Source organism: Squalius cephalus (genome assembly GCF_949319135.1).
Source record: "Squalius cephalus genome assembly, chromosome: 14".
In the NCBI taxonomy this organism is placed as follows: Eukaryota; Metazoa; Chordata; class Actinopteri; order Cypriniformes; family Leuciscidae; genus Squalius; species Squalius cephalus.
In genome coordinates this window covers 33,287,433-33,358,144 of record NC_137135.1, presented here as the reverse complement: position 1 = coordinate 33,358,144, position 70,712 = coordinate 33,287,433, and the positions used below count along the sequence as shown (strand labels likewise).

Sequence of the window (70,712 nt, the reverse complement as noted above, 5' to 3'; positions counted from 1 at the left end):
ACAGCCTATTACCGTTATACTGTTCATCAGCTCGCGAATGTTTCCTGACGAATGTGATGAACAATACAGTCCGTTTCACGTCATCAAAGGCAGGTCTTAAAATGCTTCTCAAATACTAGAGCAACAGTGACATCGAGCGGTCTACAGAAAGACTAGTCCTCAAAAACAGTTAGTTAAGCACATCAGTTGTGTACAAAACAACTTAAAATAATTACATTCAGTGGCACACTAAACCTATGCTGCATCATTTTATGAATCGCATTAATAACACCCCAAAGCAACTTATGTAGACAAGTGTGTGTGAGCACAATAAAGCCACTTTTAATGTATTAAACCCAGGCCATTCCAAGGAAACCGCAACTTTCAGCACCAAAGCAGCGGACAGCTCCCTCTGCTTTGGCACTACTTCGAATAACAGCAAATGTTTAGACATTACGCACATACTTTTTTTTGCAAAACAACTTATTAACTTGCCATTACCTCATTAGTTATATGATAACATATTGTGTAGCTTGTAGGGGAAAATGTATGGGTTTTTTATTTTATTTTTTATTTTATTTTTTATAAATAAATAAATCACAAGAAATTGAAAATTAATCGCCAGCCTTACCTCTCCCGAATCTCTCCTCCTGCGATCTGGTATCACTAGAGTATTCCTATTACTGCCTGGAGCTATTGTAGAGCCGATACTCATTCTGGGTCCAACTAACATGTACCGTTTGTCTCCAGATCTGTACTGGATGCTGTGACACAGAGTCCCGTCGTAATTTGTGTCCTGTAAATACTTGGACGAATAGTCTGTAGATTTAGAGCACTGCATTACAATCAACACGATGATGCTGATGACAAAAAGCACTGAAACCGAGCCCAAAGTGATGATCAGATAAAATGTCACGTCGTTTTCCTCCTCGTCTTTTACTGCGTGTTTAACATCAGAAGCTGCAAAAGCCTCTTTGGGCTCCACAACTTTGACAATCACAGTCGCTGTTGCTGAGAGTGAAACGTTCCCATTGTCTTTGACCAGTATGAGCAGTTTATGCTGGGCCTCGTCTGTTTCTGTGAATGAGCGAAGGGTTCTTATCTGTCCTGTATAGCGGTCCAAACTAAAGAGACTGTGGTCACTAACTTCCTGCAGTGAAAACAATAACCAGCCGTTGTATCCTATATCTGCGTCATAGGCTCTGACTTTAGTCACCAAATGACCTGCGTTCACATTCCGGGGAATCTCTTCCATACCCTCAGCAGAACCGTTAGCGCTGACTGGATATAAGATCACTGGAACGTTGTCGTTCTGATCCAGAATAAACACGTTCACTGTCACGTTACTGCTCAGAGACGGACTTCCAGAGTCTTTAGCGAGCACATGAAACTGGAACGTTTTTATCATTTCAAAGTCAAAGCTCTTTAGCGCGTGAATAACACCAGTGTCAGAATTAATATTCATGACAGATGCCATGTCGTTCTGTGTCCCTCCACCTCTTATGATATGATAAGTTATGGCGGCATTTTCATTAATATCTTTGTCTGAGGCACTGACAGAAAATATAGAAGCGCCTGGAGGATTGTTTTCAGTTAAATAAAGCTCAAGAGGATTCGAGGGAAATTCTGGGATGTTATCATTTACATCTGACACCTGTACAATCATAGTTTTATAAGCTGACAGAGAAGGGTTGCCTAAATCTGTTGCTGTTATTTTGATATCATATTCGGACACTAACTCTCGATCTAAGCGTTCTTTCGTTACAAGGGAATACATGTTATCCTGAACAGACGGTTTTAACTCAAATGGCACATTGTCAGACAGGCGACACACAACTTTTCCATTAATCCCAGAATCTTTATCACTTACACTTATAAGAGAAATAACTGTTCCAATTTTTGCGTCCTCCGAAATTACATTTGAAAGAGATGTTACTTGTATTTCTGGTTTATTGTCATTTACATCTTCAACTTTAATGATAAGCTGACAATCACTGTTCAAAGGAGGAAGACCCTTGTCTGATGCCCTTATTATCAAACTGTAGATTTCATTTTCTTCAAAGTCAATCAAGCCTTTAACACGTATTTCACCAGTGGCCTGGTCTAATTGAAATATCTCACGTATTTTTGGCTTCGTGTTTCTGCCGTATGTATATTCTACTTCACCATTCGGACCATTATCTGCATCACTTGCATTTATAATTGTCACTACAGTATCAATAATTGCATTTTCACGCAATGTTATTGTTAATGTATCACTACTGCAAATGGGGCGGTTATCATTTACATCCAAAACAAAGACAGTGATATTAAGAATGCCTGATTTTGGTGGACTTCCGCCATCTACTGCAGTCAGTAGTAACCTGTGTATTTGAGTGGTTTCTCTGTCTAATGGTTTCTGTAATACTAAGAAAGGAATTTTATCTCCGTATACACTATCTTTGATTTCCAAATCAAAATGCCCATTTTTACTCAGCTGGTAAAATCGAACTGAATTAACTCCCACATCCAGATCTCGAGCAGTTTGAAGTTCAAATCGTGTTCCAGTTACAGTGTTTTCCCAAACCTCTAGAAATAAGTCTTTATCGTGGAAAGATGGAGAGTGATCATTCACATCTGTTATTTCAACTTCCACATAATGGACCTCGAGAGGCTTTTCGACGACTATTTTCAAATTAATCAAGCAGGCGTTATTTCCATCACACACTTCCTCTCTGTCAATGTGCTTATCCACATACAAGATGCCATTGTTCTGATTTACCTGGAAAAGAGCGTCATTCGATCCAGACACAATACGGAACCGTCTTTCCACTAATGTACTGACATCAAGACCCAAATCCTTAGCACAATTTCCGACGACAGATCCCTCTTTCACCTCTTCTGGAACAGAGTATCTTATCTGCGCTGAACCTTGCTGCCCGAGGCTCACAAGTAAAGAGAAACACAGAGAAATCCACCAGTACTCCCATCCGCGCCTTTGTCCTCCGGCTTCCATGGCGAGTGTTTACTGCACCGTTATTCCAATAATCAATATATGCTGGGTGATTAGATGTCACAATATAAAATTAGATAGATCGTGCAAAACAAAATAAATCCATTGTGAATACGGTTAGCACAGCCTATTACCGTTATACTGTTCATCAGCTCGCGAATGTTTCCTGACGAATGTGATGAACAATACAGTCCGTTTCACGTCATCATCAAAGGCAGGTCTTAAAATGCTTCTCAAATACTAGAGCAACAGTGACATCGAGCGGTCTACAGAAAGACTAGTCCTCAAAAACAGTTAGTTAAGCACATCAGTTGTGTACAAAACAACTTAAAATAATTACATTCAGTGGCACACTAAACCTATGCTGCATCATTTTATAAATCGCATAAATAACACCCAAAAGCAACTTATGTAGACAAGTGTATGTGAGCACAATAAAGCCACTTTTAATGTATTAAACCCAGGCCATTCCAAGGAAACCGCAACTGGTTTCAGCACCAAAGCAGAGGACAGCTCCCTCTGCTTTGGCACTACTTCGAATAACAGCAAATGTTTAGACATTACGCACATACTTTTTTTTGTTGCAAAACAGCTTCTTAACTTGCCATTACCTCATCAGTTATAAGATAACATATTGTGTAGCTTGTAGGGGAAAATGTATTTTTTTTTATTTATTTTTTTTTTAAATAAATAAATCACAAGAAATTGAAAATTAATCGCCAGCCTTACCTCTCCAGAATCTCTCCTCCTGCGATCTGGTATCACTAGAGTATTCCTATTACTGCCTGGAGCTATTGTAGAGCCGATGCTCATTCTGGGTCCAACTAACATGTACCGTTTGTCTCCAGATCTGTACTGGATGCTGTGACACAGAGTCCCGTCGTAATTTGTGTCCTGTAAATACTTGGACGAATAGTCTGTAGATTTAGAGCACTGCATTACAATCAACACGATGATGCTGATGACAAAAAGCACTGAAACCGAGCCCAAAGTGATGATCAGATAAAATGTCACGTCGTTTTCCTCCTCGTCTTTTACTGCGTGTTTAACATCAGAAGCTGCAAAAGCCTCTTTGGGCTCCACAACTTTGACAATCACAGTCGCTGTTGCTGAGAGTGAAACGTTCCCATTGTCTTTGACCAGTATGAGCAGTTTATGCTGGGCCTCGTCTGTTTCTGTGAATGAGCGAAGGGTTCTTATCTGTCCTGTATAGCGGTCCAAACTAAAGAGACTGTGGTCACTAACTTCCTGCAGTGAAAACAATAACCAGCCGTTGTATCCTATATCTGCATCATAGGCTCTGACTTTAGTCACCAAATGACCTGCGTTCACATTCCGGGGAATCTCTTCCACACCCTCAGCAGAACCGTTAGCGCTGACTGGATGTAAGATCACTGGAACGTTGTCGTTCTGATCCAGAATAAACACGTTCACTGTCATGTTACTACTAAGTGGAGGAGTTCCTGAATCCTTTGCAACAACTTGGAAATGAAACTTTTTAATTGCTTCAAAGTCAAAACGGTTTAAGGCGTAAATAACCCCCGTTTCAGAGTTAATGTTCAAGAATGAGGCCATATCATTTTGTGCAGCATCCCCTCTAATAATATAGTAAGTAATCATTGCGTTTTCATTTAAATCTTTATCGGATGCGCTCACAGACAGTATGGAGGCACCAGCTGCGTTATTTTCTACTAAATATAATTCAAGCGGATTTTGAGAAAATTCAGGACAGTTATCATTAACATCTGATACCTGCACGCTCAGAGATTTAAAGGAGGATAAAGGTGGCTGTCCTAAATCAGTGACTGTTATTGTTATGTCATAATGGGACACGAGTTCTCGATCTAGTTTTCCTTTCGTTACAAGGGAATACATATTCTCTTGAAATGATGGTTTCAGCTCAAAAGGAACACTATCAGAAATACTTGGTACAATCTTCCCATTTATACCAGAGTCTTTGTCACTGATGCTAATCAATGAAATTACAGTACCAGTTTTAGAATCCTCAGAAACAACACTGGAAAGCGAGGTTAAATCTATTTCAGGAGCGTTATCATTTATGTCTATTATCTTAATAGTAACGACAGATTCAACGTTCAATGGAGGCTGGCCTTTATCTGATGCCTGTACGTCTAATTTGTACACCTCCGTTTCCTCAAAGTCCAGTTCACCTTTAATCTGAATTTCTCCTGTTGCACGATCCAGTTTAAATAGATCGTATACTTTGCGCTTCAAGTTCCTTCCAAATGCGTATTCTACAACACCATTTGAACCCTCATCCAAGTCAGTTGCGTTAAGTTTTATCAATACTGTTCCGATTGCAGCATTTTCTTTTACTGTTACAGAATATGAATCTTGACTGAACACAGGACGGTTATCATTAACATCAAGAACAGTAACAATTATGTTAAGATTTCCTGACCGTGGTGGATTTCCACCATCGCTAGCAGTTAGAATTAATCTGTGCTCCGCTGCGTTTTCTCGGTCAAGTGCTTTCTTTAAAACTAAAAGCGGTATTTTTTCCTCATCTCTATCCTTTGTCTCAACTTCGAAATACTCATTCTGACTCAATTTATACGACCGTACATTATTTACTGTCGTATCAGCATCTCGTGCTGCCTGTATTTGGAAACGTGTCCCTGTAGGTGTGTGTTCCGCAATCTCAAAATGCTGCTCCTCTTCTGTAAATGTGGGTGAGTTATCATTAACATCTGTTATCTGTACTCCAACGTAATGTATTTCCAAGGGATCTTCGACTACCATTTTTAAATTAATCAAGCAGGCGCCATTTCCATCACACAGCTCCTCTCTGTCAATGTTCTTATGGACATATAAGACGCCATTATTTGGATTTACCTGAAAAAGAGCATCCTTTGATCCAGACACGATACGCAATCTCCTGTTAGCTAAATTGCTGACATCAAGGCCAAGATCCTTTGCAATATGTCCAACAACGGATCCTTCTTTCAATTCTTCTGGAATAGAATATCTTATCTGCGCTGAAACCTGCTGTCCAAAACACAGAAGCAAGGAGAAAAACAAAGCAATCCACCAATACTCCCATCTGCGTCTTTGTTCTCTGGCTTCCATGGCGAACGATTACAGAGACACAGCCAGAAAAATATCCTTGGCGATTTCGAACAACAGTAGGCCTATATCATATAATTTGTAATGAAAATTTTTAAAAGAAAACCTTAGTAAACACGGAGGACAGATCGCATACCTAAACGCCTTTTCAGATCGTACCATCCCCATGGATAAGGACTATACAAGACTGTGCGTGTCATCATTATGGGCCGGACTTAAAGCAGGAAAACCAAAATTAGAGCAACACTGACACCGAGTGGAGCATTAGACCTTTCAAGTCAGCTCGTTATCATTTTCAATTTGCAGAATATATATTTTTTTTTTTTGAAAAAAACACCTTAAAGCGTCTGCAAACCGCAATAAATTATTCACTTTCATTTAAACCCCCAATTAAAATCTTCAAAAATACTTTACAAAAATCCTTAACTCCAAAATCTCTCCTCCTCCTCGACACCAAGTGGTTCAAAATACTTGAAAAAAAATGTTCAAATGCACCACCCACAGTTATAAATATACTTATTTTATGTTTAAAGGTACATTTCAGTTATTTAAAGTTTACATCTATTCAGTAGTTTGACGACTTATAGTTATGCTTTTTAAAATGTTCTCACAACATGCAAAAGTCGTTTAAGCATTTTTATGTCACAGAAATTACATATCTGACGATGAAGCCTATTCTAAAGGAATTGCATCAACTTTCAGCACCAAAGCAGCGAACAGCTCCCTGCAAGCTGCGGTTATTTACAACACGATCAGAAAATCAAAGCTGTCAAACAAGGTACGTTAACTAACGAGATTTGGTCTGTGACATCATAACTGTGTAAAAGCATACAATTTTCAATTATAATACACATATCAAACCAACACAGTGATTGTAATTATAATGAACTGGTTATTCTTACCTCTCCAGAATCTCTCCTCCTGCGATCTGGTATCACTAGAGTATTCCTATTACTGCCTGGAGCTATTGTAGAGCCGATACTCATTCTGGGTCCAACTAACATGTACCGTTTGTCTCCAGATCTGTACTGGATGCTGTGACATAGAGTCCCGTCGTAATTTGTGTCCTGTAAATACTTGGACGAATAGTCTGTGGATTTAGAGCACTGCATTACAATCAACACGATGATGCTGATGACAAAAAGCACTGAAACCGAGCCCAAAGTGATGATCAGATAAAATGTCACGTCGTTTTCCTCCTCGTCTTTTACTGCGTGTTTAACATCAGAAGCTGCAAAAGCCTCTTTGGGCTCCACAACTTTGACAATCACAGTCGCTGTTGCTGAGAGTGAAACGTTCCCATTGTCTTTGACCAGTATGAGCAGTTTATGCTGGGCCTCGTCTGTTTCTGTGAATGAGCGAAGGGTTCTTATCTGTCCTGTATAGCGGTCCAAACTAAAGAGACTGTGGTCACTAACTTCCTGCAGTGAAAACAATAACCAGCCGTTGTATCCTATATCTGCGTCATAGGCTCTGACTTTAGTCACCAAATGACCTGCGTTCACATTCCGGGGAATCTCTTCCACACCCTCAGCAGAACCGTTAGCGCTGACTGGATGTAAGATCACTGGAACGTTGTCGTTCTGATCCAGAATAAACACGTTCACTGTCACGTTACTGCTCAGAGACGGACTTCCAGAGTCTGTAGCGAGCACATGAAACTGGAACGTTTTAAGAGTTTCAAAATCAAAACTTTTAAGTGCATAAATAATTCCCGTTTCTGAATTAATATTTAGAAAAGTTGTCAAATCATCTTGATTTAGGTTATATGTTATTGCAGCATTTTCGTTTAAGTCTTTATCAAAAGCAGAGACAGAGAATATAGAAGCACCAGGGGCGTTGTTTTCAGATAAATAAAGCTCAATTTTGTTTTGGGTAAACTGTGGGGAGTTATCATTTACATCAGAGACCTGTATATTTAATATTTTAAAAGAAGACAAAGGTGGCTGTCCTAAGTCAGTGGCTGTTACAGTGATTTCATAGCTTGAAGTAACTTCTCTATCTAAACGCCCCTTTGTTACTAATGAATAAATATTCTCCTTAAAAGAGGATTTCAGCTCAAATGGCATATTTTCGGGTAATGTACAAATGACTTTGCCATTGACACCGGAGTCCTTGTCTGAAACACTGATTAAGGCTATGGCCGTTCCAGGATTTGCATTTTCAGATATAACACTAGAAAGTGATGTTATCTCAATTTCAGGAGAGTTATCATTAACATCTGTGACTTTAATGTTGAGTTCTGCTTCAGTTATAAGTGGAGGCTGGCCTTTATCTGATGCCTGCACATCTAATTTAAAGACATCAGTTTCCTCAAAGTCTATGTTCCCTTTAACTTGTAATTCGCCCGTGTTCTTGTCAAGCTTAAACAGGTCGTGAATTTTTCCATCCAGATTTTCGCCTAACGAGTACTCGATTTCCCCATTTATTCCATCATCTAAATCGGTTGCGTTTATTTTAATTACGACAGTGCCAAGAGGTGCATTTTCCAGGATTGTTGCAGAATATGAGTCGCGGCTAAAGACTGGTCGATTGTCATTTGTATCTAAAACAATAACAGAGATGTTCAGAGTCCCTGATTTCGGTGGATTTCCACCATCTGTGGCTGTTAATGTGAGTCTATGCTTGCCTTGCCTTTCTCTGTCCAGCGCTTTCTTTAAAACTAAAAATGGTATTTTTGTTGCATGCCTTTCTCGAATGTCAATATCAAACAGCTCATTCTGACTTAATTTATAATATCGAACCGTATTCATTCCCAGATCAGGATCTCTGGCAGTTTGGACTTGAAAACGCGTTCCCAAAAGCGTATGCTCAGCAATTTCAAATTGCTGTTCAGATCTCGGGAAAATGGGTGGATTATCGTTTACATCAGTTATTTCAACTTCTATGTAATGCACCTCTAAGGGGTCTTCAACAACGCATTTCAAACTTATCGAACAAACAGTGTTTCCATCACACAGCTTCTCTCTGTCGATTCTCTTATTGACATACAGTTCCCCATTGTTCTGATTTACCTGGAAAAGCGCATCATCAGGTCCAGAAACAATACGAAACCGTCGGTGCGCCAAATTACTGACATCAAGGTTTAAATCCTTAGCAATATTCCCCACAACAGATCCTTCTTTCACTTCCTCCGGGACATTGTATTTTATCTGTGCACAAATCAGATTCCCGAAGCACGACAGCAAAGAAAGAGTAATCCACCAGCTCGGCCGTCTGCTCCATTGTCCTCCCACATCCATCGCAAAGAAATATATCATTGAATACTTTCGGATTACAAATGCTCTTCTCACGAAACACTATTTTTTCATATTCTAATCTCTGATTTAATGTGCATTATCAAAAACGGTATACGATGAAATTATTAGTTACCACTGCTTTGAACGCAGTTATGCTGACCCTTCTCTCTGCACAAAACACGGTTATGTTTCTCATTAGCTGACGCCTGATGGGGAAGGGCTTGCTTCAAGACAGTAACCTAGAGTAACACTGACACCATGTGGAGTGGATTTGTTTTTGCAAAAAAAAAAAAAAAATCTACATCACGAAAACGAAAAGGACATAACTCTTTATTTTATCAGTGGTCACCGCATAGCCGTCAAAATATAAATGATTGTTATAATCCCTCCTCACAAAAATACAGATACAGTGAAAAATAAAATGAGTGTGGAATATTTACTCAGAAATGTATAAACAAAATTCACGTGTAATTCAATGTTACTTGCCGTTTCTCCTATTCCTTGAAATTGACTGTGAAATTGACTAAGTACTCCAATCATCTGCTTTATTTACTATTTCGAAAAATCTTTATATACAGTGCACATAAACTTTTTACATTATTACACTATATGTGACACCCTGGCAAAAACGGATGTTAATAACATTTGATTTTTTATTAGAAGAGAGAATAGTTCTGTGGTCATATTTGACTCTCAAATCCACCTTGACATAGCCCAAATGTTTTATAATGAACATCCATTTCAAAACAAAGCATGAAAAGACAACAAAAGTTTCACATACATCTGATAAATCTAAATCAAACAGAGCAAAAGGAATAAATCCGCCAGCCTTACCTCTCCAGAATCTCTCCTCCTGCGATCTGGTATCACTAGAGTATTCCTATTACTGCCTGGAGCTATTGTAGAGCCAATACTCATTCTGGGTCCAACTAACATGTACCGTTTGTCTCCAGATCTGTACTGGATGCTGTGGCACAGAGTCCCGTCGTAATTTGTGTCCTGTAAATACTTGGACGAATAGTCTGTAGACTTAGAGCACTGCATTACAATCAACACGATGATGCTGATGACAAAAAGCACTGAAACCGAGCCCAAAGTGATGATCAGATAAAATGTCACGTCGTTTTCCTCCTCGTCTTTTACTGCGTTTTTAACATCAGAAGCTGCAAAAGCCTCTTTGGGCTCCACAACTTTGACAATCACAGTCGCTGTTGCTGAGAGTGAAACGTTCCCATTGTCTTTGACCAGTATGAGCAGTTTATGCTGGGCCTCGTCTGTTTCTGTGAATGAGCGAAGGGTTCTTATCTGTCCTGTATAGCGGTCCAAACTAAAGAGACTGTGGTCACTAACTTCCTGCAGTGAAAACAATAACCAGCCGTTGTATCCTATATCTGCATCATAGGCTCTGACTTTAGTCACCAAATGACCAGCGTTCACATTCCGGGGAATCTCTTCCACACCCTCAGCAGAACCGTTAGCGCTGACTGGATATAAGATCACTGGAACGTTGTCGTTCTGATCCAGAATAAACACGTTCACTGTCACGTTACTGCTCAGAGACGGACTTCCAGAGTCTTTAGCGAGCACATGGAACTGGAACTTTTTGGTAGTTTCAAAATCAAAACTTTTAAGTGCATAAATTGCGCCTGTCTCTGAATTCGTATTTAAAAACGATGTCATGTCACTTTGTGTCCCATTCCCTTTAATAATCTGATATGAAATCACAGAGTTTTCATTTAGGTCCTTGTCAAAAGCACTCAGTGTGAGAATTGGCGCACCTGCAGCATTGTTTTCAATCATATATAATTCAATAGGATTTAGGCTAAATTCAGGTGGGTTATCATTAACATCTGACACCTGCACGCTCAGAGTTTTAATGGAGGACAGTGGAGGCTGACCCAAGTCGGTCGCTGTTATTGTAATTTCATAATGTGATACAGTTTCACGATCCAGGACCCCTTTAGTCACTAAGGAGTACATGTTGTCCTGAACTGATGGTTTTACTTCAAATGGAACATTTTCTGAGAGAGTGCACACAACTTTTCCGTTCACACCAGTGTCTCTGTCAGTAACACTAATAAGTGAGATTACAGTACCAGACTTGGAATCTTCAGGCACGATCTTCGATAATGACGTCACTTCTATGGTCGGCTTATTATCATTTATGTCAAGTATTTTTAAAATGACTCTACAGTCAGTGGTCAAAGGCGGTTGCCCATTGTCAGATGCCTGTATATCCAACTTATAAACATTATTCTTTTCAAAATCTACCTCTCCTACAACACGAATTTCACCTGTTAATCTATCCAAGCTAAAAATATTCTGGTTGTTAGCCCCTCCAAAGGTATAAGACACTTCACCATTTGGACCGTAATCAGAATCACTTGCAAGAATTTTCATTACTAAAGTTCCATTTTGCACGTTTTCATGCAGTGTTGAAGAATAAATATCTTGACTAAATACAGGGCGGTTGTCATTCACATCAAGAACAAGTACTGTTATGTTTAGTGATCCTGATCTTGGCGGATTGCCACCATCTATTGCTGTCAATATTATATTGTGTTCAGCTTTGTGCTCACGGTCAAGTGGCTTTTGTAAAACCAGAAAAGGCAGTTTGTCCTCTGCCATGTCTCTTATTTCTAAATCAAAATGCTCGTTTTGACTTAATTTATACAAGCGCACAGAATTCACTCCACTATCAGGGTCATTCGCAGCTTGCAGCTGAAAACGCGTTCCTTGAAGTGTGTTTTCAGAAATTTCTAATAGCTTTTCTTTTTCTGTGAATGTAGGGGCGTGATCATTTACATCAATTATCTCAACGGCGATATAATGGATCTCTAGTGGATTTTCCACCACTATTTTAAGGTTAATCAAGCATGCTCCAATACTATCACACAGCTCTTCTCTGTCAATTTTCCTTTGAACATTTAAGACACCATTGTTCTGATTTACCACGAAAAGCGCTTCATCTGATCCAGACACGATACGGAACCGTCTGTCCATCAAAGTGCTCGCATCAAGTCCCAAATCCTTGGCGATATTTCCTACAACATATCCCTCTTTGACCTCCTCTGGAATAGAGTATCTTATTTGAGCTGAAAGCTGCTGCCCAAAGCACAGAAGAAAACAGATAATCATCCACCAGTGCTCCCCTTTGCGCCTTTGTCTTCCAGCATCCATTTCGAACGAAAGCGAAATCCAGAAGTAAATGCCACTACCTGGTTATATTATAAATAGCCTATAGATTCATGTTAATCGAACAAACAAAAGTGAAGCACGAAAAGGCATTACGCTGTTCTGTCTTTGTCTGTCTTCAAACAAATATCATCCTCCTTTTGCGTTGAACAACCTGCATAATGCAAACTAGAATATGGGGGGCAGGGCGAATAGACGCTTTCCCTGTACAACGATGACACCATGAGGTTTGTGAAGAATGACACAGATAAGCAAAAACTATATAAGAAGCTGGAAATAACAAATAAAGACGTGTTGTTCTCTTATATCAAGAACTAAAGCAATCTTGCATGCGACTATACTTGTGTATTTAGTCTAGAACTGTTGTATTATAAAAACAAACAACAGCAACACCAACCATCATAATTAACTAATCATAAATATCATCATTACGCTGTTAAATCACGGAGCAGGTGCAATAATGTCAGAACCATTAAGTTGCATAGAGCCTCTCGCCAAGAAAATAAAAATGTATGTAAAGGTCTGTCCTTACTAAAATAACATGACATGAAATAACGAGACTGTAACAGAATTTGATGCTCAAAACGCTTAAAGTGAATACATTCAATTTGCTGGGTTCATTCCGAAATAAGACAACAGTCAACAGCTGGAATTTTCTTCTGAAACTTTACCGTGTTGACAGAGACAAAGAGAAAGAAAAATATTAAGGCAAAGAATAGCCTTAGAGTTTTAGAAAATTGACTGCGAGTGACCGAGCTCTCTGTCAAGTAATTTGCCTAATTTAAAGATGACGATTTTTGTCTCTCCTTCATTTCGCGAAGCTTATGTTCAAAATAATCAGTTTGACTCAATTTACTAAATCAAACAGATTCCATGCCATAATTTCCTTCTCGCAACTTAACATGGGAAAGCTGTTTTTGCTATTTCTAACAACACGTTTATCAGACAAATATTAAGAGGATTTAACAACAGCTTTAGACGTATCAAACCAGCAACAATCAACACAACCCATCGATCTATTGAAGTTATTCGTGGACAATCTTCGAGAACACCATTTGCTTAAATATGTATTTATATGTGGTCATGCTGAAAGAGCAACAAGTGCGCACCTAGTAGAACGTAGAAGTTTTTCTTGAAAATGTAAAAGGTTGAAAAACATTTTTTTTATTAGCCCTATATTTTATAAACAAAACAGATATGCAAAAAACAAGGCATGAAATGATAACGAACAAGGGAGAAGGTACACGCCACAAAAAAATGCAAGTTTAAGTGCAAGTGACAAATATTTAAAAATATTTAAATTTACGTCTTAGACCAATTCTCAATGAACTGCATCTAATTTCAGCACCAACGCAGAGAACAGCTCCCGGCGAGCTGTTACAATACGATCAGACAAAGTTGTCAAAGTACTGAACAAGTTTTGCGCAATGAAATCACAAATCAGTAAAAGCATAGCATTTTTCAGATATTCAAATTTTAACGAATGATAAAAAAAAAAAATCAAAGCAATAGGGTGACCGTAATTATAATGAACTGGTTATTCTTACCTCTCCAGAATCTCTCCTCCTGCGATCTGGTATCACTAGAGTATTCCTATTACTGCCTGGAGCTATTGTAGAGCCGATACTCATTCTGGGTCCAACTAACATGTACCGTTTGTCTCCAGATCTGTACTGGATGCTGTGACACAGAGTCCCGTCGTAATTTGTGTCCTGTAAATACTTGGACGAATAGTCTGTAGATTTAGAGCACTGCATTACAATCAACACGATGATGCTGATGACAAAAAGCACTGAAACCGAGCCCAAAGTGATGATCAGATAAAATGTCACGTCGTTTTCCTCCTCGTCTTTTACTGCGTGTTTAACATCAGAAGCTGCAAAAGCCTCTTTGGGCTCCACAACTTTGACAATCACAGTCGCTGTTGCTGAGAGTGACACGTTCCCATTGTCTTTGACCAGTATGAGCAGTTTATGCTGGGCCTCGTCTGTTTCTGTGAATGAGCGAAGGGTTCTTATCTGTCCTGTATAGCGGTCCAAACTAAAGAGACTGTGGTCACTAACTTCCTGCAGTGAAAACAATAACCAGCCGTTGTATCCTATATCTGCATCATAGGCTCTGACTTTAGTCACCAAATGACCTGCGTTCACATTCCGGGGAATCTCTTCCACACCCTCAGCAGAACCGTTAGCGCTGACTGGATATAAGATCACTGGAACGTTGTCGTTCTGATCCAGAATAAACACGTTCACTGTCACGTTACTGCTCAGAGACGGACTTCCAGAGTCTGTAGCGAGCACATGGAACTGGAACGTTTTTACAGTTTCAAAGTCGAAACTTTTAAGCGCGTGTATATGTCCATTGTCTGAATTCACATTAAGGAAGGACGACATGTGACTTTTTGTTCCATCTTCTCTAATTATTTGATAGGTAATTGCAGCATTTTCATTCATGTCTTTGTCGAAGGCGCTAACAGAGTATACGGATGCTCCTGGAGGGTTATTTTCCATTAAATACAATTCTAAAGGATTGTGAGGAAATTCTGGAACGTTATCGTTTACATCTGATATCTGCACATTCAGTGTTTTGATAGAGGACAGAGGAGGCTGACCAAGATCTGTGGCTGTTATTGTGACATCATATCGAGAAACGAGCTCTCTATCCAACTTTGCATTCGTCACAAGAGAGTACATATTTTCTTTGAATGACGGCTTCAGTTCAAAAGGAACGTTATCAGATATTCTACAAACAACTTTGCCATTGACGCCAGAATCTTTATCAGTGATACTAACAAGTGAAATGACCGTTCCTGGTTTGGAATCTTCGGGAACTACATCAGACAGGGAGGTAATGTCTATATCTGGTCCATTATCATTTTCGTCAATCACTTTAATTATAATTCTACAGTTGCTTGTCTTCGGTGGCTGGCCTTTATCTGACGCTATAACACTAATTCTATAAACATCGGTTTTCTCAAAATCCACATTGCTTTTCACCCGAATTTCTCCTGTATTACTGTTCAAATCAAAAGTTGTGTAAACTAGTCTTTCAATATTTTTAATAAATGAATAAATTATTTCGGCATTCAGACCTTCATCTAAATCAGTGGCATTCAATGTAATGACTAGAGTACCAACAGGAGCGTTTTCTTGCAATGTGACAGAATAAAGTTCTTGACTGAATTTTGGCCTGTTGTCATTGTCATCCAGCACCGTGACATTAATAACGATACTCCCTGATCTTGGCGGATTCCCTCCGTCAACAGCAGTCAGTATAAGACTGTGAGTTACCTGACGCTCCCTGTCAAGCAATTTACGCAATTTTAAGATTGGGATTTTTTTCTCTCCGCCGTTTTCCCGAAGCTCAAGTTCAAAATATTCATTTTGGCTTAATTTATAAAAACGAACAGAATTCACGCCTGCATCAGGGTCCTGTGCTTCCTGCAACTGAATGTCCTCACCCGGTTGGGTTGATTCTGCTATTTCTAACAGCACATCTTTATCAGCAAAAACTGGTGCATGGTCATTTACATCAGTAATTTCAACTTCTACATAATGGACTTCAAGAGGATTTTCAACAACTGTCTTTAGACTTATCAAACAAGCATTAGTTCCATCACACAGCGCCTCTCTATCGATAAGCTTATCCACATACAAGATCCCATTATTCTGGTTTACCTGGAAAAGGGCGTCATTTAATCCAGAGACAATACGGAACCTCCTGTCCATCAAATTACTGACCTCAAAACCCAAATCCTTTGCAATATTTCCCACAATCGATCCCTCTTTAACCTCCTCTGAAACAGTGTATCTTATCTGAGCTGAGATCTGCTGTCCGAGGCATATTAGCAAATAGAAACACAGAGAAATCCACCAGTACTCCCATCGGCGCCTTTGTTCTCCAGCATCCATGATGAAAACCGTCGCCTGAGGAACACGTCCGTGTAAATTTATACTCCTTACAGTTACCGTATAAATCTATTTAAATGCTTCGAGGAAGAATTTGAGAACATCTTTTGCTCAAGTATCGACGAATATGTCCGGACTAAAAGAGTAGTCAGCGCGCTCTAGCCTGGGTTAAAACCCAGTGTGACGCAAAACAAATCCCTGACACAAACAACGTTTCCTTGTGTAATACTGACACCATGAGGTTCACTGCAACATGTCAATTTAAACACCTCATGCACTTAAACTATAGCATTAAGGCAAAGAGCAAATGTTTGATACATTTTGCAGATATGATTTTATTAAACTAATATTAATGTATACATATGCCTGACCTCTAAAAACTACTTACATATATATATATATATATATATATATATATATATATATATATATACACATACATATACATATACACACACTCTCATTCATGTATGTATATATGTATTAAAAAGGTCACAAAGTTAATTTCAGTACCACAGACAGTTCTGCACGAATCAATAGCTATGACAAGTAAGATTTATTATTAAAAATTATTAATAAAAACTGTATGTTTTTACACAATACATTTCCGTACTCCCATGAACTCATTCATTTTGTGTCACTTCCCTAAGTACACATTGGAGTTGTGTAAATAACTATCTTTTTGTCTACAAATTAGTCAAATTATGATAATATAATATATTTATTTAATATAACTGCGTCTGCGATGCAAGACTTTTTTTCATATTGTTCACTTTAATAGTAAAAATCATTAATTTTTTTTTTTTTAAACACAGAATACTACCTTCAGTATTTCCATTACTGTCGAGATTATAGTAGAACTGATTCCGGGTCCAACTAGCATGTATCTTTTGCTGTGACAGAGTTCACCTGAGTCCAATAAAATAATTTTAATATTCTTAATATTGTCACAGCTGATGAAGACAGACGCGAGGATGAATCAACACAATACTTTAATGATCAAACTTCAAAAATACAACTCAGGACATATGTAAGCAAGTATCCAAACAGTTAACTTAGCTTGATAATAACACTGATGCAGTTTCCAGGACTGAGGAAGACTTCGAGACTGTCGAGTGTATATGGAGGACAATGAAGACCGTGGGGAACAGGAGTGCAGGTAAATAGTCAGGTAAATCACAGATAAGAGCAACGAGACCAGACAATGGGTGTTTGTGGGGTGATGGTTTATATGGCAGTCCTTGAGTGACAACAGGTGGAGGTGATCAGGACTCTGGGGATTTGGAACGAATGGGAGGAGCTGAGGAGTCTAGCGCTGAGGGATTGCATGAATTCGTGACAAATATAGCATTATTGTATTACAGCAATGATTAGAAGAGAGAATAGTTCTGTTCCACTATTCATACATCAACATACAAAATCTGTCACAAATCTACCTTGACATAAAAAAGCCCAATATTTTATAAACAGTTAAAACAGCCATGCCAAAACAAAACCTGAAAAGTCAACATGAGCAAGGAGAGAAGGACACGCCAAAGAACTTCATATGCAAATGATACATTAAAATCAAAGACTGCAAAATAATAAATCCGCCAGCCTTACCTCTCCAGAATCTCTCCTCCTGCGATCTGGTATCACTAGAGTATTCCTATTACTGCCTGGAGCTATTGTAGAGCCAATACTCATTCTGGGTCCAACTAACATGTACCGTTTGTCTCCAGATCTGTACTGGATGCTGTGACACAGAGTCCCGTCGTAATTTGTCTCCTGTAAATACTTGGACGAATAGTCTGTAGATTTAGAGCACTGCATTACAATCAACACGATGATGCTGATGACAAAAAGCACTGAAACCGAGCCCAAAGTGATGATCAGATAAAATGTCACGTCGTTTTCCTCCTCGTCTTTTACTGCGTGTTTAACATCAGAAGCTGCAAAAGCCTCTTTGGGCTCCACAACTTTGACAATCACAGTCGCTGTTGCTGAGAGTGAAACGTTCCCATTGTCTTTGACCAGTATGAGCAGTTTATGCTGGGCCTCGTCTGTTTCTGTGAATGAGCGAAGGGTTCTTATCTGTCCTGTATAGCGGTCCAAACTAAAGAGACTGTGGTCACTAACTTCCTGCAGTGAAAACAATAACCAGCCGTTGTATCCTATATCTGCATCATAGGCTCTGACTTTAGTCACCAAATGACCAGCGTTCACATTCCGGGGAATCTCTTCCACACCCTCAGCAGAACCGTTAGCGCTGACTGGATATAAGATCACTGGAACGTTGTCGTTCTGATCCAGAATAAACACGTTCACTGTCACGTTACTGCTCAGAGACGGACTTCCAGAGTCTGTAGCGAGCACATGGAACTGGAACGTTTTGGTAGTTTCAAAATCAAAACTTTTAAGTGCATAAATTGCGCCTGTTTCAGAATTAATATTTAAAAACGATGTCATGTCACTCCCTTTTATAATCTGATATGAAATCACAGAGTTTTCATTTAGGTCCTTGTCAAAAGCACTCAGTGTGAGAATTGGCGCACCTGCAGCATTGTTTTCAATCATATATAATTCAATAGGATTTAGGCTAAATTCAGGTGGGTTATCATTAACATCTGACACCTGCACGCTCAGAGTTTTAAAGGAGGACAGTGGAGGCTGACCCAAGTCGGTCGCTGTTATTGTAATGTCATAATTTGATATGATTTCACGGTCCAGGTTCTTTTTAGTGACTAACGAAAACATGTTTTCCTGAACTGATGGTTTTAATTCAAATGGAACATTTTCTGAGAGAGAGCACACAACTTTTCCGTTAACACCAGTGTCTCTGTCAGTAACACTAATGAGTGAGATTACAGTACCAGGCTTGGAATCTTCAGACACCATCTTTGACAGTGACGTTACATCGATCTCAGGCGTATTATCGTTTGTGTCTAAAATTTTCACGACAACTCTACAGTCTGTCTTCATAGGGGGTTGGCCATTATCAGAGGCTTGAACATCAAGTTTGTAAATAGATTTCTCCTCAAAATCTATATCCCCTTTCACACGAATGTCACCTGTCAGTTTATCCAAACTAAATATTTCATACACCTTTGGGTTCTGATCGCTGCCAAATGCGTATGTGACCTCTCCATTTGAGCCATAATCTGCATCACTTGCTTGAACCTGAATGACTAGCGTTCCAACTTGTATGTTTTCTTTTAAATTTGTAGAATATGTATCTTGGCTAAAAACAGGTCTGTTGTCATTATTATCAAGAACAACAACTGTAATATTTAGAGTTCCTGATTTGTGTGGATTTCCTCCATCTATTGCTGTTAAAACTAAATTATATTCGTCATTAATCTCACGGTCAAGAGTTTTTTGTAAAACTAAAAATGGCAGTTTATCTTCTCCCTGATCTCTGACTTCAAGATCAAAGTGTTCATTTGGGGTTAATTTGTATGTACGAACAGAATTTCCCCCTGCATCCGGGTCACGCGCCGCCTTAAGCTGAAAACGCGTCCCTCGAGCAGTCGATTCCAAAATCTCCAATCGTTTCTCATGTTCACTGAAAGTGGGCGAATTGTCATTTACATCAATCACCTCCACTCCAATATAATGTATTTCAAGGGGATTTTCGACGACAATCTTCAGATTTATCATGCATGCGCTATGACTATCACACAGCGATTCTCGGTCGATTTTCTTATGAACATGCAAGACGCCGTTCTGATTTACCTGAAAAAAATCATCATTGGATCCAGATACAATACGGAACCGCCTGTCCGCCAAAGCACTGACTTCAAGCCCCAAATCCTTTGCAATATTTCCAACGATGGTTCCCTCTTTTACTTCCTCTGGAATAGAGTATCTTATCTGAGCTGAAACCTGCTGTCCGAAGCGCAGCAGAAAAGAAAAACACAAAGCGATCCACCAGCACTCCCATCTGCGCTTTTGTCCATCGGGTTCCATCATGAATCAACTGCTTAAGATCACAAAACAAATTATTGTTGCCCTTGATTTCTGAATGAGCGAATTCTCCGAGATGTCATAGAAATGTGCAATTTCTTCAAACAAATCACCGCAATCCACGCCGACCGACTACCCGGTCTTTCAACAACACAGAATCGCGCTTTTGGTGGAGAGGAACAATTGTGTGACGCCAATGTCTTAAAGAGGAGGGACTGCATTCAAAAGGTTTCCTTGTATAATACTGACACCATGAGGCTATCTGATAATATAGCGGATAATAAAGAATTTCAGTTCTAGGAAACATTATAATACAACTGCTAATACAAATAGCAGGCTTCACTCGATTAAAGCAAACCTAAAAAACACATAATAAATGTTTTATTCATTTTAATGACTAAAGACAACTCATATCACAAAATTCACTCAAAATAATGCACTGATATAGAGACACCGTGATATGATTATATCACAACATAATGGAGATTGAAGAGGTGTGCTATAATACAGAAATAAAAAGCAGATTTCGGTTCCTGTTGATTTTATTTAGAATGAGCTAAAATGGAAGTGTAAATCTTTTGCTCGAGGGAATAGATATTTCTCATTTATAAACTATATTTTAAAATAAAAATTTGAAGTTGCTTTAGACAAAACAACAACTAAATGAGAATAAAAGGAAAACTAAAACTAAAAACTAAACTAATGCATGAACTGTCATAGATGTTTGTGTTTGATGTTATATATATATATATAGTACATACATGTTTGTTTTTAACAGTGATTGTTATAAATTAATATTCTTGTCTAGCCTGCAGCCATTAATGAGTGTGACTGACTCACTAACTACTCTTAAGTGTTTTAGGTTTCAGTTAAAAAAAAAATTCTGTCATGTATTTTAATGGTGAATGTTAATAAGATTAATGTAGTTTAGCTATATATATATAAAAAATGTTTTTCTCACCACTGTTGAGATAGCAGTTAATGTTCTTTGTATCAGCTTCAGTGTGGTTTATTTTGAACACTGATTATTTGCACTTTTACTAAATGTCATCACCGGGTTGCAAAAATGTTCATGTGAATGTATGGTTTTGACTTTCAGCACCATGGATAGCTCTCGTTGAAACGACAACACAAACGTGAAAACTATAAAATAATAAGAATAATTATTAAAGATGCATCTTACCTCTCCCGAATCTCTCCTCCTGCGATCTGGTATCACTAGAGTATTCCTATTACTGCCTGGTGCTATTGTAGAGCCGATACTCATTCTGGGTCCAACTAACATGTACCGTTTGTCTCCAGATCTGTACTGGATGCTGTGACACAGAGTCCCGTCGTAATTTGTGTCCTGTAAATACTTGGACGAATAGTCTGTGGATTTAGAGCACTGCATTACAATCAACACGATGATGCTGATGACAAAAAGCACTGAAACCGAGCCCAAAGTGATGATCAGATAAAATGTCACGTCGTTTTCCTCCTCGTCTTTTACTGCGTGTTTAACATCAGAAGCTGCAAAAGCCTCTTTGGGCTCCACAACTTTGACAATCACAGTCGCTGTTGCTGAGAGTGAAACGTTCCCATTGTCTTTGACCAGTATGAGCAGTTTATGCTGGGCCTCGTCTGTTTCTGTGAATGAGCGAAGGGTTCTTATCTGTCCTGTATAGCGGTCCAAGCTAAAGAGACTGTGGTCACTAACTTCCTGCAGTGAAAACAATAACCAGCCGTTGTATCCTATATCTGCGTCATAGGCTCTGACTTTAGTCACCAAATGACCTGCGTTCACATTCCGGGGAATCTCTTCCACACCCTCAGCAGAACCGTTAGCGCTGACTGGATATAAGATCACTGGAACGTTGTCGTTCTGATCCAGAATAAACACGTTCACTGTCACGTTACTGCTCAGAGACGGACTTCCAGAGTCTTTGGCCACAACAAAGAATTGAAATGTTTTTAAAGACTCAAAGTCAAAGCTCTTCAATGAGTAAACGGTACCATTAGCCTCATTAATACTCAGAAATGATATCATGCTTTGATCTGAATTCACTCGATCAATTGAATACGAGACACGTGCGTTTTCACCTTCGTCTATATCAGCTGCACTTAATGAGAAAACGGCAATTCCTGGTTTGTTGTTTTCAACCACGTAGAATGCATATGGGCTTTGAGTAAATGTGGGGCTGTTGTCGTTGACATCCGTGACCTCGACGTGAATCGATCTCGTTGATGATAACGGCGGGGTTCCTAAATCTTTGGCTGTTATGTTAATATCATAAGACGATTTAGATTCTTTGTCAATGTGTTCTTTAGTTACCAGAGAATAAAAGTTTCCATCAGGCGATGGCTTGAGATCAAAGGGAATATTTTTGGGCAGAGCGCAAACAATCTTTCCATTCATACCTGAGTCCAGGTCAGTAACTCCCATCAGAGCCACGACAGTCCCAAGAGGAGCATCCTCGGGTATGTGGCTAGATACTGAGGTGACGTCAATCTCAGGCCTGTTGTCGTTGACATCCTCAACATTGACAAGCACATTACATAGTGTAGATAATGATACGGCCCCCTTATCCGCAGCCACTATCTTTAGCTCATAAACTTGCCTTTCCTCATAATTTAGCCCACCTTTTATCTTTAATTCACCCGTTAAACTATCTAAATCAAAAACCTCAGATGCTCCGTTCCTGAACTTGTTCCTTAAAGAATATTCAATTTCCCCATTTATTCCATCATCTGAATCTGAAGCATTTACGCGGAGCAGAAATGTTCCTTCAGGGGCGTTTTCTTTCACCGTCACTGTGTATTTTTGTTTATCACAAATGGGAGTATTATCATTGACATCTGACACAACAATAGTAATATTTACAGTAGTTGATTTCTGCGGCTTTCCGCCGTCCGTCGCAGTTAATATTAGCTTATGCCTTGCGCTTTTTTCTCTATCAAGAGGTTTTTGTAGAATGAGGACAGGGATCTTACCTTCGTCTCCCATGTCTTCCGTTTCTAAACGAAAATAATGATTTTGGCTCAGTTTATATGCCTGCAAATCGTTTGAGCCTATATCTGGATCGTGAGCAGTTTCTAGCTGAAATCGTGCTCCTGTCATTGCAGATTCAAGTATTTCCAATTTATAGTTTTCATCCAAAAAACTAGGTGGGTTATCATTGACATCGATGATGTCAACTGATATCTGGTGCATTTCGAGTGGATTTTCTATCACTGCTTTAAGATGAATGAGACACGGGTTGGTTTTAGCACACAGCTCTTCTCTGTCTATCCTCTGGTTCACAAACAAAGCGCCGTCTTCATGATTTACCCGAAAGAGCTCTTGCTTTGTCCCCGCAACAATGCGTAAATTCCGGTTCTCCAATGAAGTCGGATCAATCCCCAAGTCTTTTGCAATGTTCCCTACAGTGACTCCAGTTTTAGATTCTTCTTGGAGGGAGTAGTTTATCTGAGCAGCATTTCCTCCGGAATTAAACAGCAAACACATCACATAAAAAATCTTGCTCATCCACGTTCTTGTGTTTTCACTCGCCATAGTTTCCTCTGAGCACCGCTGAAAATAGCAGATGCGCTCAACTCATTTATGCTATCCCAAAGCACAAATAACGGACAGATTTAAAATCGTCGTGGTTGTTCATTGTTCAAAGCCAAAGTGGTGTCTGACACACGCCAAGCCACGAAATCTGTTACTGTAAACGCAACTGTTAGCAATGTATGGTATTGCAGCGCCACTAAGAGCGATTTTGCAGAACTGCATCATCTCCTTCACAATACATCTTCTAGTGATGCTGTTTCCATCCAAAGTTGGCAATTTAACTTATGCGCAAAATAGGAATATCGCATAAAACATTACAAATAAAGCAGCGGTTCCATCCAGTGAGTCGAAGACAACAAAATCGTCACTTCCTGATAAACTGAAGCTAAATATCAACCAAGGAAAGCAGGAGAAGCCACTGTATATTATATTTTGTATATAATAAATGACTTGCGTCTCAGAGCGCGCAGGCGAAACGTAATAAACACATACGCACTTAATGATACCGAACCACTTTGATGATATCCAAAAATTCGCGTAAAAATAGATGGAAACATAATTAACAAAACATAACTTAACAGAACAGAACATAAAGAGGACCAAACATGACCAGCTATACTAGTAGATCAAATGTTCGGAGTAGGTCAAATGATTATTACTATGATTATTATTATGATTATTGTTATTATTAACAATCATATTGCGTTATCACAATACCACATGTCCTACAATTCAAATCTGAAAATAGACATCTAATTAATTTTGGGGGAAAAAAATACAACTTTTTGTTATTTTTCTTTTATTGGAATCAGCCTTTAAAACACGTGTTATAAATTTTAAGAGAATAAATGAGCCAGTATTAATATGTTAACCATGTCTATATGTTTTTTAGTGTCTGACTGCATGGTGTGCAGTGACATCTTGTGGTTTAGTTACACAGATCACGTGACAAACTCGGCCCCACCCGCCCCTTTTGTTCTGCGCTCCCTCCCACCACTGCTGATTACGTATGAGGGTCTGTGAAAACCAAACCTTATACCAGACAAATGACACCAGAGGGCAGAGTGAAGAGATTCACATCTCAAGGTCGTTTCTCACGGACGAATGGAAATCAAATATAGCCTACATATCAATCACATTTACGTGCACTAGTATTTCATTTCATATATTATTATACATATCTGTGTTATACCGTGTATAATGCTGTTTATTTCACATAGACTGCACAGATATACGAGCTCCCCAGATTTGGCTTGCTGAGCCTCTTGTCGGTGTATCAAATTACAGGATGCAGCATCATGCACCCCCTCCCCGCCCGTTACCATGGCAACGGGCCTTTGGATAGGCGGGTCGTTGTCTGTGGTGCTGCAGTCTCCAGGGGAAAGCGTGAGTGAAGGGAGGTGTTTGGGAAGACATGAGGAACACCAAATAAATTCACCACTCACAAAAAAATGTTTTGCTAGTTACAACACTATTTTTTATTGATTATTTACATTTCATGATAAAATGATTCTCTCCACGTTCCATTCTCTTTTATTCGGTCGCTAAGAGACAGGCTCCCGTTGCCTAGAAACCAGCAGTCAGCCTGATTTCTCTGAGTGAGGCCTTTTTTCTGCAGTGTCTCAGGAAAGCATGGTGTGTGTTTGTTTCTCTGTCTGTGTGTGTGTGTGTGTGTGTGTGTGTGTGTGTGTGTGTCCGCTGCTGCAGCTTGTAAGGGTGCTGCAGTCTCACTCTGTGCTGAAAGGCAGGCGGAGAGAAATCTGGGTCAGGAGGAAAAGAGAAGCAAAAAGCAGCTGCATGTATTTTCCAACTTTGTTCTGACCCACATCACAGAACCAGAACCAGGCAGTAAGCCAGCGAGGACAGCATTTAATGCTTTATTATTTCTGTCAAAATTAGCAGAAGAAAAAAGTATTTATTTATCAGAGCGGGTGATGATAATCTGAGTGTGGTTTTATAGTGTTTTACATCTTTGAAAAAGCGGATATGACATGAAACTGATTATCCTCATGCATTACATCATTTGCTGAGATGACCTCATCTTTTTCCAGTCACCCAACCAAACATAAACACACTCGCCTACAGCCCCAAAACAACTGAAAATCATGCAAACTAAGATTAATAATTCACAAAATCACTTTGATTTTATTGATGATCAGAAGTCAGTTGAGTCATAATCACATACATGGTCTGTCTTTCTCTTCCCCATTTAAAAGATAATCATAATGGCACTGTACGAACAATGTGTTTTGATTTTTATACTCCAGTGCAGCTGTGCTGAATTCGGCTACAGGCTGATTGCTATTCACATGTTTAGAAGTCATTTAAAAGATAAAAACATATTACAGATGCAAAGTCCCATCACGGTTCTGAGTTACATTGTGAATGACAGAAATCACATACTATTTTCAATGTTTTTATCTATTGTATATGAAGTACAATATATCAGCAGATGAGCAAAGAGGGTCTTGTGAGTTTCTCCAAGGCAAATCACAGATGCATTCAGCTTTAGAAAGGCAGTTTGTCTGCTTTAGAGCACAAATGCTGGTAGGAAATGCACATTTTAATAAGGATAAAGGATGAAAAAGAGATGAAGGGGCTATCATGTGCTTTATACAGACAGCCCATTTTTATATCACAAAATGAGGCTATTGGGTAAATTAATTTTAGTCACTTTCCTGGGTAGTGAGAGATAAGTGACCTACTGAAAGCTGCTCACACTGACAGACATGAAATCACATAAAAAACACCTTTATATTTCGTTAAAAAAAAAAAAACACCTCTTTCTTTAATAAAAACTTAATGTTATTTTACAACACCGCTCATGTCTGAGAATTAGCCAAATATTCTGAGACAGCTAATTAAGAGCCTTGAAACGATTTCTTCCTCTCTGTTAAAATATCACATGTAAACACCCCGCATTTGTACCTCTAAAAGGAGAATTGGGTAAATGTATTTAGTAATGGTGCATTGCTTTGACAAGACCAAGACACACATGCTGTGCATCCCAGAGCCTGTCACTGAATTCACCCCAAGACACGCTGACCTCTTGACCCGCCTGGGGAAGCTGCCAGACCCTCAGAAGGTTATGATTACACCATGAGTTTATCGTAAATGACATTTCAGAAAGGCAGCAAAATACCAGAAAAACAAAAAATACCATATTGTTCACTGAAACAAAATGCGTATGTCCACATATTGCACCACTGCTATAGACAGCAAATAGAAAATATCAACAATAAAAAGCAGCAATATGAAAGTTTGTATTAAAACGTAAAAATCAAAAAATTTACAAAATGAAAAAATGAAACTTTTACAATGTATTTTCTGTATGTATTCTTTTCTCAAAGCATTTCCATGAGTATTAAACAAACACATTCCATAATATTAGATAATAATAACTAAATAGCCTATAAATAAGCAAAGTAAACATTAACAGTTGTCATTTGTCATTGAGTACTCTTTGCATTTTTGAAAGATTCGGTGAAGGCTGATGGAACTCTTTACTGTATGTCTCCATCTCTTAAATAGTGTGTTTTTATACATGACAAAAAAGGAGTCACTCACTGATTAAATCTCAGAAGTAGATGTGTTATTATGTGAGATATTGGGCATCAGAGGACTCTCCTAAACTCGTCACTTTAGAAACGACTGTGTCCTTCAAATGCCTCTGCACTATGACATCACTGTGCTGTGTCTGCGTTTGTGCATTTATAAATGTCACCAGACACGCAAGGTTACATCAGATCCCCACACCAGGAGGACTGGATCCAGTCTCTTTTTGTCTGGTACCCAAGACTTCTATCAGCCTTAGAGGTTGACAGAGGAGGCTATGAATTATCAGAAATGAACAGGGTTTATTGAATAATCTTCATCTGACCAGCACAAATAAAACAGGGTTTTATATACCAAACTGCTTCACAACAACATCCCATAAAACCTAGAAATTGCGATATTCCCTCTTATCTCTTATTCGTGAAGACAAATATTCCATGAAACCACACAATCATAGGATTAAAAACTAATAGAAAGCATTGCAAGAGCTAGGAAAATAACAGTATAAAAAATGCAATTGATTCAATTATAAATGGTATAAATATTTAAATGAAAAATTAGATAAATGAACAATGGTTATAAATGGCAAAATCTTCATCTAATCATTTATAATCAACCATTCATCTAATTTGTCATTTGATTATTTATACAATTTGTTATTTATCAAGTGATGGCTTACATAAATGAGTATAAATGATAATAAAATTGTGCTATTGAAGGTACACACACACATACAGGTTGCTACTGAAACAGATCATTAGATCCTTCAGGTGATTTTACAGCCTTCACTACACTCATAAAAAATAATATCAGATTCAGGAGAGATCATAACAACAACGGTATCCGTTCTCTACACTTTCTGTGTCAGATCAGTGCCTAGATTCAACTTGATTCTTTACAAACTGAAACTCAAAATACTGACACAAACAGCAACACTGGCATAATACAACACTACAGAGAAGAGTAAAGATTATAAGGTACAACAAATCAATTTCGCTGTGACCTATTCTGAATACACTTGTATTATTCTGATGGAAGTCTTAATGAGATCCAAGAAAACACATAAGAAATGCTTTATACATATGTTGCAGGGAAAGAGAAGCTTTCAATGTCCAAACTCTCTCTAGCAAGAGCTCCCCACGCCATCTCTCCACAGGTCTGCATCATCTGAATCCTCTTTGTGCTTGTTCAGTATCACTCACATTGCAAAAGAAATCCCATGAATCTTTTTTTCAGTAAAAATCTCTAAACATGCATGAAACCAGGTATATTCACATGAGAAGCAAATTGCATGAGATTAACAGAACCTTAGAGAATGTATCTCCCAATATAAATATTTTGTAATGCAATTTTCAGGTTCAGGTACTCTTTTTTGTAAACATTTGCTTATTAGGCAACTTAATCTTATTTCAAGGATGTTTAGATATTTCTACTAGAAAAAAAAAAAAGTCAAAGCTACAGATTACAAATGGGATTTTTTTGTGCAATTCACTGTCCACATCTGGTCATGTGAGAATATTCTGTTAATAATTTCTCTCTCCAATGTTTTTACCAGTCACTATATATATATAATGAAGATCTAACATGGAGCTTTAACCATGCAAACACAAGCATACTGGTTTTACAGAAAGGTGTCTTTGACAAAGACACGAGCTGTGCTGTTTGAAGATATGGATTTTTGTGTGTGTGTGTGTGTGTGTGTGTGTGTGTGTGTGTGTGTGTGTGTGTGTGTGTGTGTGTGTGTGTGTGTGTGTGTGTGTGTGTGTGTGTTCACAGACCCAGTCCAAGTCAGGTCCTGACCAGTCAGGTGTAAGAGTATCTCGTCTTTGTCATTCCTCTGGTCAGATCGTCCATGGGCTTGTTGGGAAAAGCGAGGGGAAAACTCTCTGATGAACATTGATGTGAAGATGTAGGCATCATTCAGGGTTCGTTTCATCACTGGAGGATGGTGCAGGAGGATGTAATGGATGCAGGTGAACAGACATGCAGGTTGATGGAATATTTTTTCACACGTTGCTCCAGCAATAACGCCCGCGAAGGTCCTCAGGTGGAACTGCTGCTGGTGGTGGTGGATGCCTGTCAAAGTGAAAGAAAAAGTGGACGTAAGAGGCTGGACTTCAGATGTTATTCACATTGTGACAGGCCAGAATCTGAACACGTCTCATGCAACCAAGGCCTGTCACTTAAATAAAAGGCTTCAGGCAGAAGGTGGAACCTTGGTTTGATTGACAGGTGACGGGGGGGTGGGTTGATCAATGAGAACCATGCTCAGATATCAGGTGAGGGTGGTTGGGGTGATGGAAGGGCAGCGAGCTGAAAACTGGGTGGTTGTTGTAAGACGTTTCCTATCACTCTGATTTATTTGTGAAAAGAAATACAACAGAACCAGTATGTGAACTTGGAATCCACCAGTCAATTCACCAACCATTCAAACACACAAGTAGACAAACCATCCAACAAACAGGCTCATAATGATGTTTAGTAGATGAACAGTCAGTACATATATTGTTAAAACCCACATCATGCACTAGAGCCATATTTGATTTAAAAAAAATACTTGTTGTTTAAAGGAATGTAATTCTGCCATTTACTAACCCGTCTCTCGTTTCAAAGCCCTGATTTTTATTTTTGTCTGTGGAACTCAAAATGCTATTTTTCAGACCATGAAAGCGGATAAGAACAGATGCTGTCGAATAAACTTTCCCTCCACAATCTTATAGATTGGGATTGAAAGACATTTAATATTAAGTAACATGGATTTGACTATAGTGACACTATCAGATGAGAACAAAACCTGAAGTCAGCTAAGCTGAATATTGGCGCTATTTTCTTTTCAGAACTGCATTGCAGCAAAATTTGTCTCATAATTAATGACTTTTGCATCACTGGTTCTGTTATTATTACAGTGAAGCTACTTTGAAACAATCTGTATTTTATAAAGTGCTATATATAAAGGTTATTTGACTTGACAGCATCCATTCCTTGTCACTTTCAGTGTAGAGAAAAGAGCAGCGTAAACATTCTTCCACAAAAGAAAGCAAATAATTTGACTTTGATCAGTTAAGTAAGTAAATGATCAGTTTTTACTTCTGGATGAAGTTTCTTTAACAGATTCAGTAATACATCTTGGCAGGGCATGTTTATCTGAGCAACTTTTGCACCCTCAGCCACTGTCAATCAAACCACAGAGAGTCACTGTTATCATTAGCGCTTCTGCTGGTCAAAGGTGTCTATAAAAGGAGGGGTTTGTGAGGCTGCATAACATCAGTTGTAGTGAAGAAAACACCAGCTTTAAGGATGTCAGGTAACTACTGAGTTTCACAAGTGGAAACAAATGCACATAAAGACTGCAAAGTTTAAATCTAGCAGCCTATACATCTAAAAGGCTCAGAAGACCAAGTGAGATGCCAAACTGATGTTAATGTTGACCTGCATCTAAACTGTGATTATGAGCAGGCCTCAGGAAACAAAACTGATTTGAATTCAGTTGTATAAATTGGTTCCTTGGCTCCTCCTACAACAGGACAAGGCAAACTCCACTGACAAAAAACACCAACCACAAAGAGAAACACATAGAGTCACACATATTTCAGTAAAAGGTCAATGGGCCCTGGGATCAGGTGCTCCAGAAATCGAGAAAATGGTGAAGTCAGGGCTGCATACCTCCAGCGGGAGAAGGGACCTCGTTCATTTTGAGTACTTTAAAACGGAAACAAAAACAGAGACACACATTTCAATATTTGAGCTTGTGGCAGAAACATTTTGATGAATTTCACTGAACAGAGTAGATAAAAAAAAGAGAGAAAAAAAATCTGTTATAAAAATGATTCTACATCAGTCCTATAGTCTAAGCTTGTTTCAAAAGCTCTACAGTGCATTAACAAAGCAGGAAAAGACTTCCTCTCCTCAGTCATTGCAGTTTGAATGATCAGGGACTCCAGGTAACCTGCGAATAATGTAAAAGCATAACAAATTATGCAAAAAGAAAACTGTTGCAATTGCAAAACAAATCAAGCAAACAAACTCCATTACGCAATTCACTAAGAAGTAGAGGAATAAGAGATGAGTCAGATTAAGATGCATTGTTTAAAAAAAGAGACTGCACAAAAAAGAATAGAAAAGTTAAAGTTACGTTAAAGACTTTCTCATTCTGTCTTTCAATCACTTACCTGTCCTTCAGGTGACTCTCTAACAAATGAGAACAACTTAATGAAATGCTACAGAACAACTCAATCATGCAAATAAACAAAGCTTGATGCAAACTTAACTATCCAAGTACTTTTTGGGGCCTCTGTAATAAATAAAGTCACATAAATCTTTGGAGTCCAACATTACATCAGAATATTAAGAGATTTAAGCACAAAAGTATCAAAGTTTGTGAACATCAGAACTGCAGGTGAAACAGCAGCAGGAGCTCAGGAAAGTAGGTCAGCCTGCTCTGAGAGAGAAGCAACGCGTCACGCAACATGTTTGCACAAGTCTGTACATTTTACACACACACACATAAAAATCTCTTTCACTGTGACAGCTGGCTCAGCCAGAGGGAAACAGAGACTATATGTACAACAGGTAAAAGAGAAAAAATATGGGGCTGTGGAATCAGAATAACAGCATAAATTCACTATCACTATCAGTTATCACTATCAGTTAGTCTGAACAGATAAAAGCCTACATTTTTAACTTTAAAAGTGAAGATGAACTTTTATTACAAAAAAAAAAAAAATGTGTAACTGTGAAACTGACAGGTATCAGAAATGTACCAAAGATACAAAGAAAAAAACATTACACACATACACAAACTCAAGTGTAAAGAGAATATCTGCTAAGAACGACTGAAACATCTAGTTTCAAAAGTGACGCACAGAAAAGTGAATTTATGAATTTATGCATAGTCTCACTGACCCCATACAAGATGGGAAGCTGGAAAAGTTGTGAATGTCCATATGAAAGGCAAAAGCTGAAAAAGTGTCTCAGAGAGAATAGTGGAGTCATGAAAAAGTGTTTGGCCAAAGGTTGAAAGGTCAAATTGTATTCTCCGTTGTCTGGCTTCTTTGAATGACTAGTTTACATGTTAACATTATATGGGCCTACCTGTAGAGTAGAAGCAGCTGAGTCGCTGGTCTCGGTCACTCCTGTGCTCCTCGGTAAACTGGACACGATGTATCTCGCTCCCTTTGGCACAGGTTGTCTGACCACCAGCTTTCCTTTCCTCGTCTCTGCTAGAAATAAACTGTACCAGTAGGCATCGTTGGAGACCAGAGTGGAATCCGCGATGGTCGAGTTCCTCTCGCTGATCACACTGTTCCTGCACGGAGGAGCCGCTTTGCTGGGCTTCGCTTTCTGACACTTCAGCACGATGGTCACCAGTATAGTGATGAGTAAAAGAAATGACACAGAGCCCAGTCCGATCACCAGATACAGGTTTAGATCTGAGAAGATGTCATATTCCAAAGGCACCTCAGTATAGGTTTTGAGGGCGGTCTCCACCGTGGACAGTTTGATGGTGACTGTAGCAGAGAGCGCGGGCTCTCCGTTGTCTTTGGCGATCACCACCAGCCGCTGGTCTCGCGAGTCTCTGTAACTGAACATTCTCATGGTCCGGATCTCTCCGTTGTATTGATCCAAGCTGAATAACGTGGCGTCGGTGTTCTGGAGGAACTGGTACGTGATTCGAGAGTTGTGCACTGAGTCAGAGTCTATGGCGATGACTTTGGCTATCAGAGTTCCTTTATCTGTGGATCTCGGGATCTTTTCCTTCACCTCCGAGCCGTGCGCGCGCCATGGAGACACTATAAGCGGTGTGTTGTCATTCTGATCCATGATAATAATGTGAACGGTCACGTTACTGCTGAGAGGAGGAACACCAGAGTCTCTGGCCTCGATGTGGAAAAGAAACTCCTTCTCTATCTCATAGTCAAACGTCTTTAGCGCGTAAAGATTACCGTTCTCTGGGTTAATGGAGAACAGCATGGACATGGAGGTGTTCACTATTTCCTTCTCTATTATAAAATAAACTAGATACTGATTTTCATGGAGATCTGGGTCTATAGCAGTTAAAGAGCTCAGTGAAGCTCCAGGCGCGTTATTCTCCATTACAGGTATCGTGTAGAATGTCTGTGGGAACTGAGGAACATTGTCATTAACGTCCAGTAACTCTAAAGTTATAGTTTCATTATCAGATAACGGCGGGTTGCCCCTGTCAGTGACGGTAATAGTGATGTCATATTCTGCAACCTTTTCACGGTCTAACGGTTCTGAAATTAATAATTCATAATAATTATCAGATGATTCTTTGAGAGCAAAAGGTAAATCATCCGAAATATGAATATCTACCTGTCCATTTTCTCCTGAGTCTTTATCACTCACACTAACAACTGCAATTACTGTATTTACAGGTACATCCTCTTTAACTGGACTTGTGAATGACTTTATGGAAATTTCAGGATGATTATCATTCATATCTGTGATTAATATCTTTACTTTGCACTTTCCAGAGAGACTATTAACTGCTTTATCTGTTGCTATAATTTCCATATCATATATCCTGAAATCCTCATAATTAATCATTTCTTTCACTCTGATTTCACCATTGTTAGGATTCAGACTGAATGTTTGCTGCGTTTTCTCTGATGTATACAAACTATAAGAGTAAAGTACATCTGAATTTAATCCCTCGTCTTTATCTGTGGCGTTTAATTTCACTACAAGGCTTCCAACAGGAGAGTTTTCTGTTAGATTTATAGTATAACTGTCTTTATCGAACTGAGGGGCGTTGTCATTCGTGTCCAGAACGCGCACAATAATGCTAGCCGTGCCAGAGCGCGCGGGGACTCCTCCATCCACAGCAGTGAGGATCAGATTATGTATGGCCTGCTCCTCGCGATCTAAGGCTTTTTTCAGTATTAAATCAGCAAATTTTGAACCATCCCTCCCTGTCTGTATTTCAATATCAAAGTTTGCACTCTCACTCAAATGATAACTTTTAATGGAATTTGAACCTATATCAGGGTCAACCGCATTACTTAGAGAAAACCTCTCGCCAGCAGCTGTAGATTCAGAGATGTCCAAATTAATCGTATCCCTACGAAAGTTAGGCGCATTGTCGTTAATATCCATTATTTCCAATTCAATGTTAAATATACGAACTGGGTTTTCAAGTATGACTTCCATTTTTAAGTAACATACTGTTTTTGATGTGCAAAGATACTCCCTGTCAATGCGCTCCAAAATAAACAGGTCTCCTGTGTCTTTGTTAACATCCAGATATTTCTTATTTGCAAGGATATCTAACCTGATTTTTCGCCTTCCCAACGTTTGCACATCGATTCCTAAATCTGCAGCCAGATTAGCAACCACAGAGCCTACCTCCATCTCCTCCGGAACAGAATAATGGGTGACAGAAGACGCCGTGTAAACGAGTGCCGAAAGCAGCAGTAATGTTGCGTACTCCATTCTGTCTGTGAAGCGTGTTGTCTTTGCGAGCACAAAACACAGCTGTCCTTAACAATGATGATCGCAAATGGGAAACATTCGACGTATTCCAATATTGACTTAGTTTTCACCTGCGTTCTACGGAAGTATTACAGTATTATTCGATGCAGAAAGCAAACAGAAGCATTTGCATCCCCGCACGCTTTTTATAAAGACTCTCCGCGTCGCCGTTGAGCACGAACTGTCATGGCGTATACAAAATAAATAAATAAATAAATGAAAAATCGTCCGTTTTGTTGGGGCACAGCGACACGTCGAGTATGTTTTGAAGAATTACGACAAATATTTTATATAATGTCAAGATTACTTTCGTAACTGAACTGATTTTCATGAATAGAGCAGAATTGTATAAACTAAAAGTATGAAAATATAATGTGAATAAAATAATAGCCCTACGTTGTATAAAATAAATACTGAACTTAAAATTCAAATGTGTTTTTTTTTTTTAATGCAGTTCAAGTTACCTGTAGAGTAGAAGCGGCTGAGTCGCTGGTCTCGGTCACTCCTGTGCTCCTCGGTAAACTGGACACGATGTATCTCGCTCCCTTTGGCACAGGCTGTCTGACCACCAGCTTTCCTTTCCTCGTCTCTGCTAGAAATAAACTGTACCAGTAGGCATCGTTGGAGACCAGAGTGGAATCCGCGATGGTCGAGTTCCTCTCGCTGATCACACTGTTCCTGCACGGAGGAGCCGCTTTGCTGGGCTTCGCTTTCTGACACTTCAGCACGATGGTCACCAGTATAGTGATGAGTAAAAGAAATGACACAGAGCCCAGTCCGATCACCAGATACAGGTTTAGATCTGAGAAGATGTCATATTCCAAAGGCACCTCAGTATAGGTTTTGAGGGCGGTCTCCACCGTGGACAGTTTGATGGTGACTGTAGCAGAGAGCGCGGGCTCTCCGTTGTCTTTGGCGATCACCACCAGCCGCTGGTCTCGCGAGTCTCTGTAACTGAACATTCTCATGGTCCGGATCTCTCCATTGTATTGATCCAAGCTGAATAACGTGGCGTCGGTGTTCTGGAGGAACTGGTACGTGATTCGAGAGTTGTGCACTGAGTCAGAGTCTATGGCGATGACTTTGGCTATAAGAGTTCCTTTATCTGTGGATCTCGGGATCTTTTCCTTCACCTCCGAGCCGTGCGCGCGCCATGGAGACACTATAAGCGGTGTGTTGTCGTTCTGATCCATGATAATAATGTTAACGGTCACGTTACTGCTGAGAGGAGGAACACCAGAGTCTCTGGCCTCAATGTGGAAAAGAAACTCCTTCTCTATCTCATAGTCAAACGTCTTTAGCGCGTAAAGATTACCGTTCTCTGGGTTAATGGAGAACAGCATGGACATGGAGGTGTTCACTATTTCCTTCTCTATTATAAAATAAACTAGATACTGATTTTCATGGAGATCTGGGTCTATAGCAGTTAAAGAGCTCAGTGAAGCTCCAGGCGCGTTATTCTCCATTACAGGTATCGTGTAGAATGTCTGTGGGAACTGAGGAACATTGTCATTAACGTCCAGTAGCTCTAAAGTTATAGTTTCATTATCAGATAACGGCGGGTTGCCCCTGTCAGTGACGGTAATAGTGATGTCATATTCTGCAACCTTTTCACGGTCTAACGGTTCTGAAATTAATAATTCATAATAATTATCAGATGATTCTTTAAGCGCAAAAGGTAAATCATCAGAAATATGAATATCTACCTGTCCATTTTCTCCTGAGTCTTTATCACTCACACTAACAACTGCAATTACTGTATTTACAGGTACATCCTCTTTAACTGGACTTGTGAATGATTTTATGGAAATTTCAGGATGATTATCATTCATATCTGTGATCAATATCTTTACTTTGCACTTTCCAGAGAGACTATTCGCTGCTTTATCTGTTGCTATAATTTCCATATCATAGATCCTGAAATCCTCATAATTAATCATTTCTTTCACTCTGATTTCACCATTGTTAGGATTCAGACTGAATGTTTGCTGCGTTTTCTCTGATGTATACAAACTATAAGAGTAAAGTACATCTGAATTTAATCCCTCGTCTTTATCTGTGGCGTTTAATTTCACTACAAGGCTTCCAACAGGAGAGTTTTCTGTTAGATTTATAGTATAACTGTCTTTATCGAACTGAGGGGCGTTGTCATTCGTGTCCAGAACGCGCACAATAATGCTAGCCGTGCCAGAGCGCGCGGGGACTCCTCCATCCACAGCAGTGAGGATCAGATTATGTATGGCCTGCTCCTCGCGATCTAAGGCTTTTTTCAGTATTAAATCAGCAAATTTTGAACCATCCCTCCCTGTTTGTATTTCAATGTCAAAATGTTCGCTCTCACTCAAATAATAAGATTTTATCGAATTCGAGCCAATATCAGGATCCACCGCATTACTGAGTGAGAATCTCTCTCCGGCTGCTGTAGATTCTGATATATCCAGACGAATCGAATCCCTCCAAAACTGGGGAGCATTATCATTTATATCCACAATTTCAATTTCAATGTTAAACATTCGCACAGGATTCTCGAGTGTGACTTCCATTTTGATAAAACATGTTGTTGCTGTTTTTGATGTACAAAGATATTCTCTATCCATCTTTTCTAAAATGTAGAGCTCTCCTGTCTCTTTATTGACATCGAGATATTTTTTGTTTGACCTAATATCGAGCCGCATTTTTCGTCTGCTCAGTGTTTTCACATCCAGACCCAAATCTGAGGCTAAATTAGCCACAACAGAGCCTTCCTCCATTTCTTCTGGGATAGAATAGTGCGTAACAGAGGACGCTGAGTCCAAAATAGCGGAGAAAAACAGAAGGACCAGTACATACCTCCAAAACTGTGACTTTACCAATCCCTCCATTCTGCAGCGTTTGAAATATTAGTATTCCTCGCGATAATGAAATGATCGGGAAACGAATAGGACACACTACGAAGCTCTTGTCATGGCGCGCTCCTTTGTGCGATTTCCACCTATGGAAATCTGTCATGGCGATTGTGATAAATATGACCAAAAATGTTTTCTTAGAGAACAGCGACGCTCAGTGAGTTTGGCCTGAACATACACAATAAGAAGAGAACAGATTTTTGTACAAATATTATTCTTCTGTTTTACGCGTTATTTTTATTGTATGACGCTTTTTGTTTTATTAGATGCCCGAGAAAATGTGTGATAATAAGCCTCAAAATAAAAAATGCAAAGGACAAAAACAGTCTTGAGCAGAAATTGATATAGTTAAAATAAGAAAGGGGAAAATCCTCTTAAATTTTCACAACCTGAGAAGCAAGAAGAATGCTGTACAGGGGCGCATGCACCACCTCTTCTCTAAAAATCTGTGAGGAAATTGAGCGTGAAACGTTATGCAAATCTCTCTTTGAATATTGAAGTGGATTGTCTTACCTGTAGAGTAGAAGCGGCTGAGTCACTGGTCTCGGTCACTCCTGTGCTCCTCGGTAAACTGGACACGATGTATCTCGCTCCCTTTGGCACAGGCTGTCTGACCACCAGCTTTCCTTTCCTCGTCTCTGCTAGAAATAAACTGTACCAGTAGGCATCGTTGGAGACCAGAGTGGAATCCGCGATGGTCGAGTTCCTCTCGCTGATCACACTGTTCCTGCACGGAGGAGCCGCTTTGCTGGGCTTCGCTTTCTGACACTTCAGCACGATGGTCACCAGTATAGTGATGAGTAAAAGAAATGACACAGAGCCCAGTCCGATCACCAGATACAGGTTTAGATCTGAGAAGATGTCATATTCCAAAGGCACCTCAGTATAGGTTTTGAGGGCGGTCTCCACCGTGGACAGTTTGATGGTGACTGTAGCAGAGAGCGCGGGCTCTCCGTTGTCTTTGGCGATCACCACCAGCCGCTGGTCTCGCGAGTCTCTGTAACTGAACATTCTCATGGTCCGGATCTCTCCGTTGTATTGATCCAAGCTGAATAACGTGGCGTCGGTGTTCTGGAGGAACTGGTACGTGATTCGAGAGTTGTGCACTGAGTCAGAGTCTATGGCGATGACTTTGGCTATCAGAGTTCCTTTATCGGTGGATCTCGGGATCTTTTCCTTCACCTCCGAGCCGTGCGCGCGCCATGGAGACACTATAAGCGGTGTGTTGTCGTTCTGATCCATGATAATAATGTGAACGGTCACGTTACTGCTGAGAGGAGGAACACCAGAGTCTCTGGCCTCGATGTGGAAAAGAAACTCCTTCTCTATCTCATAGTCAAACGTCTTTAGCGCGTAAAGATTACCGTTCTCTGGGTTAATGGAGAACAGCATGGACATGGAGGTGTTCACTATTTCCTTCTCTATTATAAAATAAACTAGATACTGATTTTCATGGAGATCTGGGTCTATAGCAGTTAAAGAGCTCAGTGAAGCTCCAGGCGCGTTATTCTCCATTACAGGTATCGTGTAGAATGTCTGTGGGAACTGAGGAACATTGTCATTAACGTCCAGTAGCTCTAAAGTTATAGTTTCATTATCAGATAACGGCGGGTTGCCCCTGTCAGTGACGGTAATAGTGATGTCATATTCTGCAACCTTTTCACGGTCTAACGGTTCTGAAATTAATAACTCATAATAATTATCAGATGATTCTTTAAGCGCAAAAGGTAAATCATCCGAAATATGAATATCTACCTGTCCATTTTCTCCTGAGTCTTTATCACTCACACTAACAACTGCAATTACTGTATTTACAGGTACATCTTCTTTAACTGGACTTGTGAATGACTTTATAGAAATTTCAGGATGATTGTCATTCATATCTGTCACTAAAATATTTACTTTACACTTTCCAAAAAGACTATTAGTTCCTTTATCTGTTGCTATAATTTCCATATCATAGATCCTGAAATCCTCATAATTAATCATTTCTTTCACTCTGATTTCACCATTGTTAGGATTCAGACTGAATGTTTGTTGCGTTTTCTCTGAAGTATATAGACTAAAAGAGTAAAATATATCCGAATTTGTTCCTTCATCTTTATCCGTGGCGTTTAATTTCACTACAAGGCTTCCAATAGGAGAGTTTTCTGTTAGATTTATAGTATAACTGTCTTTATCGAACTGAGGGGCGTTGTCATTCGTGTCCAGAACGCGCACAATAATGCTAGCCGTGCCAGAGCGCGCGGGGACTCCTCCATCCACAGCAGTGAGGATCAGATTATGTGAAGCTTGTTCTTCTCTGTCTAAAGGCTTTTTTAGAATCAAGTCGACAAACTTAGATCCGTCTCGTCCAGTCTGAATCGCAATAGTAAAATGGTCGCTTTCACTGAGATAGTATGTCTTTACAGAATTTGAACCTGTATCAGGGTCTACTGCATTAGTGAGGGAAAACCTCTCTCCCTTTGCTGTTGCCTCTGATATGTCTAGATGCATCGTATCTCGTCGGAAACGTGGCGCATTATCATTTATGTCCATTATTTCAAGTTCAATATTAAACATTCGAATAGGATTCTCTAATGTGGCATCCACTTTAAGGACGCATGTTGTGGCTGATTTCGATGTGCACAGATTCTCTCTGTCAATCCTTTCTAAAATATACAGCTCCCCAGTGTCTTTGTTAACGTCAAGATATTTTTTATTAGCGACGACATCCAATCGCATTTTACGTTCACTAAGACTTTTCAAATCCAATCCTAAATCAGATGCCAGATTTGCAACCACAGACCCTTCGTCCATTTCCTCGGGAATTGTGTAGTGCGTAACAGCAGATGCTGTCTGGAAAACAGCCGAAAGGAATACGAAGATCGAGACGTACCTTAACCAAAGCCGTGCTTTCAGTTCCATTGTTTTTGATTCTCGTGAAAATGCACACGAGAAGGGAGTTCCAAAGTGTTCCAAAAACTGGGTATGTTTAGAGAAATTAATGCGGGCACAAACATGTAAAACGAAAAAGACAAGTGGATAAAATATCAGAGGACGAATAGTCCTGCCTGAAAGAAAGACTGCAATGTTGTCCTCCGGAATAAGCAATGGCAACAAAGGCAGTACGACTAGAAATGCATTTTCTTGGTGGACAGCGACTCTATGCGCACAGGAGCGAGGAGTGCAACGTAAAGAATAAAATTAGAAACGCGTATTAAAATCCTATAACACTGATCAAGGACATACATTTTTTTTTTTTTTAAAGGTTTAAAAAAATCTGAATAGCTATAACAAAGTGTTTTGTATACTAGATGAAAACAAAAGTAAAAAGTACATGCAAGTCAAGTTACCTTTAAAATAGTGTGCCAATAAAAATGCAGTATGCTATGTTTAACGCAATTAACAATTCTCATTGAATGCGATAAACTTTTGGAGGTTTAATGCAGCTGTATTGCTGAACAATACATTACTGCATTACAGTGCGTAAAAGTGATGCCAAATATTTCTTATCTTCCTGCTGAGTACGTGTATTGGCAAGTACAAGCAAAATTAAAGCAAATACCCATGCGCAAAGTTAAACTTACTTCACCTGGGGAAAAAATCCATAATCTTAATTGGAGTTTTTTTTTTTTTTTTTTTATTCACTATGTGCCATTGCTTACCTGTAGAGTAGAAGCGGCTGAGTCGCTGGTCTCGGTCACTCCTGTGCTCCTCGGTAAACTGGACACGATGTATCTCGCTCCCTTTGGCACAGGCTGTCTGACCACCAGCTTTCCTTTCCTCGTCTCTGCTAGAAATAAACTGTACCAGTAGGCATCGTTGGAGACCAGAGTGGAATCCGCGATGGTCGAGTTCCTCTCGCTGATCACACTGTTCCTGCACGGAGGAGCCGCTTTGCTGGGCTTCGCTTTCTGACACTTCAGCACGATGGTCACCAGTATAGTGATGAGTAAAAGAAATGACACAGAGCCCAGTCCGATCACCAGATACAGGTTTAGATCTGAGAAGATGTCATATTCCAAAGGCACCTCAGTATAGGTTTTGAGGGCGGTCTCCACCGTGGACAGTTTGATGGTGACTGTAGCAGAGAGCGCGGGCTCTCCGTTGTCTTTGGCGATCACCACCAGCCGCTGGTCTCGCGAGTCTCTGTAACTGAACATTCTCATGGTCCGGATCTCTCCGTTGTATTGATCCAAGCTGAATAACGTGGCGTCGGTGTTCTGGAGGAACTGGTACGTGATTCGAGAGTTGTGCACTGAATCAGAGTCTATGGCGATGACTTTGGCTATCAGAGTTCCTTTATCTGTGGATCTCGGGATCTTTTCCTTCACCTCCGAGCCGTGCGCGCGCCATGGAGACACTATAAGCGGTGTGTTGTCATTCTGATCCATGATAATAATGTGAACGGTCACGTTACTGCTGAGAGGAGGAACACCAGAGTCTCTGGCCTCGATGTGGAAAAGAAACTCCTTCTCCATCTCATAGTCAAACGTCTTTAGCGCGTAAAGATTACCGTTCTCTGGGTTAATGGAGAACAGCATGGACATGGAGGTGTTCACTATTTCCTTCTCTATTATAAAATAAACTAGATACTGATTTTCATGGAGATCTGGGTCTATAGCAGTTAAAGAGCTCAGTGAAGCTCCAGGCGCGTTATTCTCCATTACAGGTATCGTGTAGAATGTCTGTGGGAACTGAGGAACATTGTCATTAACGTCCAGTAGCTCTAAAGTTATAGTTTCATTATCAGATAACGGCGGGTTGCCCCTGTCAGTGACGGTAATAGTGATGTCATATTCTGCAACCTTTTCACGGTCTAACGGTTCTGAAATTAATAATTCATAATAATTATCAGATGATTCTTTAAGCGCAAAAGGTAAATCATCCGAAATATGAATATCTACCTGTCCATTTTCTCCTGAGTCTTTATCACTCACACTAACAACTGCAATTACTGTATTTACAGGTACATCCTCTTTAACTGGACTTGTGAATGATTTTATAGAAATTTCAGGATGATTATCATTCATATCTGTGATTAATATCTTTACTTTACACTTTCCAAAAAGACTATTAGTTCCTTTATCTGTTGCTATTATTTCCATATCATAGATCCTGAAATCCTCATAATTAATCATTTCTTTCACTCTGATTTCACCATTGTTAGGATTCAGACTGAATGTTTGCTGCGTTTTCTCTGATGTATACAAACTATAAGAGTAAATTACATCTGAATTTAATCCCTCGTCTTTATCTGTGGCGTTTAATTTCACCACAAGGCTTCCAACAGGAGAGTTTTCTGTTAGATTTATAGTATAACTGTCTTTATCGAACTGAGGGGCGTTGTCATTCGTGTCCAGAACGCGCACAATAATGCTAGCCGTGCCAGAGCGCGCGGGGACTCCTCCATCCACAGCAGTGAGGATCAGATTATGTGAAGCTTGTTCTTCTCTGTCTAAAGGCTTTTTAAGGATCAAATCAGCAAATTTTGATCCGTCCCTCCCTGTCTGTAATTCAATGTCAAAATGTTCGCTCTCACTCAAATAATACGTTTTTATCGAATTCGAGCCAATATCAGGATCCACCGCGTTACTGAGTGAGAATCTCTCTCCGGCTGCTGTAGATTCTGATATATCCAGATGGATCGTATCTCTGCGAAACTGGGGAGCATTATCATTTATATCCACAATTTCAATTTCAATGTTAAAAATGCGCACAGGATTCTCGAATATCACTTCCATTTTGATAAAACATGTTGTTGCTGTTTTTGATATACAAAGATATTCTCTATCCATCTTTTCAAAAATGTAGAGCTCTCCTGTCTCTTTATTGACATCGAGATATTTTTTGTTTGATATAATGTCAAGCCGCATTTTTCGTCTGCTCAGTGTTTTCACATCCAGACCCAAATCTGAGGCTAAATTAGCCACAACAGAGCCTTCCTCCATTTCTTCTGGGATAGAATAGTGCGTAACAGAGGACGCTGAGTCCAAAATAGCGGAGAAAAACAGAAGGACCAGTACATACCTCCAAAACTGTGACTTTACCAATCCCTCCATTCTGCAGCGTTTGAAATATTAGTATTCCTCGCGATAATGAAATGATCGGGAAACGAATAGGACACACTACGAAGCTCTTGTCATGGCGCGCTCCTTTGTGCGATTTCCACCTATGGAAATCTGTCATGACGAATGTGATAAATATGACCAAATGCGTTTTCTTAGAGAACAGCGACGCTCAGTGAGTTTGGCCTGAACATACACAATAAGAAGAGAACAGCCTTGTGTGCAAGAAGTATTCTTTTATTTTACGCGTTATTTCTATTTAATTATGATTTTTCTGTTTTAGATTCCCGAGAAAATGTGTGATAATAAGCCTCAAAATAACACATGCAAAGAACAAAAACAGACTTTGTAAACCAAATATTGATCATTAAATTAAATTAATTAAAATATGAGAGAGAGAAAAAATACTCTGACATTTTCTCAACCTGGGAAGCAAGAATAATGCTGTACAGGGGCGCATGCACCACCTCTTCTCTAAAAGTCTGAAAAGAAATTGAGCGTGAAACGTTATGTAAATCTCTTTTTGATTATTGACGTGGATTGTCTTACCTGTAGAGTAGAAGCGGCTGAGTCGCTGGTCTCGGTCACTCCTGTGCTCCTCGGTAAACTGGACACGATGTATCTCGCTCCCTTTGGCACAGGCTGTCTGACCACCAGCTTTCCTTTCCTCGTCTCTGCTAGAAATAAACTGTACCAGTAGGCATCGTTGGAGACCAGAGTGGAATCCGCGATGGTCGAGTTCCTCTCGCTGATCACACTGTTCCTGCACGGAGGAGCCGCTTTGCTGGGCTTCGCTTTCTGACACTTCAGCACGATGGTCACCAGTATAGTGATGAGTAAAAGAAATGACACAGAGCCCAGTCCGATCACCAGATACAGGTTTAGATCTGAGAAGATGTCATATTCCAAAGGCACCTCAGTATAGGTTTTGAGGGCGGTCTCCACCGTGGACAGTTTGATGGTGACTGTAGCAGAGAGCGCGGGCTCTCCGTTGTCTTTGGCGATCACCACCAGCCGCTGGTCTCGCGAGTCTCTGTAACTGAACATTCTCATGGTCCGGATCTCTCCGTTATATTGATCCAAGCTGAATAACGTGGCGTCGGTGTTCTGGAGGAACTGGTACGTGATTCGAGAGTTGTGCACTGAATCAGAGTCTATGGCGATGACTTTGGCTATCAGAGTTCCTTTATCGGTGGATCTCGGGATCTTTTCCTTCACCTCCGAGCCGTGCGCGCGCCATGGAGACACTATAAGCGGTGTGTTGTCGTTCTGATCCATGATAATAATGTGAACGGTCACGTTACTGCTGAGAGGAGGAACACCAGAGTCTCTGGCCTCGATGTGGAAAAGAAACTCCTTCTCCATCTCATAGTCAAACGTCTTTAGCGCGTAAAGATTGCCGTTCTCTGGGTTAATGGAGAACAGCATGGACATGGATGTGTTCACAATTTCCTTCTCTATTATAAAATAAACTAGATACTGATTTTCATGGAGATCTGGGTCTATAGCAGTTAAAGAGCTCAGTGAAGCTCCAGGCGCGTTATTCTCCATTACAGGTATCGTGTAGAATGTCTGTGGGAACTGAGGAACATTGTCATTAACGTCCAGTAACTCTAAAGTTATAGTTTCATTATCAGATAACGGCGGGTTGCCCCTGTCAGTGACGGTAATAGTGATGTCATATTCTGCAACCTTTTCACGATCTAATGGTTCTGAAATTAATAATTCATAATAATTATCAGATGATTCTTTAAGCGCAAAAGGTAAATCATCCGAAATATGAATATCTACCTGTCCATTTTCTCCTGAGTCTTTATCACTCACACTAACAACTGCAATTACTGTATTTACAGGTACATCCTCTTTAACTGGACTTGTGAATGACTTTATGGAAATTTCAGGATGATTATCATTCATATCTGTGATTAATATCTTTACTTTGCACTTTCCAGAGAGACTATTAACTGCTTTATCTGTTGCTATAATTTCCATATCATAGATCCTGAAATCCTCATAATTAATCATTTCTTTCACTCTGATTTCACCATTGTTAGGATTCAGACTGAATGTTTGCTGCGTTTTCTCTGATGTATACAAACTATAAGAGTAAAGTACATCTGAATTTGAGCCCTCGTCTTTATCTGTGGCGTTTAATTTCACTACAAGGCTTCCAATAGGAGAGTTTTCTGTTAGATTTATAGTATAACTGTCTTTATCGAACTGAGGGGCGTTGTCATTCGTGTCCAGAACGCGCACAATAATGCTAGCCGTGCCAGAGCGCGCGGGGACTCCTCCATCCACAGCAGTGAGGATCAGATTATGTATGGCATGTTGTTCTCTATCCAAAGCTTTTTTAAGAATCAAATCAGCGAATTTCGATCCATCCCGCCCGGACTGAATCTCGATTGAAAAATGGTCGCTTTCACTGAGATAGTATGTTTTAATTGAATTAACACCGACATCAGGATCCACAGCATTGTTTAAAGAGAATCGTTCTCCCACAGGCGTTGACTCTGAAATGTCCAAATGCATCGTGTCCCTTCTAAAATGAGGAGCATTGTCGTTAATATCAACAATTTCTAGCTCAATGTTAAACATTCGTACAGGGTTTTCGATTGTGGCATCCAGTTTAAGAACACACGTTGCTGCTGCCTTAGTGTTGCAAATGTGCTCACGATCGATTCTCTCCACAATGAACAGCTCTCCCGTTTCTTTGTTAATATCCAGATATTTTTTATTTGCTAGAGTGTCGAGACGAATCTTGCGTATGCTCAATGTTTTAACATCCAATCCCAGATCCGTTGCCAAATTAGCCACTATAGATCCCTCATCCAATTCTTCAGGTATAGAATAATGAGTAACAGAAGATGCTGTATTTAGCAGAGAGATTAAAATGATGTCGAACACGTACCTTTTCAATGCCTTGCTTTTCATTCGAAATTCCATTTTTTTTCCTTCGAGTTATATTCCAGTGATTATGAAATGTAAAACAAATATCATGCAATTACGAATATAACGTTTTGATCATCAGGAAGCAGAACAAGCCGTTCCGCGGTGTTCATGAAAGCAGAGAGCATACAGCTCTGCCAACAAAGCAGATACGTCACCAGCATTGGCTGTAATGAAATATAAACACAGAGGAGTCGTTTTGATGGAGAACAGCGACGCTGTGCGCATTGGTTTGTGTGGCACATTTAAAGAGTAATTTTAGTGTTAAAATACAACCACTTAATACTCTGAAAAACGCAATATATCAAATAAAACCGGTTTCACAGATGTTAAACAGCTATAGATTGTATATCAAGTCACAACACTGTCAAAGTACAATATTCATTGGCATTTGAATGAGATAAAATAAACCAAGAAGGGAAATTATTTTCACAACATAAACAGTTTGTCTAAAAGCCCAAACAGAAGCCAAAAAAAAAAGAAAAAAGAAAAAAAAGAAAGAGGGGGGTATTTTTTCCCCTTACCTGTAGAGTAGAAGCGGCTGAGTCGCTGGTCTCGGTCACTCCTGTGCTCCTCGGTAAACTGGACACGATGTATCTCGCTCCCTTTGGCACAGGCTGTCTGACCACCAGCTTTCCTTTCCTCGTCTCTGCTAGAAATAAACTGTACCAGTAGGCATCGTTGGAGACCAGAGTGGAATCCGCGATGGTCGAGTTCCTCTCGCTGATCACACTGTTCCTGCACGGAGGAGCCGCTTTGCTGGGCTTCGCTTTCTGACACTTCAGCACGATGGTCACCAGTATAGTGATGAGTAAAAGAAATGACACAGAGCCCAGTCCGATCACCAGATACAGGTTTAGATCTGAGAAGATGTCATATTCCAAAGGCACCTCAGTATAGGTTTTGAGGGCGGTCTCCACCGTGGACAGTTTGATGGTGACTGTAGCAGAGAGCGCGGGCTCTCCGTTGTCTTTGGCGATCACCACCAGCCGCTGGTCTCGCGAGTCTCTGTAACTGAACATTCTCATGGTCCGGATCTCGCCGTTGTATTGATCCAAGCTGAATAACGTGGCGTCGGTGTTCTGGAGGAACTGGTACGTGATTCGAGAGTTGTGCACTGAATCAGAGTCTATGGCGATGACTTTGGCTATAAGAGTTCCTTTATCTGTGGATCTCGGGATCTTTTCCTTCACCTCCGAGCCGTGCGCGCGCCATGGAGACACTATAAGCGGTGTGTTGTCGTTCTGATCCATGATAATAATGTGAACGGTCACGTTACTGCTGAGAGGAGGAACACCAGAGTCTCTGGCCTCGATGTGGAAAAGAAACTCCTTCTCTATCTCATAGTCAAACGTCTTTAGCGCGTAAAGATTACCGTTCTCTGGGTTAATGGAGAACAGCATGGACATGGAGGTGTTCACTATTTCCTTCTCTATTATAAAATAAACCAGATACTGATTTTCATGGAGATCTGGGTCTATAGCAGTTAAAGAGCTCAGTGAAGCTCCAGGCGCGTTATTCTCCATTACAGGTATCGTGTAGAATGTCTGTGGGAACTGAGGAACATTGTCATTAACGTCCAGTAGCTCTAAAGTTATAGTTTCATTATCAGATAACGGCGGGTTGCCCCTGTCAGTGACGGTAATAGTGATGTCATATTCGGCAACCTTTTCACGATCTAACGGTTCTGAAATTAATAATTCATAATAATTATCAGATGATTCTTTAAGCGCAAAAGGTAAATCATCAGAAATATGAATATCTACCTGTCCATTTTCTCCTGAGTCTTTATCACTCACACTAACAACTGCAATTACTGTATTTACAGGTACATCCTCTTTAACTGGACTTGTGAATGATTTTATGGAAATTTCAGGATGATTATCATTCATATCTGTGATTAATATCTTTACTTTGCACTTTCCAGAGAGACTATTAACTGCTTTATCTGTTGCTATTATTTCCATATCATAGATCCTGAAATCCTCATAATTAATCATTTCTTTCACTCTGATTTCACCATTGTTAGGATTCAGACTGAATGTTTGCTGCGTTTTCTCTGATGTATATAAACTAAAAGAGTAAAGTAAATCTGAATTTAATCCCTCGTCTTTATCTGTGGCGTTTAATTTCACCACAAGGCTTCCAATAGGAGAGTTTTCTGTTAGATTTATAGTATAACTGTCTTTATCGAACTGAGGGGCGTTGTCATTCGTGTCCAGAACGCGCACAATAATGCTAGCCGTGCCAGAGCGCGCGGGGACTCCTCCATCCACAGCAGTGAGGATCAGATTATGTATGGCATGTTGTTCTCTATCCAAAGCTTTTTTAAGAATCAAATCAGCGAATTTCGATCCATCCCGCCCGGACTGAATCTCGATTGAAAAATGATCGCTTTCACTGAGATAGTATGTTTTAATTGAATTAACACCGATATCAGGATCCACAGCATTGTTTAAAGAGAATCGTTCTCCCACAGGCGTTGACTCTGAAATGTCCAAATGCATCGTGTCCCTTCTAAAATGAGGAGCATTGTCGTTAATATCAACAATTTCTAGCTCAATGTTAAACATTCGTACAGGGTTTTCGATTGTGGCATCCAGTTTAAGAACACACGTTGCTTCTGCCTTGGTTGTGCAAATGTGCTCACGATCGATTCTCTCCACAATGAACAGCTCTCCCGTTTCTTTGTTAATATCCAGATATTTTTTATTTGCTAGAGTGTCGAGACGAATCTTGCGTATGCTCAATGTGTTAACATCCAATCCCAGATCCGTTGCCAAATTAGCCACTATAGATCCCTCATCCAATTCTTCAGGTATAGAATAATGAGTAACAGAAGATGCTGTATTTAGCAGAGAGATTAAAATGATGACGAACACGTACCTTTTCAATGCCTTGCTTTTCATTCGAGATTCCATTTTTTTTCCTTCGAGTTATATTCCAGTGATTATGAAATGTAAAACAAATATCATGCAGTTACAAATATAACGTTTTGATCATCAGGAAGCAGAACAAGCCGTTTCGCGGTGTTCATGAAAGCAGAGAGCATACAGCTCTGCCAACAAAGCAGATACGTCACCAGCATTGGCTGTAATGAAATATAAACACAGAGGAGTCGTTTTGATGGAGAACAGCGACGCTGTGCGCATTGGTTTGTGTGGCACATATAAAGAGTAATGTTAGTGTTAAAATAAATACTCTGAAAAACGCGATTTATCAAATAAAACCGGTTTCACGAGATGTTAAACAGCTATAGATTGTATATCAAGTCACAACACTGTCAAAGTACAGTATTCATTGGCATTTGAATGAGATAAAATAAACCAAGAATGGAAATTATTTTCACAACATAAACATTTTGTCTAAAAGCCCAAACAGAAGCAAAAAAAAAAAAAAAAAGAAGAAGAAGAAGAAAAGAAAGAGGGGGGTACTTTTCTTTCTTACCTGTAGAGTAGAAGCGGCTGAGTCGCTGGTCTCGGTCACTCCTGTGCTCCTCGGTAAACTGGACACGATGTATCTCGCTCCCTTTGGCACAGGCTGTCTGACCACCAGCTTTCCTTTCCTCGTCTCTGCTAGAAATAAACTGTACCAGTAGGCATCGTTGGAGACCAGAGTGGAATCCGCGATGGTCGAGTTCCTCTCGCTGATCACACTGTTCCTGCACGGAGGAGCCGCTTTGCTGGGCTTCGCTTTCTGACACTTCAGCACGATGGTCACCAGTATAGTGATGAGTAAAAGAAATGACACAGAGCCCAGTCCGATCACCAGATACAGGTTTAGATCTGAGAAGATGTCATATTCCAAAGGCACCTCAGTATAGGTTTTGAGGGCGGTCTCCACCGTGGACAGTTTGATGGTGACTGTAGCAGAGAGCGCGGGCTCTCCGTTGTCTTTGGCGATCACCACCAGCCGCTGGTCTCGCGAGTCTCTGTAACTGAACATTCTCATGGTCCGGATCTCTCCGTTGTATTGATCCAAGCTGAATAACGTGGCGTCGGTGTTCTGGAGGAACTGGTACGTGATTCGAGAGTTGTGCACTGAGTCAGAGTCTATGGCGATGACTTTGGCTATCAGAGTTCCTTTATCTGTGGATCTCGGGATCTTTTCCTTCACCTCCGAGCCGTGCGCGCGCCATGGAGACACTATAAGCGGTGTGTTGTCGTTCTGATCCATGATAATAATGTGAACGGTCACGTTACTGCTGAGCGGAGGAACACCAGAGTCTCTGGCCTCAATGTGGAAAAGAAACTCCTTCTCCATCTCATAGTCAAACGTCTTTAGCGCGTAAAGATTACCGTTCTCTGGGTTAATGGAGAACAGCATGGACATGGAGGTGTTCACTATTTCCTTCTCTATTATAAAATAAACTAGATACTGATTTTCATGGAGATCTGGGTCTATAGCAGTTAAAGAGCTCAGTGAAGCTCCAGGCGCGTTATTCTCCATTACAGGTATCGTGTAGAATGTCTGTGGGAACTGAGGAACATTGTCATTAACGTCCAGTAGCTCTAAAGTTATAGTTTCATTATCAGATAACGGCGGGTTGCCCCTGTCAGTGACGGTAATAGTGATGTCATATTCTGCAACCTTTTCACGGTCTAACGGTTCTGAAATTAATAATTCATAATAATTATCAGATGATTCTTTAAGCGCAAAAGGTAAATCATCAGAAATATGAATATCTACCTGTCCATTTTCTCCTGAGTCTTTATCACTCACACTAACAACTGCAATTACTGTATTTACAGGTACATCCTCTTTAACTGGACTTGTGAATGACTTTATAGAAATTTCAGGATGATTATCATTCATGTCTGTAATTATAATGGATAATTTACATTGGCCGGATAATGGATGAGTTCCTTTATCTGATGCTATAACTTCCATATCGTAAATTCGAAAGTCTTCATAATTAACCATCTCTTTCACTCTAATTTCACCACTCTCGGGATTTAAACTGAATGCTTTCTGTGTCTTCTCAGATGTATACAGACTAAATGAATACACAAGGTCGGCGTTAGAACCCTCATCTAGATCTGTTGCATTTAATTTAACGACCAGGCTCCCTATGGGTGAGTTTTCAGTTAAATTAATGACGTAGCTCTCTTGATCAAATTTAGGGGCGTTGTCATTTGCATCCAACACCCGAACGATGATACTGGCCGTGCCTGAACGCGGAGGGACTCCGCCATCCACTGCTGTCAGTACCAGATTATGAACAGCTTGGGTTTCACGATCTAGAGCCTTTTTTAAAATTAAGTCTGCAAATTTGGAACCGTCCCTCCCCGACTGAATTTCAATGTCAAAGTGCTCATTTTTGCTTAGATAATAGGTTTTAACCGAGTTGGAACCGACATCCGAATCCACCGCATTACTGACAGAAAATCGCTCTCCTGCTGGCGTAGATTCAGTGATATCTAAATTTATTGTGTCTCGTCTAAAATTAGGGTTATTATCATTTATGTCAGTGATTTCTAGCTCTATGTAAAATATTCGCACAGGATTCTCGACAATAACTTCCATTTTTAAAAAACAAGTCGTTTTTGCAGTACACAAATATTCACGATCAATCTTCTCTTGTATGTACAGCTCACCTCTTTCTTTGTTTATGGCGAGGTATTTCTTATTAGCGATCACATCTAAACGGACGTTTCGTTTAATCAAAGTCTGCAGGTCAAGCCCTAAATCAGTGGCTAAATTTGCCACGACAGATCCTACTTCCATCTCCTCTGGAACAGAATAATGAGTAACAGCCAGAGCCAAATGAAAAACCTCTGATAGAAGAAAAAACAGCGAGACATACCTCCTCCATGACCAGGCGTTCAAATCAGAATCCATTGTCTGATCAAGTGATTATGATGCAAGGACAAAGCAGTTCATCTAGCAAAAAAGCATTGATTTTCACTCCAAAACATGAGATGCAGAAAGAACTGTTAAAAAAGGGATAAAAGACGAAAAGTTTCCTCGATGTACACCGCAATATTTTGTTTAAAACCAGAGACGCACAAAACAGGGGTTCGTTGCAAAATGGCCAGCTGTGAAAGTGACGTTGAAATTACGCTCGCAATGACAGCCTACTTTGTGAGATATAATTTGTGAAACCACAGCGCCACTTTGCGCACACACAGTGAGGTGCCTCAAAAATTGTGCAAGTTGAATATACACTAACACTGACAATCTATAAATTTATCTAGGCCTATATTTTTTATAAACTATTGTTTACATAGTTTAAAAAATAAAAGTACAATTATTTGAATATTCTTACCTCAGAATGTGTGCTTCATAAGTAATAATGCATGTGAAAACAGTATTAAAAAAATAAGCTGTAATATGTGATCTTACCTGTAGAGTAGAAGCGGCTGAGTCACTGGTCTCGGTCACTCCTGTGCTCCTCGGTAAACTGGACACGATGTATCTCGCTCCCTTTGGCACAGGCTGTCTGACCACCAGCTTTCCTTTCCTCGTCTCTGCTAGAAATAAACTGTACCAGTAGGCATCGTTGGAGACCAGAGTGGAATCCGCGATGGTCGAGTTCCTCTCGCTGATCACACTGTTCCTGCACGGAGGAGCCGCTTTGCTGGGCTTCGCTTTCTGACACTTCAGCACGATGGTCACCAGTATAGTGATGAGTAAAAGAAATGACACAGAGCCCAGTCCGATCACCAGATACAGGTTTAGATCTGAGAAGATGTCATATTCCAAAGGCACCTCAGTATAGGTTTTGAGGGCGGTCTCCACCGTGGACAGTTTGATGGTGACTGTAGCAGAGAGCGCGGGCTCTCCGTTGTCTTTGGCGATCACCACCAGCCGCTGGTCTCGCGAGTCTCTGTAACTGAACATTCTCATGGTCCGGATCTCTCCGTTGTATTGATCCAAGCTGAATAACGTGGCGTCGGTGTTCTGGAGGAACTGGTACGTGATTCGAGAGTTGTGCACTGAATCAGAGTCTATGGCGATGACTTTGGCTATCAGAGTTCCTTTATCGGTGGATCTCGGGATCTTTTCCTTCACCTCCGAGCCGTGCGCGCGCCATGGAGACACTATAAGCGGTGTGTTGTCGTTCTGATCCATGATAATAATGTGAACGGTCACGTTACTGCTGAGAGGAGGAACACCAGAGTCTCTGGCCTCGATGTGGAAAAGAAACTCCTTCTCTATCTCATAGTCAAACGTCTTTAGCGCGTAAAGATTACCGTTCTCTGGGTTAATGGAGAACAGCATGGACATGGAGGTGTTCACTATTTCCTTCTCTATTATAAAATAAACTAGATACTGATTTTCATGGAGATCTGGGTCTATAGCAGTTAAAGAGCTCAGTGAAGCTCCAGGCGAGTTATTCTCCATTACAGGTATCGTGTAGAATGTCTGTGGGAACTGAGGAACATTGTCATTAACGTCCAGTAACTCTAAAGTTATAGTTTCATTATCAGATAACGGCGGGTTGCCCCTGTCAGTGACGGTAATAGTGATGTCATATTCTGCAACCTTTTCACGATCTAACGGTTCTGAAATTAATAATTCATAATAATTATCAGATGATTCTTTAAGCGCAAAAGGTAAATCATCAGAAATATGAATATCTACCTGTCCATTTTCTCCTGAGTCTTTATCACTCACACTAACAACTGCAATTACTGTATTTACAGGTACATCCTCTTTTATTGGGCCAGAAAATGATTTAATTGAAATTTCAGGGTGATTGTCGTTCATATCTGTGATCAAAATGGTTAATTTACATTTTCCAGAGAGACTATTAGATCCCTTATCGGTGGCTATTATCTCCATATCATAGATTTTGAAATCTTCATAATTAATCATCTCTTTAACTCGAATTTCACCCGTTTCTGAATTCAATTTAAACGTATCTTGTGTCTTCTCAGATGTATATAAACTAAATGTGTATATTATTTCAGAATTTTGCCCTTCATCTAAATCTGTTGCGTTGAGCTTAACAACAAGACTTCCTATTGGAGAATTTTCACTTAAATGCACAGTATAACTGTCTTTATCGAATTGAGGGGCGTTGTCGTTTGTGTCCAACACTTGGACAATGATGTTAGCTGTACCAGAGCGCGCGGGGACTCCGCCATCCACAGCAGTGAGGATCAGATTATGAACTGCTTTCTCCTCGCGATCTAACGCTTTTTTCAGCACTAAATCAGCTAGTTTAGATCCATCTCGACCAGACTGTATTTCTATAGTAAAATGCTCGCTTTCACTAAGATAGTAAGTCTTAATTGAATTAGATACAATGTCGGCGTCCACTGCATTGTTGAGTGAGAAACGCTCTCCGGCTGGTGTCGATTCTGAAATGTCTAAATGCATGACATCTCGTCGAAAGTGGGGTGCATTGTCGTTAATATCTAATATTTCTAATTCAATGTTAAACATTCTAATTGGGTTTTCGATTGTAGCATCGAGCTTCAGAAAACAAGAATTTGTAGTTTTGGATGGGCAGAGATATTCTCTGTCTATTCTTTCGACGATAAACAGCTCTCCTGTTTCTTTATTTATATCCAGATATTTTTTATTTGCTATCACATCCAAGCGCATCTTGCGTTTTGTCAGACTCTGTACATCCAAACCAAGATCAGCGGCCAAATTTGCAACAACAGATCCTACCTCCATTTCCTCTGGAATAGAGTAGTGAGTAACAGCAAATCCCGAGTTCAATACGGAAAAAATGATCAGGAATAACAAAACGTACCTTTTCCAATTGTGTGTGTCCATACACGGTGCCATTTTTATTCAATATACAAGTCCAGTATAATCCAACCACGTAAAACGAAATTGTAAATGAAGGACTCAGAGGAACAAAGAGGCGTACAAAGAGAGGAAGGAGAGATGATCACACACTAACGCTGTAGACTGTGACGTTACATTATGGCAACCAGTAAGTAATTTCCATGTTGTGTATTGCTAGACAACAGCGACACTTTGTGTACGATGTAAAAACAGCACGTTTAATATAAAGCCAACTCAGCTGATTTATTTTACAATAAAGAATGAATATAGAATATTGTTGGTGGGAAATAAATGTATCATTCATACCATATTTGTTTAGTTTCAGCCATCATTTGTCACCTTGAATTAAATAGCATTCATACATAACATGATTATATTTTCAGTTATATTTTTATAATATAGTTTATTGTCTTACCTGTAGAGTAGAAGCGGCTGAGTCGCTGGTCTCGGTCACTCCTGTGCTCCTCGGTAAACTGGACACGATGTATCTCGCTCCCTTTGGCACAGGCTGTCTGACCACCAGCTTTCCTTTCCTCGTCTCTGCTAGAAATAAACTGTACCAGTAGGCATCGTTGGAGACCAGAGTGGAATCCGCGATGGTCGAGTTCCTCTCGCTGATCACACTGTTCCTGCACGGAGGAGCCGCTTTGCTGGGCTTCGCTTTCTGACACTTCAGCACGATGGTCACCAGTATAGTGATGAGTAAAAGAAATGACACAGAGCCCAGTCCGATCACCAGATACAGGTTTAGATCTGAGAAGATGTCATATTCCAAAGGCACCTCAGTATAGGTTTTGAGGGCGGTCTCCACCGTGGACAGTTTGATGGTGACTGTAGCAGAGAGCGCGGGCTCTCCGTTGTCTTTGGCGATCACCACCAGCCGCTGGTCTCGCGAGTCTCTGTAACTGAACATTCTCATGGTCCGGATCTCTCCGTTGTATTGATCCAAGCTGAATAACGTGGCGTCAGTGTTCTGGAGGAACTGGTACGTGATTCGAGAGTTGTGCACTGAGTCAGAGTCTATGGCGATGACTTTGGCTATCAGAGTTCCTTTATCGGTGGATCTCGGGATCTTTTCCTTCACCTCCGAGCCGTGCGCGCGCCATGGAGACACTATAAGCGGTGTGTTGTCGTTCTGATCCATGATAATAATGTGAACGGTCACGTTACTGCTGAGCGGAGGAACACCAGAGTCTCTGGCCTCGATGTGGAAAAGAAACTCCTTCTCCATCTCATAGTCAAACGTCTTTAGCGCGTAAAGATTACCGTTCTCTGGGTTAATGGAGAACAGCATGGACATGGAGGTGTTCACTATTTCCTTCTCTATTATAAAATAAACTAGATACTGATTTTCATGGAGATCTGGGTCTATAGCAGTTAAAGAGCTCAGTGAAGCTCCAGGCGCGTTATTCTCCATCACAGGTATCGTGTAGAATGTCTGTGGGAACTGCGGTGCGTTATCATTGACATCTAGTAAATGCACCGTTATAGTTTCATTATCAGATAAGGGAGGATTCCCTTCATCGGTCACAACCAGCATGATCTCATATTCTGGGACCTTTTCACGATCTAACGTTTCTGACACCAATAACTCGTACAGGTAGTCAGAGGACTTGTTTAATATAAACGGTAAGGACTTGTTCATTGTAAGATTTACCTTACCGTTATCTTCAGTGTCTCTGTCACTAACACCCACCAGAGCTATAACAGAGCCGACTGGGATGTTTTCGTCCACGGTGTTCTTAAGGGATTTTATGGTTATCTCGGGATAGTTATCGTTCATATCTTTAACGTACACAGTCACTCTGCATTGACCGGAGAGTGGAACGGGGCCATTGTCTTTAGCCTCAACGAACATCTCATATATTTTCATATCTTCATAATCAATTGTGCCCTTCACTGCTATTTCGCCAGTATTTGAATTCAACGAGAACATCTCCTGCGTTTTCTCAGAAGTATAAAGCGTAAATGAGTACGTAAGGTCAGCGTTTGGGCCTTCATCAGCATCAGTAGCGTTTAATTTAATAACAACAGTGCCAGCTGGAGAATTTTCGCTTATATTGAGAGAGTAAACTGCCTGATCAAACTGAGGGGCGTTGTCATTTGTATCTTGCACGCGCACAATAATATTAGCTGTGCCAGAGCGCGCAGGGACTCCGCCATCAATTGCAGTGAGAATCAGATTATGAACAGCCTTCTCTTCTCTGTCTAAAGCCTTCATGAGGACCAAATCGACATATTTTGTACCATCGCTTCCAGAATGTATATCAACAGTGAAATGTTCACTTTCACTTAATTTATAGGTCTTGACTGTATTGGCACCAACGTCTGGGTCAAACGCATTGGGCAAAGAGAATTTTTCTCCCGGTGACGCGGACTCTGAAACATCTAATTCAATCCTGTCTCTTCGGAAATGAGGAGCGTTATCGTTAATGTCTGTGATGCCCAATTCAATATTGAAAATACGCAATGGGCTTTCAATTATTAAGTCTAATTTCAGAAAACACGTCGTCGTGGTTTTCGTAGGACACAGAGTTTCCCTGTCCATTTTCTCAACAATAAATAGCTCGCCAGTCCTTTTATTAACATCAAGATATTTTTTGTTATGGAAAATATCAAGTTTTACCTCTCGCTGTGCAAGTCCACTATCCAGCCCCAAATCAGCAGCCAGATTTGCAACGACAGACCCGCGCTCCATCTCCTCCGGGATAGAATAGCGCGTCACAGACAAAGCCGTTTCCCATGTCGCCCAAAGTACAAAGAAAAACGCGACCCACCTTCTAACTGGCTTCATTATCAATTCCAGCAGAAGACACAACATCACTAAAAAAAGATCAGTCAGATGGAGTTACTAGTCGTGCTGCTCCTTAAAATGCCTCTCTTGTTCAGTCTGCTTTTCTTTAAAAAAAATCCTGTAATCGTTTAAACACGGTCCCACTGAAAAGGATGCTCTTCTCAGTACCAGGATTCTGGAATATGGCAACGTCCCTTTAAATGAAGTCTGTGTGTGATTTACTGGCCAACAGCGACACGCTGAGACAGAGACAGGAGCTGTATATTTACTGGATGAAGGTAATACATAGAAGAGACGCTCTTGATGATCTTTGATAGTTTTATATCGTTCATGAGTGAAAACGATCCAAGCCTTTTCGTCTATATTTAACCCTATCACAATTTTATCTACGTCTCTCTCTCTCTCTCTCTCTGTGTGTGCGCGCGCTTCTCTTTATTCGCCCTTTCTGTATTTCATTCCTGAATACATTTACATAAGATGCTTTGCAGAGCTACTTGTTATATAGGCCTATATATTTATTTTATTTATTATATATGTATTTATTTGACAAGAATGATACAGAGTACCATTATTACATCAGATTTCATGCAGCAGAGGCTATCCAGCTACTCTCTTTTTGCAAAGTGTGATTTATTAGTCTAAGTTAGATGAATTGGTTACTGCAAGCATGACTGTCTTTCCAATTAGCTATCACATCTATTACATTTGGATATTGAAATGCATTGTTGGATTATTTTATTTTTTTATTATAAAATAGCATCCCAGTAAAATTGGGTACAAGCCTGTGCTGCATGAAATAATGTTACTCTGTATCATTCCTGTCAAATAAACAAATAGACAAAGACTGAGACAGTCATGCTTGCTGTAAAAAAAATAAACTAATTTAGACTGTAATAAAATACACTTTGGCAAAAGAGAGCCGCTGGCTGCTCATGTCCACATCACTTCTTTTTTTGACTTACCTCTCTTTCTGTGAACTTTGGCTGTTTCAAAAATAACACATTCTCTTTTCTCTCTCTCTCTCTCTCTCTCTCTCTCTCTCTCTCTCTCTCTCTCTCTCTCTCTCTCTCTCTCTCTCTCTCTCTCTCTCCCAGGAATGGAAGTCAGTCAGATGAATACAGGCTCCCTGGAGATTTGAACATTTTCACACATCAAAAAGAGATCTAAGGATTTTAATCCTTATAAACTTATATTTTTTTCTTTGTCACTTTAGTTTTTGTCTGCATATGGTCAATTTCACATTTTATCTTAAAGCAGTAAATAATAATTATAATAAAAAAATCAAGTGGCAGCAAAATGTCAGTGTGACTTGTCAATAATTAAATTCAAAGTTAGTCCACTTTAGGCCTACTCAAAAATACATGTTTTTGGTTAAGCTCTGTCTAAACATTCTCAAGACTCAAAGCACAACAATATCATAAAATTTGACAAGGATTGAGTTTGTTAGTTGATTTTATTTAACATGTCAATTAAATATTCAAGCAACTGCAATGTTGCATCTTGGTCATTCCTACAGTTTGGTGGATTTTGTACTGAGCAGGGCTGTGTTTCCAGATAGCGATGGATCTTAGCACTTATGAGGATTTTCTACGAGCGACTTTACGAATGTTCGTGTTCATTTCACGCGCGTTTCACAAAAAAAGTGTCCGTTTGTCAAGTGTCCGTTTTGTCGCTGTCCGTTTGTCGAGTGCTGAAATGTCACCTTGTAGAATGGCTCGTAATTGTAGCACACGCTTGTATTTTGAAATGTTTAACCTAATTGTTTTCAACTGATGTGCATTTTCTACGAGGCCAATAATCTACAAAGCAGCAACCAGCAAAATGGCTGAACCAAAAAAAAAAAAAAAAAAAAAAAAAACTTTTAGAGGAGGTGGAGCTATACAAACATTATTTTCAGCAGGTTTAAGGGAAGTCATACAAATAAACAAAAAAACTAAAAATCTGGGATTTTTGCTAGAAAACTGACTGCAACTAGTGGCATTAAAAGATCAGGGAAGGAGGTCAGGATGAAGTGGCAGGACTTTGCCAGCCTTTCTAAAAGGAAAAGGGCACTGCAGAGGACAACATTTAATAAAACAGGTGGTGGGCCCAATGAGTCCTCCCTTCTTACAGCAAAGGAAGAAAAGGCCTTGTCAATACTTGGCACAAGTGCTTCAGATGGCATTTGTGGTGGTATTGACATCCATGGAGGAGTAGAGGTAACTCAACCTGAGCCTGAGTCAGGTCCTTCATCAGTTTCATCTTCATCGCACATCTCCTAGTCCTCCAAACAACCCTCCCAGGCCTCAGCCTCCATCTTCTGTTGTCCAGACTTCAGCCACTCACCTCAGCAGTTTGAGAATCTTTGTAGTTGTTGTCAGGACATATGAGAGTGCCCTTACTTAACAGGGAGGAATAAGATGAAGAGGTGGTGGAGGAAGAGGAGGAGGAGGTCAAAGATGGCATGATGGGACCACATGATGGCCAACCAAGAAATGCCCAATACATGGCTGGTTTTCGTGCATATCAGCAAGTCATTGTCAGATTTTTCCTATTTTCCCAGTCTTTGAAGCATATTACATCTTTTATTTATTTTTTTGTTCATTCATTTAATTAATAAATTATTAGATTAAATTATTTAAATGTTTTAGTTTTGTTTTCTGACCTTTTTAATTATTTCATTTATACGTTCATTTAACCAAAAATAATAATAAAAAAGTGTCCAATAAAGTGCAAATGCACTTAGGGATTTACGATTACTCCAGAGCACTCGTAGATCTACGATGATTTTCAAGTGCTACTTAAGTTACGAAGTTTTTGGGAAACAGACCGTAATATTAAGATCAGTCGTACGATCGTTTTTACAATCTTCTTAGGCTTACGATGCTTTTGGGAAACGCAGCCCAGGTTTGTTGAGAAAAAATATATAAATTCAATTATTCTTTATATTAGTCTTATCAGAGGGAGAAAAATGTCTATCAGAAAACCCACTGGTCAAACTCAGGCCCCAAACTCAAGAATATCCTAATATTTTCAATGGAGTAATACGCTGATTTCACGCAGCCGCCATTTTTAAATCGAAAGTGAGGCTCCGGTGGGAAAAACCCCGGAAGTAAAGATGAACAACAATGCCTTTGGACTACCAACCTGAAGCTGCTGCCGCGATTTACACTTTTGGATGTTAATATCCAATATAGGATATGTATATAGTTCATTCCTGCTTCTTTCTTTACTTTCCGAATTATATAAAAAAATTATTTTATTTATAAATGAATTTCACTGTATATAGTCTAAAGTATTAAAGAAATGTATGTACAGTTTTAGAATTGACACAACATCATTAAACACAACAATACGCCATCGCATTCAAGACTCTCCTATGATTAAAGGCGACACTTCCGGTTTTCTTCCCACCGGAGCCTCGCTTTCGATTTCAAAATAACGGCTGCGTGAAATCAGCGTATAGAGTGTTATGTTTAACACTAGTTATTTTTAAGTCTTCTAAAAATGAGGAAAGGAGAGAAAAGTTTATGACTACTTACTTTTGTCTTTCCCTCCAAGAAAATGATGTCACTTCTAGCAAGCCATGTGATTTAGGGCATGCTGAAGACTTTAAACTGCAAGTGGGGGACTGGAATTTGAGAGACATAAACTTATTCAATGGGTTTTACACATAAAAATATGTATCACAATTAATTGTATTTTATGTCAAAGAGAATAAGTGAATGTATGCTAATACTCAAAATTGCTAATTTAGAAATATATACAGTATGTAACCTTTATTTCAAAGAGAAGTTGAGAAAACATGATTGGAGACATGGAATTTAAAAAAAATAATTCTTAGGTATGAATCCTAATGATTTTTGTGTTAATGGAGTAAATGTATGCATATAAATAATATAATGTGACATAATGTGACATGAAAGTTGATTAATAATTCTATATGTCACCAAACTGTTTTGCTCCTTGTGCTTGATGGCATGTGATGCAGGCGACCTCTAGTGGTGTTTTATGAGACTGATTTCCCACTTCTCATCTGCACGTTCATATCATGTCATAAATATATTCTCTGTTTAGATAACGTTTCTTGAAAATGAAAAGTTTAAAGTAACAATAAATAAAATTCAAAGTCCAAAAGTCTGAGACTACTGGTGAAAATGAGGCTGTTCTGACCCCTCTCTCTCTCTCAAACACACACACACACACACACACACACACACATTGTGTTTTCATGTTTTTTGTGAATTTTTTATAGACATAATGATTTGTATATTGTACAAACTGTATATTCTCTCCCCTTACACTAACCCATACCCCTAAACCTTCCCATCACACAAAACGTTCTGCATTTTTGCATTTTCAAAAAACATTACTTAGTATGATTTATAATCTGCTTTCCTCATGGGGACTAAAAAAAGTCCCCACAAGGACAATGATTTTTGGATATTGCATCTTTGACATCTTTGAGGGGACATTTTGTAACCATACACACACAGAGAGAGACACAGAGATGCACACACACACACACACACATCTGTTGCAGAAAAAGCAGAATGTGAAATAACAGACTCTCTAATGGCAAGTCAGTGTAAATAATCTAGAAAACATATTAAAGGGATAAAACACATCACTGTTCATTAAACTGTGGCTATGATGTCATGTCTGACAGAGCAGCTCGGCTACTGGTTCCCAAACAAGATGTAACAAAGGGAGAGAGTTGTCATAGTAACAGAGCTAAAATATTCTGTCTAGGACAAGGACAAGGTCAAACTGTAGATGCACCAAATTCTGGAAGTCAAAGGTGAAGGGTGAATCTCAGACACACATAATAAATATTACCACTTCATCTTTATAGTTCAGTTTGTACGACAAAGCAGACACATTACTCTAGGTCATTGAATAAAAAAAAATAAAAAAAACATGATGTGAAATTAGTGTTGACTAATTCAAATAGATCCTTAAACATTCTAGATTTAATTACATGCCCGGCCTTGAACATGTAAGGAAATGACACACTTCACCTTTAAGTTATAATAATAACAACATATACCAGTCTGTCTTTTAGCCAATCAGCAAGGACTGGGTGACTGTCCAATCACCTACTTAATATTCATGAGCAAAGTTTTTAAGTTTTCTCTCCCTTGATATTTCCTACTTCTCAAAAGGATGTCATTGTTTGAATGTGACTCTGTGCTGTAAAGCTGAGCTCCTCTAATTCCTGATCTGAAGTCTAGAGAGGGACATGTCTAAATTGCTCATCTCCTCACCTCTGGTTCACGGGCCCTCAGAGAGATGAACTTCGATTTAGAGAAGTGTGTTAGCGCCATAGAGACCGTTTCTTCATTAACGTTTGTAATCTGAAAGGACACACGGCAAACCTAATTACCCCTCTCAACTGGGCGATACTCATCTATTGACATTCTGAACTCATTTCCCCGGGAAATTAAAATGGAAAGGGCGTGGGAGAGATTGCGTCCAGGTGTGGCATTTGCAGGGGGAGCCATATTCCCCCGGTGGGCCGTCTGTTTCCCCGTCTTTAATTAAAATGATATTTAGACGATGGAGTTTTGTGTTTGTTCAGTTAATGAACCAAGTCTATTCTCTGTGGGAGGAAAAAGAGAATATAAGAAAGCTCATTAGAATATGTTAGCATTTGCTGTGTTTATTCAGTGCATGAGAGAGTGGCCTGGGTCATTTATTCCTTCTTCTTTGTGCTGAGAAATGTCTTTTCATGCAACTATGTAAAGATAAGTGTCGAGACTTAATTAAAACAATGGAGCTGTTCGGTTTGTAGCCATAAAATCTGGAAGAGATTTTTGAACTAACTGGGTTCCCTCTGGAATTTACTGGGGTTTTTTTTGTTTTTTGTTTTTTTAGGTTTGTGGTAAACATTACTTTCATGTTTTGTTCTACAAAACAAACACATGGTCTACACATCAAATGTGAATTTGGAAGCACATTTGCTTCTTTAAAACATAAGTTAGCTATGTTAGCACTTTTTTAAAGCACATTGGGGCGAACATAAAATAAATATATTCCTCATTAAAGTTTAGAACATAAATCTGAACACTGAAAATATCTGTAGTAGTAATATAATTTGTGGTTTTTAAAAGGGAATTATAATGCCCCTTTTTACAAGATGTAATATAAGTCTCTGGTGTTCCCAAAATGTGAAGTTTCAGCTCAAAATACCACTTTGTAAATGCTATCATGCCTGTCATGCCATGTTGTAAATGCTGTTTTCGTGCATGTGTCTTTAAATGCAAATGAGCGGCTACTCCCCACCCCTTTCCAGAAGAGGGCGGAGCCTTTACAGCTCCTGCCTGGGATACTCAGCCAAAAACTAACAACACTGCTAAATATTCTGTTAGTATGAATCAAACATCAAAGGAAAAACAGAAAATCAGTCAGTGATCTTGATTGAATAACTTTAGTAGCTTTAATAAGAATACATTTCTCACTTGAATACTGATGTTTAATGCTCTGGCGAGGAAATAAACATGGCGGACTGTGTAGTCCTAATACTAATAGGGCAGAGTCAGTCAGCAGTCGTGGGCGGGGCCTGTGCAATGTGACCTCCATTTTGCATATTAGGTTCTCTTTATCATCTATAATATTAACTAAAAATGTAAAATAACACATTTCCACAATGAAACTGGATGCCACTCCCATGCAAAGTGGTCATGTGACAGTCAACTTACCTTTTGAAACATTTATTGATACATATTGCATACTGTCTCACTATTGTATGAGTAGTAAGCAGTATACAGTGTATATTGCGCAGTATTTTGTGAACATTAGTTCATGACTGTGGTCATATATATTTCTTATAAAATATGAATCACAACACAGCAGATGTATTTCAGAAAAAAATATTTAATTCTCATATTTGTATGTACATATTTGGAATGAATGGACTTTCACACACTGTACTCTTGTATGAGGCAGTAATGTGTGTCTAAATGCAGATCCAGTCATTCTTACGCGAGTAATCACATTGAATTGATCAATTTCATTTGGTGAGCATCCACTTTCTCCTGGCCCACAATTCAGCCACATCATGACCACTGTGTTGATTTACACGCTCACGCCGTGTGCAAAAGGTGTGTAATAATCACATTTTGGCTGAAATGATTGTCAATAATAGGAAAATATAAAAATAATAATGATATTCAGTCTTGTATTAAATCTCAGGCCAGGCCTCTCAATGGTAATGACCTTTGACCTCCAGGCCTGGTGTGACTGAGCTAACCAAGCAGATGCAATTACAAGTAATAATAATAATAATAATAATAATAATAACAGCAGATTAAGTTTTATTCTGTCCCTCATATAACAGGACAAGCAAGTTTCTTAGTGGGATCATAAGAGCCTGTTGCTCATGAGATGTACAGTCATATTCAAGTTCCTTTAAATATCTGTTTATTGTCGCTATCCTATCCTGAGGAACAGAGCCTCTGTAGTCAAGTAAAATGGGCAAATATGACAGGACATATGCCCTACCCAGCTAACAGAGAACGTTCTCAGAACTTTGGCTAACGTTCTGGCAAGTTATGAACAAACGTTCTTCCAGTAATATGATGTACCACTAACACACACAATTTGAGTGAAAAGTGCACCTTAAAGTGAGTGTGAGCACACAGAACCATCATAGCGTCACTGTGACATCATAGAGATTTGGTTCCCTGCCTGTCACATGACAAGTAGTCTGGCTTAGACAGGAATACAACATCTAAAGCAACTGACCACTGTTTTGTTTTTACGTTCCATTTAGGGGTGGGTTCATCTGAAATACAGTGTAACAGTCAGGTTCTGGAAGTAAAAATCCCATTCATTTTCCCTATAGGAGAACTGATTTTTAATGATAACTTATAAACCTTTAAAGACAGACCTACTGTGAGCTACTAGGTTGTAAATCAATGGTATGTTTTTTGTTAAAGCCATCATAACATTATTTTGACTTATTTTTGAAATAATTGTGTTCAACAGCGGAAGTCCTGGTGAAAAACTACATTACCCATGAATCTCCACCAATCAGAAAATCACAACAAGCAAATCACAGAAAAAGAACTGCAAATTGCATAACAAAGTCAATCTCCCTATGCTCTCAAACTACTATAAATGTTTATGCACATTTGGCACAATATATATATATATATATATATATATATATATATATATATATATATATATATATATATATATATATATATATATATATATATATGATCATTTTTATCAGTAATTCATCAGTAATTTCACTTAAATGACACTTCACAGGTAATTTTCATTGCCATTTAAGTGAAATTACTGAAATTAAATATACGAGCTTGATAAAAATGATCATTCTAGAAGAAAATTTCAGGTGGCACTTAGAGGCTTTTGCATCTGAACTAAATATATATATATATATATGAAGACTTCAGATGCAAAAGCCTCCAAGTCTGTCTTTTGTTTTTAAGCCATTTTATCAGGCTCCTATGTATAGGTTTCTACCCAAGTATACCGGCATTTCTGAATGGGCTGAGGCTGACAAATCATTTAATTAAATGATGGCATTCGTAATGCTTCAAGGGATTGTAGTTCTTTCCCTTCAAATCAAAGTTTGTAATGTTGTGATTCACCTTGTAGCTTGCTTGGTTCATGGCTTCTAACTCTTTAACAAAGATTTTTCTTTAAGATCTTATATGGGAAAAATACTTCTGGAACCAACGCCACTGAAAAAGTGGGCAGCACTGTTGCACTATACATCTCTGCAAATGGAAACCAGAAGAAACTAGGAGAGAGTTTTTTTTTTAAAACTTTGTGATAAGAATTTCTTTTCTGCTAAAAAATAATACTTTCACAGACAGAAAACAAAGTGAACCATACAGTTCCACTTCTGAATAACTCTAAACAGCTTTCAAAGATGTGAAATGGCAAATCCAGTGATCGTAATATCCACCTGGTATCGTTTAAAAACAATTTTGTTCCCAGGTCGGCTAATACAAACCTGTACACCCCGATGGATGGAAGTTGCATTGCATGTGCAATATGCATCAGATGGTCATTGAGAGGACTGTGGCGAGCCATCTGAGGCTGAGAATACATGAGGAGTGCTATGCTTTGGTAATAAGTCACTCTTGTTGTCCTTTTGTCTTGTTTTATTCGTTGTACAAGTCATTGTTGATGACATCCGCCCCCGTGTCGTCACAGGGGTCATAGCTGCTGGGAGAGATGAACCTGCGTTTCTTGCCGAAGGTGGAGAATGAGTTGTGGAGGTCGAGCTCGCTGCGGTAGACGGGCCTCAGGGTGCAGAAGCCGGAGGGTGTCCCGGGGATGTAGACGTTGTGCTGGTAGTCCGGTGGAGGGTGCGGGTGCGTGTGGGTCTGCGCCGCCGGCTGCTGCTGCTGGTGCTGCTGCTGGTGCTGCTGGTGATGGGGGGGGTTGTGTGGGGGGGTGTAGTGAGGCGTCCATGCCCTCTGAGAAACCCCTCCTGCTGGAGAATGCATCCGGTACTCTGGATGGTTGAAAAAGAAATAAAACAAGAGAACTACTTACATTGCCGGTCAAACGTTTGGAGTAATTACTTCTGTTTTTGAAAGAAGTTTCTTCTGCTCACTAAGGCTGCATATATTTAATTAAAAAAATGCAGTAACAACAGGAATATTGTGAAATATTATTACAATTTAAAATAACTGTTTTCTATTGTAGTATATTGTCAAATGTAATTTATTTCTGTGATCAAAGCTGAATTTTCAGCATCATTACTCCAGTCTTCAGTGTCACATGATCCTTCAGAAATCATTCTAATATGATGATTTGATGCTCAAGAAACATTTCTTACTATTGTAAACTTTGCTTAATATTTTTTGTGAAAAATGCGATACACTACCATTCAAAAGTTTGGGGTAAGAAATTAACACTTTTATTCAGCAACTATGCATTAAATTGATCGGTAAATGTTACAAAAGATTTATATTTCAAATAAATGCTGTTCTTTTGAACTTTCTGTTCAAAAATATTAAGCAGAAAAAAACATTGATAATAATAAGAACTATTATTAATAATTGAGCACCGATAGTAACTGATAATAATTAAGCAGCAAATCAGTATATTATAATGATTTCTAATCATGTGACACTGAAGAATAAATTATATTTAAAATGGATTTAAATAATAAAAAAACTAGCTATTTTAAATTGTAATAATATTTTACAAAATTACTGTTTTTACTGACTTTTTCAGAAACTAGAGATTCCTAAACATCTACTGTACACCAAAGCCCAATGACATGATGCAAAGTGATGTTTTACCTAATTCACTAACTTTCATGAAAGCAATACCTTAAGTAGTTCCTGCCCTATTTACACATTGAATATCCTATTTTTAATGTCAGATCATTTCATTCCTGTTGAAAAAAAAGTGTAACCCTTTATTTTAAGGTGTCATTGGTATATATTTAATACTGAGTAATATTAATTAACTACATGTATTTGCTATAGGGTTAGGGTAGGATTAGGATTTGGTTGAGGGTTAGTTGCATGTAATTATGCATATTATTATTATTATTATGCATACTATTACTATGGTAAGTACATGTAACATATGTAAAATAAAGTGTTACCCTGTTTCATATTGACTACTAAATGCATAAATGACTAGGATCAAATAATGCGACGTAGAAAAGTATAGCTGTACCTTTCGAGCGGGTTCCCCAGGTCCAGTACTGTCCGGCAGCCATTTGACCCACATAATTCTCTGGTTCGGCCTGCATGGCTTTACGCATCAGAGTGCCATCCATGTTCACAGAGTTACAGCTGCAAACAGATGAAGAGAAATCATACCAACCTGAGATGTAATGAGATATTTTGATACTCCTAAACATAGTAAACAAATTCACGCATTAAAATATTATTGTCTGCTTGCACTCTCTGAATGAAAAAAAAGTATGTCTTCAACAAGAAAAAAAAAAAAGTTTTTATACATGTTTTATTTTCTAAAATGCAAAAAGTAATTTTTTGAGGGTTTGCTAAATTGCTTGAGCTATAGAAACACTTGGGGTTAGTCTGAAAGTTTGTATTATATTTGCTTTTATTAACTTTAGATAAAAATCAATAGAAGTCTATGGTGTATCCCCATTTAGAAACAAGTAAAAGTGTGTTTTACCTTTTCAGAGAGGAGGTTTGATTTTTGGTGAGGGCCCAGTCAGTGTTTGCTTGTTTCAGCTGCAACACACAGAACAATCATATCTGAGAATAATAAATGATTACATATAACAAATATGATAAACCACCATAGTTTCGTAACCCTTTAAAAAACTAATTTGTAAATAACAAGATTATTGATGTTTTACTAGAAAATAAAATCCCTTTAAAGGGATTTTTTAATGCCTCCTTGTGGCCAAAGCTGTGAATTGCACGTCATTTCTTTCAGAACTGTGGTGCCTTGAGCAGTGACTGTAGTGTCACGGTCTTCTCTCTCATCCTCAGAGACGCAGCGGGGGTGGTGGAGGAGGAGGAGGAGGAGGAGGAGGAGGAGGAGGAGGAGGAGGAGGAGGAGGAGGAGGAGGAGGAGGAGGAGAATGGGGGTGTTATTTATTCCAAGTCAAAGAGAGAGAGAGAGAGAGAGAGAAAGTATGGATTCCACGCTCTATTAATTCGCTTAGAGACTTTCATAAGGAGAGCGCCATGTAAGCTTATTATTAGAACGGTTCTTCAAAATACCTTCCGTAGATAATTAGAGCACCGACATACGATTTTAATCTTCAAAGGAAACCGCAGAGGGCAGGAAATTGATTTCGAAAACGCATTTAACTGTCCGACGAATTCAATTTAATTTAATTTCTTGTTTTATTTTAGAAACTCCCGTGCGTTTGCATTTTCCACTGCAGCTCTGGTGAATTTATAAGGATTTTTCAGCTTAATATATTCCCAGATGAAATCCTGTTTAAGATCTGCTCAATAGCTCTGAGTAAACACAATCTGTTTGAGCTTTTCTTTTTATACCCTCAAGGGCAGAATTTGTCCTGAATGTTTTGGCCAGTGACCTGCCCAGCAATTAGGGTATAAAAGATGCTTTTATGAATATTCTATTTGAGACCTTAAGTCCACAGATTCCATGGACACCATAGATTGTAATTCTCTCAATGACCGAGTTTTGTTCTTCACGAGCTATATGAACTTCACTGACCCAAGGCAAGGTGGCACCTGTCTCTCCAACAGGTCACCCTGACAATTGAATACTATCTGAAGTGAGCACGTTTACGTTTTACAGCCTGACGTTTCCACCTAGTGGATATTAACAGAACACACTTTTTGATACTCATTCTATGAGGGCAAAGTGGCAGAATCTACAGGCGCGACACGTCTCCATCGGCTCCTGCGCGCTCCCTAATGCTTT

At 39.4% G+C, this 70,712-nt stretch overlaps 13 protein-coding genes across 14 annotated transcripts in view; all 13 read right to left on the bottom strand.

The window, feature by feature from the left end:
- LOC307170873 (protocadherin gamma-A5-like) overlaps nt 1-39 on the bottom strand; it is a gene marked incomplete at its 3' end in the record, with an annotated part of 2,540 nt that extends 2,501 nt beyond the window's left edge. The window contains exon 1 of the mRNA XM_079892183.1: nt 1-39. This exon is cut by the window's left edge and continues 2,501 nt beyond it.
- Nucleotides 1-20,499, bottom strand: part of LOC307170870 (uncharacterized protein) — a gene marked incomplete at its 3' end in the record, with an annotated part of 23,000 nt that extends 2,501 nt beyond the window's left edge. Inside the window, exons 1-8 of the mRNA XM_079892180.1 lie at nt 18,003-20,499; nt 17,427-17,673; nt 10,132-12,515; nt 6,961-7,125; nt 5,828-5,977; nt 3,701-4,381; nt 2,741-2,893; nt 611-1,402 (exon numbers count right to left, since the gene is read on the bottom strand). Of these exons, the coding sequence (XP_079748306.1) occupies nt 611-1,402; nt 2,741-2,893; nt 3,701-4,381; nt 5,828-5,977; nt 6,961-7,125; nt 10,132-12,515; nt 17,427-17,673; nt 18,003-20,351 (6,921 nt within the window). The 5' untranslated portion in view covers nt 20,352-20,499. The remainder of the gene's footprint in view (nt 1-610; nt 1,403-2,740; nt 2,894-3,700; nt 4,382-5,827; nt 5,978-6,960; nt 7,126-10,131; nt 12,516-17,426; nt 17,674-18,002) is intronic.
- The window catches only part of LOC307170769 (protocadherin alpha-C2-like), a gene marked incomplete at its 5' end in the record, with an annotated part of 184,187 nt that extends 160,292 nt beyond the window's left edge, over nt 1-23,895 (bottom strand). Inside the window, one exon of the mRNA XM_079892039.1 lies at nt 21,529-23,895. Coding sequence (XP_079748165.1) covers nt 21,529-23,880 — 2,352 coding nt within the window. The remainder of the gene's footprint in view (nt 1-21,528) is intronic.
- Nucleotides 485-3,132, bottom strand: LOC307170872 (protocadherin gamma-A5-like; the record flags this gene model as incomplete). Its single annotated transcript, XM_079892182.1, has 1 exon — nt 485-3,132. Exon 1 carries the CDS (start codon nt 2,972-2,974, stop codon nt 485-487), a length of 2,490 nt encoding a protein of 829 aa, XP_079748308.1. The 5' UTR covers nt 2,975-3,132.
- Nucleotides 3,426-12,477, bottom strand: LOC307170871 (uncharacterized protein; the record flags this gene model as incomplete). Its single annotated transcript, XM_079892181.1, has 6 exons — nt 3,426-3,504; nt 3,696-6,070; nt 6,961-7,719; nt 10,132-10,896; nt 11,155-11,318; nt 11,877-12,477. The coding sequence occupies 6 exons, from the start codon at nt 12,475-12,477 to the stop codon at nt 3,426-3,428; spliced, it is 4,743 nt and encodes a 1,580-aa protein (XP_079748307.1).
- LOC307170786 (protocadherin alpha-8-like) lies at nt 14,016-16,407 on the bottom strand (the record flags this gene model as incomplete). Its single annotated transcript, XM_079892082.1, has 1 exon — nt 14,016-16,407. Exon 1 carries the CDS (start codon nt 16,401-16,403, stop codon nt 14,016-14,018), a length of 2,388 nt encoding a protein of 795 aa, XP_079748208.1. The 5' UTR covers nt 16,404-16,407.
- A 2,376-nt stretch (nt 23,896-26,271) lies between the features above and the next one.
- LOC307170817 (protocadherin beta-16-like) lies at nt 26,272-40,846 on the bottom strand. Its single transcript, XM_079892117.1, has 3 exons — nt 38,325-40,846; nt 35,391-36,452; nt 26,272-29,511 (listed from the first exon to the last, which is right to left on the bottom strand). The coding sequence occupies exons 1-3, from the start codon at nt 40,716-40,718 to the stop codon at nt 29,479-29,481; spliced, it is 3,489 nt and encodes a 1,162-aa protein (XP_079748243.1). The 5' UTR covers nt 40,719-40,846; the 3' UTR covers nt 26,272-29,478.
- Nucleotides 29,717-35,347, bottom strand: LOC307170792 (protocadherin alpha-C2-like). Its single transcript, XM_079892089.1, has 3 exons — nt 32,527-35,347; nt 31,099-31,134; nt 29,717-29,788 (listed from the first exon to the last, which is right to left on the bottom strand). Exons 1-2 carry the CDS (start codon nt 34,885-34,887, stop codon nt 31,123-31,125), a joined length of 2,373 nt encoding a protein of 790 aa, XP_079748215.1. The 5' UTR covers nt 34,888-35,347; the 3' UTR covers nt 29,717-29,788; nt 31,099-31,122.
- A 216-nt stretch (nt 40,847-41,062) lies between the features above and the next one.
- On the bottom strand, nt 41,063-43,855 carry LOC307170781 (protocadherin alpha-C2-like; the record flags this gene model as incomplete). Its single annotated transcript, XM_079892077.1, has 1 exon — nt 41,063-43,855. One exon carries the CDS (start codon nt 43,853-43,855, stop codon nt 41,441-41,443), a length of 2,415 nt encoding a protein of 804 aa, XP_079748203.1. The 3' UTR covers nt 41,063-41,440.
- A 513-nt stretch (nt 43,856-44,368) lies between these two features.
- LOC307170816 (protocadherin beta-16-like) lies at nt 44,369-50,259 on the bottom strand (the record flags this gene model as incomplete). Its single annotated transcript, XM_079892116.1, has 2 exons — nt 47,335-50,259; nt 44,369-45,472 (listed from the first exon to the last, which is right to left on the bottom strand). The coding sequence occupies exons 1-2, from the start codon at nt 49,729-49,731 to the stop codon at nt 44,369-44,371; spliced, it is 3,501 nt and encodes a 1,166-aa protein (XP_079748242.1). The 5' UTR covers nt 49,732-50,259.
- Nucleotides 49,813-52,651, bottom strand: LOC307171423 (protocadherin beta-15; the record flags this gene model as incomplete). Its single annotated transcript, XM_079893029.1, has 2 exons — nt 49,813-49,901; nt 50,245-52,651. 2 exons carry the CDS (start codon nt 52,649-52,651, stop codon nt 49,813-49,815), a joined length of 2,496 nt encoding a protein of 831 aa, XP_079749155.1.
- A 15-nt stretch (nt 52,652-52,666) lies between these two features.
- Nucleotides 52,667-58,511, bottom strand: LOC307171422 (uncharacterized protein; the record flags this gene model as incomplete). The annotated part of the gene is made up of 3 exons (XM_079893028.1): nt 55,974-58,511; nt 53,156-55,558; nt 52,667-52,693 (listed from the first exon to the last, which is right to left on the bottom strand). The coding sequence occupies exons 1-3, from the start codon at nt 58,377-58,379 to the stop codon at nt 52,667-52,669; spliced, it is 4,836 nt and encodes a 1,611-aa protein (XP_079749154.1). The 5' UTR covers nt 58,380-58,511.
- Nucleotides 58,512-66,779: 8,268 nt separating this feature from the next.
- Nucleotides 66,780-70,712, bottom strand: part of LOC307170771 (protocadherin gamma-A6) — a 7,303-nt gene continuing 3,370 nt past the window's right edge. For both annotated transcript variants that reach the window (XM_079892051.1, XM_079892052.1), the window contains 3 exons: nt 69,480-69,538; nt 69,012-69,130; nt 66,780-67,830 (listed from right to left, as the gene is read on the bottom strand). In XM_079892051.1, coding sequence (XP_079748177.1) covers nt 67,475-67,830; nt 69,012-69,130; nt 69,480-69,538 — 534 coding nt within the window. In that variant the 3' untranslated portion in view covers nt 66,780-67,474. The remainder of the gene's footprint in view (nt 67,831-69,011; nt 69,131-69,479; nt 69,539-70,712) is intronic.

What these genes read in the sequence shown, in the direction of transcription:
- LOC307170792 (XM_079892089.1), bottom strand. Translation starts at nt 34,887, where the DNA reads ATGGAGTACGCAACATTACTGCTGCTTTCGGCACTCGTTTACACGGCG.
- LOC307170817 (XM_079892117.1), bottom strand. Translation starts at nt 40,718, where the DNA reads ATGGAACTGAAAGCACGGCTTTGGTTAAGGTACGTCTCGATCTTCGTA. An exon ending in CAGCCGCTTCTACTCTACAG is followed by an intron (nt 36,453 to 38,324) that starts GTAAGACAATCC and finishes ATAACTTTAGAG; the next exon opens with CTACTGGACGTTAATGACAA. An exon ending in CAGCCGCTTCTACTCTACAG is followed by an intron (nt 29,512 to 35,390) that starts GTAACTTGAACT and finishes TCACTTTGACAG; the next exon opens with GCATCCACCACCACCAGCAG.